Below are 72,089 nucleotides of genomic sequence, written 5' to 3'. Positions count from 1 at the left end.
ATAACCGTCTAAAACTCAATACCACAAAGACAGAGATTGTGACCTGCAGACAATGGCAAAATACCAGCTTACCACCAAATAGCCTAAGGAACAAAAGGCAAAGCTTGACTATGTCAACTGTCTATACCTTGGCACACCCACATTCATCATACACAAAATACATCAACCAGAATGCTGCCTCTAGAATTCCTCTCCACATTCACCCAAGGTAACATTTGACGCCAGTCTTTCAACCACTCTACTGGCTACATATAGCTAGGAAAGCAATGTTCAAAGCGCCTCCCAAGGAAAAGGACCACTATGCCTGCAAATTAAATTCAAGCAATACAAACAAAAGAGGACACTGAACTCCAGACTTGCACCACTTAACACCATATCATTTTACCATACGAAATACGTAGGAGGCACAGCCTTCTTAGTACATGCCACCAAAATCTGGAACTCAACACCAGCCAGCACATGAAGTATCCTGGAGCATACACACATCAGAAGACAGTTGAAAACATGGCTATCTCCAAGAAAGACACACCACCCCACATTCCAACAACAGACCCTGGAAAGACAGTCCTGCCATCTAACTCAAAGTTCAGTTTATAATCCACAGATTGGAAACAATCCAGCCAGCAACTACTTGTGATAAGCAGGTGAGTTAAGGAGGGCTGGCCTATGGTTTGCAGGGGATTATATAGTTACGTAACTTAATATGTCACAATTCTGACCAACGCTAATTGTAATACAATAACACTTAGTCGTCTGCATCCAACTGTCACTTACACCTCTTACATTCACATAAAATGTATTTCTTCTACAGAGGTTGTCGATCACAATTACTGTGCAGCAAATAAACCAGCCATCGCGAACAGGCATGGAAGAACTGAAGAGATCTGTCACACACTGCTGGTCTATCAGAGGACTTTACTCTACTCCACCGTTGCAGGTCCCAAATAACTATACACCATGGTCGCTTCTTTAGATCTCACGACACTCAGATATGGGATGATAGTAACAATGCCCATGCCAGCAGATTTCTCCACTTCTCTCTCCCTGTATCTATGCCATCTCAGGCCCACAACTATATTCAACATTTCTTGTAGGACAACCAAGTGCAATAATCAGCTAGGCAGACTATAATCATAAGAAATACCATAAAGGGACATGCAGAGCTGCTCAAAGCTGCCAGCGTAGTGAAAAAACAAATATTGCTTGTCGTCTATAAGAACTCATCCATCACACTGCTAGTCCCATAACATGATAACTCCACTTCAGTGGTCATTTTTCACGATATGGAAATACTTCCCACATTGGATCACAAAACAAACTAAGACAGCAATCTTCAACCACACGCCCTTAGATGCGTAGCAGCTGCAAATGTAGGTAAGCACTTCAGTTCCCCACTTTGGGGTAGTAAGCACTGTAGAAAGGCTGCAATCCAACATTATCAGTTGTGCGCACCAGGATTTGCTTTGATCCTATTACAATATTTGTTTCCAGCACTCTTCAGAATTACAAAGCAAAAAAAAGCTTCATTTGCACTTTCTTAACTGCTGATATATTTTTTAAATATGTGGACATTTCATTTATAGGTATCTACATTTTGTTGTGTATTAGAAAACAATTGACATGCAACAGTTTTTTTTCTTTTCACACTCCCTGTACCCCAGGAGACTATCACTTGGATAACTTTACAAAATAATCATTCTTTGCAGTCAAGGAAAGAAAACAGCCTCTCCATGTTAAAAGAATAAGCAGCAGTTTGTCAGAAGAAATAGCCTGGCATTTTTAACTTCTGTCTCTGAAAGCACAGCAAATATGACCACAAGTAACAAAATGTAAAGGTATTTTTATTGCTCATTCATCTTCTGAACTCCAGCATCTGTTCTTCCAGGCTTGTTTTTTTCAGATTACATTGCTGCGTTCAAATGTGAATGCAGTCTGCTTTGATGAACCAATTTTTGGGGAAATGGTGTGCCAGCTGGGTGGTGGGGAGCAAATGGTTAAAATGGATTGGCTCGACCCTCAAATACCCCTGTGCAGAATGCAATAAGATAGAAATGTATTATACAGATTCGTTGTAAGCCTGAGCAGCCGATTTAGCTTTATGATGAATAAACAAAGTACAATTCAGAATAGAAATGGATGTTAGTTTGTCCTCTTGAAAGCCCAGGGATTATCATATTGTAGTTCCCTTTTGTTCACTTCCAGGTATGTGTGACTTGGTAAATTACACACTACAAATCGCAGGCTTTTAAACTGGGCAAACATTGGCAAAAAGGATGGAGATGCTTACAACAGACTTTGATGCAATGAGGAGTCATTGAGGAGCAGACCTAAACGTGGGAGTAAGTAAGTAAAGTATCTAATGACAGCTTGCTTAAGGTTTAATGTTTATAAGACGGCAGCACGGCGGAGCACATAGTTGATATATTGTTCAAAGGCATCTGTTTTCATCTATTTTATGTTCCACAATATTTGTATCCCTCCAAGTAACTTGATGTACTCCATCTTAAAATTGATCATCTGCATGCAAACATTTTAGAACACTGTGGGGCATATTTACAAGCCCCTATTACCACCGGAGCATCATTTCTTTGGATGCTCCGGTGGCGTTGTGCCATTTTCTATATTTACAAGGTGCCGCTCAGCTACTTAGCGTGGCTTAACGCCACCTTGTAAATATGCCCCTTTCTGTCACAGTCCTCTGCGGCAAAGGGACATGCAATGGGTGTTACTGCTGGCGTTGACGCTGCCCCAGGTTTACAAGGCTTAGGCGGCAACAAACAGTAACACCATGGAGTACCAGGTTTAGAATGGGGATACGAGGAGAAATGCTTAATTTCTCATTGTTTTTTTTTATCTTTTCATGTATGCTGCAAAATACAGCACACATAGAAAGAGCAAATCTCCATTATTGATTGTTTATATGCAGGAAGGTATCCCTTCCTTCCCATGATCATCCCTGCAGCGCAGGCACCCTTGCAACATTGCAGTAGGGTGCCTACGCTGGCGCCAGGCAGCTTTTTTTGTGCCAGTGCTTGGGGAAACACAGAGGTACATCATATTCTTGTGAATACAGCGTATCCCTGCATTTTAAAAATGCTGGCCAGCTGCAGTGTCAAATTTGGCGCAGCTCCGCACTATGAAATTTTTTTGTAAATGTAGCCATTTCCCCTAAGAGAAAAGGGCCTCTCATAGTGATACATGACACATTTAACTCAGAGATAAAACTAGAAAACTGGGTCAGCAACGAGAAGGACATGATCGCCAGTAATTCTCCACTGAACTATCTTCACACAGGGTTTACCTTGGGGAAGGCACTGGCGTGAGAGAGAAAGGACAAAGGTACCCCATGCCTATCAGATAACACTGGCAGGACACTGATGTGCATTGTGCTTGCTATACCGTACTAAGCAGAAATTCTATTGGTCTGATCCTTGCCAGTTTCATCTGAAATAAAGAACACACTGTTTACTTCTATATTGTGCTGTGACCTTACTACTTCTATCTTGACGTTTGTGCACTTCCTCCTGTGACGGAAACAATATAATTAATGCAATCTGATATATATGTACCCAGGGTCAGCCAATACTGCGAACGACAACTAGCAAACAAAGGCTCCATAACATTTTGGACTTGTTAAAAGTTTGTGGTTTAGAATTTAGATATTCTCTTTATTTTGGGTAATTTAAAATAAACTACTAGACAAGATTCGTCCCATGCAGCATATATGCGCTCTGGTATCTTATTACTATTAGCTCTAACAATGCGTTTCAATTTTTTATTTCTGCAGTTGAATTTTAACCAAGATGATGTTCCAAAATTGTGTGAATGTGTGGGAGCCTTTCATGTGGTCACTAGAATAAGCAGATGAGGCGCTCTGTAATTGGTGGTAAACCTTTCTAACACACTCCATAATCGGAATCAGAAAACTCTTGGATGAAGATTTACCAAAATACCATTGGTAGCAGAAGAAACATCCTCATCATTTGGGATTTACTGATGAAATCACACATGTAACAACATTTTCCACAGTAGGTTCACTCAACAGCTTCCCATGTGCTTGCTGATGAGGGTTTACAGGAAGTACCAGGACTGGAAATTGCTGAAACTAAAGATGGTCATTGGAGTCATCTTTACTTTTTGTCCTGCCCTCTATCGTTCAAGACCAGAGGTAGTAAAGGTAGTGACAAAATATAAACCATTGGCAGAAATTCCTACTCTTAGAATCTACATAAAGCTACAACTTTATCCAGTCGCAACTAAGTTGAGATGATATATTTATTTTATATAAAGTAAAGAGACTTGTTCTAATTGTGAATATCCAAATAGCATGCTAACTAAGAGCAAACCAGGCTGGCGGAGTTAGGTCAGTGACCGCCTTTGATAGCCAATAACCAGCACTAGTGGAAATAAGTAATCTTGCGACCACAGAGTTTTTATGTATTTTCCACATTTGCCACATAATTCATTGTTAGACCTGGCATCCTTGGCGTGATTTACCTCCTAACTGTTAGGCTTCTGCCTTTCTGTTTTTTGACTTCGTTTTTGCTGGCTTTAGGACGCTGTGCACTTTACCATTGCTAACCAGTGCTAACGTGCTTGTGCTCTCTCCTTAAAACATGTTAGAATGGCTTATTCCCAAGTGGCATATCTAATTTACTGGTATGTGCCTAGTAAAGAGGTACTGCCTGTGCCCAGGGACTGTAAATTAATTAGAACTAATGGGCCTGCAGCACTGATTGTGTCACTCACTTTAGTAGCACTTGCATGTCTCAGGATTGCTATTGCAGCCTGTGTATGTGCAGCTTTAAACTGCCATTTCGACCTGGCAAAGTAAACCTTTTGCAAGGCCCAAACATTCCTTTTAAATACATATAAGTCACCCCTAGGGTAGGCCCTAGACAGCCCAGAGGGCAGGGTGAAATACATTTAGACAGTAGAGCATGTACTTTTAAGGTTTACGTGACCTGGTAGTGCAAAACACTTACATTCGCTTCTTACATGGCCTGAACATGGCTTAGCACAGGAATCCAAGAACATATCCAGTTTGTTTGTCCAAAATATTGAGAGAGCGCAAACTGACCTAAATGTATGAGTACATCACACTTACCTGTAGTAAGCACAAATCATGAGGAGAAATGCCATGAGTGCTAGTAGTATCTGCAATTATATTCTGAACGTATAGCTAATGAAGAGATTTAAGTAGAAGTGGAACTAATACAGAAATGTTTGACACTATATGATTTTATTAGATGTGATTATTCCTGAATCCATGTCGTGTAGCTGTTAAAATGTAAGATGGCATGTGGTTAAACGCAGAATGTGGTAGGCCTCAGGGCCAGAGCTAGAAGGGAAGGGGAAGGTGTTTCTTTTCACGACATAGATTGAAATAATGTTTTGGCTATTGCATTAATGGGCCATGATTTATAGATGTGTTTACTGAATAATAGAATAAGAGTATTAACATGCTTTAATTAATGAAGAAGTTGAATGCTATAATCATTATGAGAAATGCTGTAGGCCTGAAATGTTTTAACATTGATTTACACGTACATGTCTGGGCCGAGAAATGTTGCGAACCTTTTTGGAAGTCTATGAGAGTTGGGTTCTTGGCTGCAGATGTCTGTCTGCAAGAGAAAGGGAGGATCTGATTATAAATAATATGAATAGAGGTCTGTTCAGTAGACGGCCCAGACATGGAGGAGGGTTCCGGAATGTTTTAAGGGGTATCAGCGGGCCGGAGAAGAGTCTGAGAAGCAAGGTCAACTCCAACGTATGAGGCCCAATACAAAGCAGCATGGAAAAAGCCAGAAGCTACACCACGTGAGGGGCGTCTCATGAGGGGCGTCTCAAATGTTGTTGACTGTTTTGTATTAGGGACAGCACCCCTGGGTGGAGTTAGAGCAGATACCTGAGGACCCTTTAGAGAGCGGATGGGTAGGCAGAGAGGGGTCATGACTGGAGAACTATAGGTTTTCACCAAGAGACTTAGAGTGAGTGACTTCCCTTGGGGGTCATTCACTGCTGACACCTTTGTTAGGTTGGGATTTGGTTAAGTAGGGATACCATCTAGAGCAGGGTAGGGACAGCCTAACCTGTGTGTTTTCCTCCAACTTAAATGAAGGAGAGATATGCGTCAATGCTGATAGCTTTATTATTCTTAGAACTTGTGTTAGTAATTTCCGTTGCTCGACTGAGGGCTTTCAGAGAGCACATGTATGTAGTTGGACCTGTGTATCTCGTGAATCTCATTCTGAGATGCCTGTATTTGCAGCTTATCATATCTTTACAATAAACTTTTGAAAGCTAGAAGTTGTTTGTGATCTTTTGGAGCGGGGTCCTTTATTGGGTGAACTAACTTGGGGAGAGAGGCACTTTCTTCCTTCAATGACAGGCAACAAAGGTTCAGTCGACCAGATCGGGGTTTAGATCAATAGTGATAAGGTATCGATCAAAATCTCGCCCTTCCAGTTGGTAGCAGAGGATGGTTGCCTTCTTGAGGACGGTGACCTAGGCCAGGTTAGCTTACCCCAAGGCCCCTAGAAATCGATGATCGGAAGAACCGCCCGCTGAAGAAGATCCGGATGACGTGAGACAGAAAAAGCAGCAGTATCGGTCGAGAGTGAGTATAAAGGGTCATGCGTGTTAGATTGCGGTGTTTTAGTATTGTATCTATGTTGTAATGTCTGGCGGAGTTGAATGTCTGTAGAGTGACTGTGGAACAGGTTGTGAGCGCGCGCAACCGGTGGAAATCTTAAGTTCAAGGAGAGCTTAAGTGGTTCGGGTGTATCGGACACCCAGAGTAATTGTCAAACAGTGTGAAGGGGGTCATGAGGTACCATTGATCACCCGAAAGACCGAGATAGGGGGAACGTAAGAGTGAGTGCGTGAGTAACGGACGCTGGTCGGAGGTTACTGTGTGTGTAAGCAACCTATCAGAGAGACGATAGACATTTCGTCAGTTGTGTTGACAATTACATATAGACTGTGGACGTACAGTCGAGGGAAGTGACCGCTTGGTCGGAAGTAGTCATTTTTCGGTGTATGAATGGGACGCATGCATGACCGGGAGACGAGTTGAGAAAGGAGGGGTGCTGCTGCGAAGCGGAGAAAAGTGACGTCAGGAAGTGTCGCGCAGTGATTGGCTGACCGGAGAAAGACCGCGCTGTGATAGGCCAGCTAGCAAAGACGTCAGAAAGTGTCGCTCTGTGATTGGCCGACCGGAGAAAGACCGCGCTGCGATAGGCCAAGTTAGCAAAGCCGCGACAGGATTGGTGGATTGTCATCAGGAAGTAAACAGAGTAGCGAGGCTGGATATTGTGCGCATAATTATGAAGTGTTTTAAATGGTTGAGAGCGGCGTTTAAAAAAGAGAAGCGGGGATCGTATGAGGGGGAAGAAGCCCCGCCGGAGGGTACGCCGGCTCGTTACATGGCAGTGAATGTTGGGCTGCATACGATCCTTTGGATATCAGAGTGGAGTAAGATTACGGAAGGAAATGAGGAACTGACGTTCCCGAAGTACGGGACGTTCAGATTAGAGGTGTTACATCGATTAAAATCAGTCATGACCTCAATGAGACCCTTGCCTAGACCGACCCAGTTTGAAGCTCTTGATGCATGGATTAGGGCAGCGCATGAAAAGAATATGAACAGACGACAAGAAAGGGTGAAACGATCGGTAAGGGCAGTGCAGGATGCCAGGTGGGATGCGGATGCTAAAAGATGGAGAGTGCATAACATGGAAGTAAATAAACTGTACCCAGTGTTAGAGGTGCCCGGTAATAAAAGCCCCCTAGAAGAAGATGATGAGAGCGAAACAGAGGACAGCCTGATAAACAGATTACTGACAGACAGGCCACCCCCGTATAATAGAGCAGGGGGAGAGGTCGAGCATAGTGAAAGAGAAAAGGGGGGCAATGCAGGAGAGCATGGACCGCTTCCCAGTTCAGAGTGGGATCCTGAGGCAAAGAAAGAGCTGTCCCAGCCTAGTCAGGTGCAACAGGTAGTCGGGAGGTTTGTGGTACAAAGAGCGCCGGAAACGGAGTGCGCCACATCCTACGGATTACCAGCTGCACTGCAGGTACCTGTTACCATAGGTCCTATAGTATCGATATATGACCCAGAGAGAGCAAGAGGGGAAGAACGGGTACGGAAGGACAGAGAAAGAGCAGAGACGGCAAGGAGGAACGATACGATCAATTCCCCAAGTCAGATGCCGATACCGAGAGAGTGGAGCACCCCGATGCACACAGCAGGGGACCCAGGAGGGGATCCTGAGGGCCCTAGATGGCCAGTGGATCTGAGGGGATCTGGACGAAAATCCTTTCAAGAGCTAAATGAGTACATGAAGAAGTGGGATGAGGCAGTGGAGGCTCACAAGAGCATCATAGCTGCAGAAGCTGAAAGGGAAAGTCAGGACAGCAGAGCTCGGACTCACTGCGGGGCTGGGGAGAGCAGCCCGGAGTGGGACTGTAGAGAGAGAGATAGTAGGGGAGTCACCCATTGGGCCCGGAGTGGAGATAGAACAGACCTGGAAAACGGGGGCCCCGGGAGTGGAGGGGTGGCGTGCCCAATACTCAGTGAAGGGGAGAGGAGAGCGCAAGAGTACAGAAACAGCTTTAAGTGTCCACACTGTGTGCCCGGCACCAGAGAACAGAATGGGAGTTGTGAGAGGTCGCACCATAGTCCCTGTGATGACGGAAATGAGCGCAGCCCAGGGAATATGGGGAACCAGGAAGGATCGTATCGGATACTGAGCGATACTAGGCAAAGGGAGAGTAGCGACCAGAGGGAAAATAACAGAGAGGAGTATGGTGAAAGGAGAGAAGCAGGAGAGAGTGGGCAGAGCAAGAGTGGGGGTAACAGGCCCGTGTTCCATCACCTTCCAAGATCGGATGGCCGAGCATGGGACCTGGAGAGATGGGAGCAAGGGAGAGCACTCATTAACTCTCCCGAGCCCAAACGTAGAGCTCGGAGTTGGGATGGTAGGGAGACCAGTGAGCCCCCTTCGAAAGACATATTGCGAGCTGAGATAAAAGCCAAGAGACTCGATGTCGCCAGCTTAAGGTCAGACCTGGATGACATGATAGATGGTACCCTGCCTTTAGAAAGAATGGAAATGTATGAGCAGGATGAAATACTGTATATGGCAAAGGACATCACTCGAAAAGCGAGAGCAATCCATGAGAAGTTAGTCGAACTAGCAGGCAAATATATGGTGGACCTGTCAAGAACCAAAGCATTACAGGGTAACCACAGGCTACATTACACAGATCGAGACCTAGATGAGAGGAGAACGATTGGGCTGAAAACGCACATAAGGGAACTGATCACTGGAATAAGGACATGGAGGGCACTAGATAAGTGGGAAGAGAGGTGGTCCAAGAAAGGGACCGTCAGGAGAAGCACGCTTGGGACGACACCAGGAAGGCTGCAGGGAATAGAAGCATACCCTTTGCGTGAAGTCGCCAATGGGAACTATGTGCATGTCCCTTGGAGTAGGGGAGATTTAGCTGCTTTTACCACCTCCTTCCCCAAATTGCGGGAAAACCCAGTGGAGTGGTACAAGCAAGTCGAGAGATTTGTAAAAATCTCAAAGGTCCTATGGATAGATCTGAACACGCTGTTCGACATTGTAGTACCAGGAGATCTGTGGACAGCATGCAAGGTTAGCGCTGAGTGGCCCACAACGGAGCCGGAGAGAGATGCTAAGACTAATGGGCCGTCCGAGATTGTGATGGCAAAATTCGAGAGAGTGATGACTTGGCTGAAAGAGAAAGTGCCAACGCAAGACATAGATTGGGTCAGAATAGACCGAACTAGACAGGAACCCAAAGAGACAGTCCACGAATATTATGAGAGATTGCTGAAAGCGTTTAAACAGTATAGCGGTCTGGATGTAATGGATCCAAAAGACATAGGGCAATTCGTGTCCAAGTTCGTCCTGGGACTGAGACCGGATATTAGTTTAATGATTCAGCAACACTCGATTTGTTGGCAAAGTAAACCCCTAGACGAAATACTGAGGTATGCCAGGTACTGCTGTGATGAGATAGACTCCAAGGCTAAGAAACTAAAGGAAAAGTTGATGGTGGTACAGATGCAGGCAGCAGGAAAGGGGGGACAGCAGCAACAGCAGCAAGGAACAGGTACAGGAGGAAAGAAGCAGTACAGTCAGAACAAGGGCAATGAGGAGAGTTCCACCTTTAGACCCAGATTAGACATAGCTGCCTTGAAGAAAACGACTAGGTGCCACCAGTGTAACGAGGTGGGGCATTGGAAACGCGAGTGTCCCTACAATGTAGAGATAGGAGAACAAGAGATAGAGGAGGAAGAGGTCCAGAGCGCGCCTACAAGAGGGGTGACGCCATACCAGGGAAAGGTGCTCAAAGGGGGGGGGGCCCCTCCCCGAGCCCAGTTCCCGCAACCTCCTCGAGTAGGGACTATGGGTAAGACCTATAGACAGATGCCCCTGTTTGTAGAAGGAGAAGAGTGCTATTATGTGGACCCATTAACCGGACAGAGAGTGGAAAGAGAAGACTGCACCCTCGGGGCAGCCTTGGAGGTGGACCAGAGGGGACCCTATGTCGAAGCAGAAGTAGCAGGGTGCCCCACGACATTTCTGGTGGACACAGGAGCCACTAGATCCACGATCAGATCAGCTGCAGTTCCAGACCTGCCCATGTCTGGAGAGACCATACAAGTGGTGGGGGTCGCAAACAGGAGAATAACCAGCCAATTGACAGAACCGGTACAGGTGAAAATAGGGAAGTACAGCGATGAGCACCAGTTTGTGGTTTGCGATTCAAGTCCTGTGTGTCTGCTAGGGAGAGACCTGTTGTGTAAATTGAATTGTACAATATACTGTACACCTCAGGGAGTGGAGGTATTGACCAATGATGATGACGCAGATTTTAAAGTTGCAAACTCAAGAATATGCGTGGAGCTGTACCCTACTTTGACAGTAGATGAGCTCCCCTGGGACTTGAGAGAGACAGTGGCACCAGAAGTATGGGACTTCACTGGGGAAGAGATTGGATTGGTCAAAGGGGTGGACCCAGTGAAAATTGTAGTGAAACCGCATGCTGAGTTCCCAAGAACACCCCAATATAAATTGACTCCAGAAACGATTGCAGGCATAAAACCCGTGATCGAGTCCATGATTAAACAGGGAATACTGAAAGAAATCGTGGGTAGTCCATGCAACTCCCCGATTATGGGTCTGCAGAAACCAAATGGGAAATTTCGGATAGTACAGGACCTTCGAAAGATTAATAACATAGTCGTTTCGTGTTGTCCAGTGGTACCGAATCCATCAGTGATACTGTTTCAGATTCCATTCCAAGCTGAGTGGTTCACTGTGATTGATCTTTGTCAGGCTTTCTTTTCGATCCCTCTGGACGAAGAAAGCCATTTTCTTTTCGCATTTAAGCTGGAAGGTCGCGTCCTAACATGGTGTCGTATTCCTCAGGGGTATACAGAGAGCCCATCGATCTTTAACCAGCTTTTGAAGAAAAATCTTGAAAGTCTAGTGCTGCCCCAGAAGTCAGTTCTGGTCCAGTACATAGACGACCTCCTCGTGGCGTCAGAAACAGAAGAAGCTTGCAGGGAGGACTCCATTGCTTTGTTAAATCACCTAGCTGCCAATGGGCACAAGGTGTCCCCGGGAAAGTTGCAGTACTGCCTGACAGAAGTGCAGTACTTGGGACACAGAATAGAGAAAGGCAAGCGAAAGGTGTCACCAGACAGGATAGAGGCGATCATGAAAATGAATGCGCCTAAGACACAGAGAGAGGTCAGGATGTTCCTAGGGATGGTGGGTTATTGCCGACAGTGGATCGCGAACTTTTCACTGAAAGCAAAGCCCTTGCAAAAACTGACGCACAAGGAGGTGAGCGATCCGGTACCATGGGACAAAGACTGTTTGATGGCATTCTTACAGCTGCGAGAGGACCTGTGTCGTGCTCCTGCATTGGGAATGCCTGATTACAATAAACCATTTTTTCTTTACTGTTGTGAGAGAGAAGGTTGCGCGTTGTCTGTGTTAGTCCAAATCCATGGGAATGCCCGTAGACCAGTTGCTTATTTCTCGGCTACTTTAGACCCAGTAGCCGCAGCGTTGCCCGGATGTCTCAAATCCGTTGCTGCAACGGGTGTCAGCATTGAGAGATGTGAAAATATCGTCATGGGGCACCCGTTAGAGGTGTGCGTGCCCCATTCTGTTGAACTGTTGATGACCAGGACCAAAACACAGCATCTGACCAACAGCAGGCTCACGCGCTATGAGCAAGTTATTCTTGCTGCAGAGAATGTGACCCTCAAGAGATGCTCTGTTTTGAACCCTGCCACCTTGATGCCACTCCCAAATGATATCGAGGATGATGATGAATGTACAGACCATGACTGCCTCGATGTGACTGAACTATGCACCAAACCCAGACCCGACATCGTAGATGAGCCACTGACCGACCCAGATGAAATTTTCTTTGTCGATGGCTCATGTGTAAGAGACGAAGTTGGGCAGTTGAGAGCAGCTTATGCTGTTTGTACAATTGCTGGAGTTGTAGAAGCTGGGTGCCTAGAAGGAGTACACTCCGCTCAGGTAGCCGAGATTATTGCCTTGACACGTGCTTGCTTGGCAAGCAATCAAATTCGAGTCACCATATACACCGACAGCCAATATGGTTATGGGGTGGTTCATGATTACGGGCAGTTATGGTCTCAAAGAGGGTTCATGACCTCTTCAGGCTCTCCCATTCGCAATGGAGAGTTTGTGCGCCTGTTGTTAGAGGCGTTGCAATGTCCAGCAGGTATCGCAGTTGTAAAGTGCACCGCACATACCAGAAATGAGGACTTCGTCTCGAAAGGCAATAGATATGCCGACGAAGTCGCACGGTATTGCGCGGAACAAGGGTACTCTTTCACAGAGGTGGAAGTGGGTGGAATAAATGTAAGGACTGAATTAGCCATGATATTGGAAACTGTTGATACTTGGGATGAACTGGCAAACATGCAAGAAAATGCTCCTGATTTTGAAAAAGAAACATGGGAAAAGGCAGGATGTGTAGTGGGTGAGTCCCATTTTTGGGTCTCAGCAGACGGCAGAGCAGTGTTGCCCAATGAGATGGTGAGCCCAATGGCCAGACACATACATGGTCCCGTACACCTAGGGAGAGACGCTATGCTGAGAGTGTTTAGACAGACTTGGTACAATCCTAAGTTTAGAATAGCAGCAGAAGCAGTGTGCCAGCGTTGTGTGACCTGTCAGCAGCTGAACGTAGGGAAAAGAACACCAGTTGCACTGAGTCACATAGGAAGGTCTGGAGGTCCATTCAATCGAATGCAGATAGATTTCATTGAAATGCCGAGATGCAACCGCCTCCGCTATGTCCTGGTGGTTGTTTGTGTGTTCTCCAGATGGGTTGAGGCATACCCTACACGTAGGTGCGACACCCTCACAGTGGCTAAGTTACTGCTTAGGGAACTCATTCCGCGCTTCGGGGTGCCGGCCTCTTTGGAATCAGAGGAGTCGAATCAAATTTAAGGCTCTGTGTATAGCCTATAAGACCTTGAATAACCCTGGACCACGGTTTCTAAAAGAAGCACTCCGCCCTGCGGAGCAACGCAGAACTTTACGATCCTCGGCAGCCTTCTTGCTGAACGTCCCTCGGACAAGAAAGGCCACCTGGGGAGACAGATGCTTCACGACAGCCACAGCCAAACTGTGGAACACCCTCCCACTCCATATCAAATCCGCACCCACGCTTCTTACATTTCGGAAAAACCTTAAAACATGGCTCTTCTCCTCCTCCTAACTCCCCCGTCATACTTTAGTGAGCTCTGAGATCACCAGCGCCGAGACACCCGTATGGGTATTTGTGCGCTTTAAAAATTGCAAAAATAAATAAAAATAAATAAATAAAATAAAAAATAAATAAGATAGGGGAACGCATTTCAACAGCGAGCTTGTGAAGATGATTTGTGCAGCTCTGAATATCGATCAGAAGTTGCATTGTAGTTACCGACCAGAAGCCTCAGGAATTGTGGAGCAGATCAATGGCACGATCAAAGCCCGAATTGCAAAAGTGTGCTCCTCAACGACCCTGAGTTGGCCTGACGCCCTGCCATTGGTCCTCATGAGCCTTCGTAGTACCCCAGACAGAAGAACGGGGTTGTCACCACATGAGGTGTTAATGGGGAGAGCAATGAGGCTGCCATCTGTCCCAACGACTGCACTGTTAAATATCACAGATGATATGATCCTGGACTATTGTAAGGGGCTGTCTGACGCCATTCATTCTGTGTCCCTTCAGGTGCAGGCTGCCGAGGTTCCATCGTGCCAGGGCCCGTGCCATGACCTGTATCCTGGGGACTGGGTCCTGGTGAAAAAACATGTGAGAAGAAGCTGCTTGGATGTTCGTTGGCGTGGGCCCTTCCAGATCATCTTGATTGCGAATACGGCTGTGAAGGTGGGAGGCCTGCCCAATTGGATCCACGCGTCACATACGCGAAGGGTTCCAGCACCTCGGGAAGAAACAGCTCCTCTCTCGGATAGACGTCCAGCAGAGGACCGAGAAGCCATAGAGGGGGCTAGCCAAGCTGAAGAGGTGCCAGCGGAAGCAGGGAACGAGTCTGACCAAGCTGAGGACGGTCAGTACAACAGCGAAACAGACGACGCTACAGAAGGAGAAAGTAGCTGGGAGTACGAGTCAGACACTGACAGGTCTGACAGAGAGCGAGAGCAGACAAGAAGGAGAAGGAGTAGAAGGGCACGTGGAGAAGCTAATTGGCCGCAAAGAAGGAGCTCTAGCCTGAGGTCAACTCCAGAGGTAACCCTTCCTCCGATATCAGAAGATTCAGACCCGGAAGAAGGTGCTCAGGGCGCTGAAGCACCGGACCGAAGAAGGTCAAAAAGAGTGCGTGTGCCTAACAGAAGATACTCCACACCTGAGTGGACATATCTGGCGACAAATGTCTTTGAAACAGGAGACAGGGAGGATTCGAGCGGTGGTGGTGTCCAGTTCTGAGCCCATCGTCACCGTGGAAATACGACTGTTGGTACCCGGAGTCGAACAAGAAGGGTCACTAACATTCATGCTCCCCAGACCTCCCCGCCTCAGCAAGTTAAAACATATGTTTCTCTCAGAATTGCAATTCCCCGACTTTGGTACAACGATAACAGCCCATGAAGAGCACAATCTTCGTTTGGAAATACTGAACTTTGCTATCGAAGCTGCAGGTACAAACTTGATAGTAGATGCTTAAAGAACTTTGTAAATAAAGCAAGCAGAAAAAGAAGATTACCTAGCGCCCAGGAAGCAGAGAATATTAGGGAACTTCCCTTGAGTTGATGGAGAAGGGCTAGGGTTGTCTTTATTGAACTGTTAAAGGACTTTTGCGAAAAAGGTTGTCAGCTTCCAGTTGTGTGGATTCTAAAGACAAAAGGATTAAAAAGAGACTGTAAAGGAACGAGAAGAAAAGAACTTTTCGCTAAGATAAGAGAGAGCCATATTGTCTGACGAAATGGAAGCCGGCACCCAGAACCGCAGAGCTAAATGTATAATAGGTACACTAATAGTAGGAGTGATAATATTGATAGCTTTAGTGGTAACAATTTCTTATGTAAAGGGACATGAGGAAGAGGCGAAGGTAACTGATGTGAAATCTGTAGAAACGCTTACACCCACTGTTGCTGGTGAGAAAAGGGAAAACACTCAAAAGAAAGCGTTATTAGCTGCAGAAGCCCGCAGGTTACACGTAGATGAGTCCCAAGGAGACTTTAGGTCAAATGCTTATGCTAAACTCTTATATGAATACGTGGATGCCATGGAGGTTAAGGACTGTTACGTCTGCATGCAGTTGCCGGCGTCTGTAGATGAAGGCATTAGATATCATCACCTCCCGCTGACATATGGCATTACATGTAGCTTATTGCTTAGTATATTTTATGAGAGAGATAGTTTTGAATACTATTTCTCCAACTATGATTCAGTGTTGCCAGAAGTCCCAAATTATAAGCAGATGAACAAATGGGACTACTGGAAGAGTGAAGACAGATTGGCTAAGTTCTTCATTCCTTGGATTACCTTAGATACTTCACATGCCCGTAGAAATAACCTGACATGCAAAGTGTCAGAAGTCGAGAAGAAGTTCATAGGGCAGGTGGATGATCGTTACAGGAGACAAAAGATTTTGAAAAAATCAGGACAATGGAAAACAGATTGGACCGAGGAAGAGAAGGCACACAAGAGAAAGGGTAGTAGTGGTCCAATAGCTTTAGATAAGACGCAGAGAGGAAAGCTATGTCTTCACCGAGCCAAAACGTATTATGAAAATGTATACGTGGGAGAAGTCGACTGTGAACATGCTTTCAATATAGAGTACTATACTAAAGATTTCCTGAAGGGAATGCAAGTGATTCCAAATGTGTATTTTGTATGTGGAAGAAATGCCTATGTGAGACTACCTGACAACTGGTATGGATCATGTTACCTAGCAATTGTCTTCCCCAAAATATATCATGCACAAGACTTAGTGATCATCGAGGGCAAGACATCATCGAGGGGAAGGAGAGATATAGGAGATGCAGAAATGGTTGGAGATGTCTTTGGAGCTATGTTCCCTCTTTTGGGAGTAATCCTTAATGATGTTAAAATTAGACGACTGGCAACAGTCGTCGACAGGTTGTCTGCCAGCACTGCTCAGTCCTTAATGCTGGTAGAAGGAGAGATGCAATCGATAAGGGCTATGGTTCTTCAGAACCGTCTTGCGTTAGATGTCCTACTAGCAAAAGAGGGCGGAGTCTGTAAGGCTTTGAAGGTCCAGGAATGTTGTACTTACATTCCAGACAATTCGAAGCCCCTTGAGAAAGTTATTAGGAACATAACTGATATTCACAAGAAGATCGAAGACTTGAGTAGAGAAAATGTCTGGGAAAAGGTGGGCCACGGAATGAGTGAAGTTGGAGGGTGGATTTCCACCTTAGGCAAAAGCTTTGTGTGGTATATACTAAAACCTATCATCATAATATTGATCTGTGGGATTATATTGTGGGGATTGGTGAGGGTATTCAAATGGTACAGAGCAAGAAGGTCAGAAAGGGCCCAAAGAGAGCAGCTGCAGAGATTGGCTGCCATACAAGATAATCAGTACAGGAGTCTGAGGGCTCTGGAAGCGCAGAGACAAGTTATGCCAGCAATAACTGCAGTTTAAATGTTAGTGATGACCCCGAGAGGTCATCAAAGGGGGGGAACTGAGAGAGCGCAAACTGACCTAAATGTATGAGTACATCACACTTACCTGTAGTAAGCACAAATCATGAGGAGAAATGCCATGAGTGCTAGTAGTATCTGCAATTATATTCTGAACGTATAGCTAATGAAGAGATTTAAGTAGAAGTGGAACTAATACAGAAATGTTTGACACTATATGATTTTATTAGATGTGATTATTCCTGAATCCATGTCGTGTAGCTGTTAAAATGTAAGATGGCATGTGGTTAAACGCAGAATGTGGTAGGCCTCAGGGCCAGAGCTAGAAGGGAAGGGGAAGGTGTTTCTTTTCACGACATAGATTGAAATAATGTTTTGGCTATTGCATTAATGGGCCATGATTTATAGATGTGTTTACTGAATAATAGAATAAGAGTATTAACATGCTTTAATTAATGAAGAAGTTGAATGCTATAATCATTATGAGAAATGCTGTAGGCCTGAAATGTTTTAACATTGATTTACACGTACATGTCTGGGCCGAGAAATGTTGCGAACCTTTTTGGAAGTCTATGAGAGTTGGGTTCTTGGCTGCAGATGTCTGTCTGCAAGAGAAAGGGAGGATCTGATTATAAATAATATGAATAGAGGTCTGTTCAGTAGACGGCCCAGACATGGAGGAGGGTTCCGGAATGTTTTAAGGGGTATCAGCGGGCCGGAGAAGAGTCTGAGAAGCAAGGTCAACTCCAACGTATGAGGCCCAATACAAAGCAGCATGGAAAAAGCCAGAAGCTACACCACGTGAGGGGCGTCTCATGAGGGGCGTCTCAAATGTTGTTGACTGTTTTGTATTAGGGACAGCACCCCTGGGTGGAGTTAGAGCAGATACCTGAGGACCCTTTAGAGAGCGGATGGGTAGGCAGAGAGGGGTCATGACTGGAGAACTATAGGTTTTCACCAAGAGACTTAGAGTGAGTGACTTCCCTTGGGGGTCATTCACTGCTGACACCTTTGTTAGGTTGGGATTTGGTTAAGTAGGGATACCATCTAGAGCAGGGTAGGGACAGCCTAACCTGTGTGTTTTCCTCCAACTTAAATGAAGGAGAGATATGCGTCAATGCTGATAGCTTTATTATTCTTAGAACTTGTGTTAGTAATTTCCGTTGCTCGACTGAGGGCTTTCAGAGAGCACATGTATGTAGTTGGACCTGTGTATCTCGTGAATCTCATTCTGAGATGCCTGTATTTGCAGCTTATCATATCTTTACAATAAACTTTTGAAAGCTAGAAGTTGTTTGTGATCTTTTGGAGCGGGGTCCTTTATTGGGTGAACTAACTTGGGGAGAGAGGCACTTTCTTCCTTCAATGACAGGCAACAAAGGTTCAGTCGACCAGATCGGGGTTTAGATCAATAGTGATAAGGTATCGATCAAAATCTCGCCCTTCCAATATCATACAATTCGCAGGAAGTAGATTCAAACAATATGCCTGAACTTAGCAGTCAGACAGTATCGGGTTGCTTACAGAATCTTGAAGGCTGATACTTCTGATTCCATCGTTTTCGCTGTAAGCTGTTTTCTACTGAGCGTTTGCCTTAGGCATCAGAAGTTTGTGACTCAGGCAGATAAGGAAGATAACACATCCGGTATGCTATCAAGTGATGGTTGACTTGGCCTTCAGTAATATGACTACATCATGGAAATATGTGTTAGAAAAATGTGGATAATGTTCTTAATGCGTTTCAATTTTTAAAAATGTTCATTGATACGAGTGGTTATGAAATTGTCCCCTGAAATGTATATATTGTTATTGTTTTATCTTTCTATTTTTAAAATATTGTTTTTATGTTGCTAATCTATATAGGATTTTAATTACAAGAGTATGTTTTATCCAGAATAAGATTGTTTAAATGTATAGATTTTGTGCACTTAGAATGTTTGAAAAAAAAAAACTAATAAAGTTTACTGACAAGTGGACACAATGCAGAAGAGAGTTAAGAAAACATTGATAACACCATTATGTCAGGCATTACCTGCCACTCTTTGGGTTTGTCTATTTTTTTGTTTTGCCATGGTTTTGTAAATTAATTTGTGGGAGCTGATTGTCCCCTAACAATAAGGAAAAAAGAAAACATTCCCTAAAAGCAAAGATATATTTTGGTCTCAAAAGCTACCATTGCCAGAGTAGTCCCTGAATGGACCTTATTGTTTGCAGATCTGCTATTTGCAAAAGAGCAGAATGCTGTCACTCACAGTTACAGTAAATGGCTGAAATGGGCTGCCACATTGACCCATTCTGTATGCAGTAGTGGGTGGATGAAATGTGAAAGACCCAGCAATAAGAACCAATAGATAGGGAAGGTTGGCGTAAATCCACTTCTATCAAGTATATTACATATATATATATAACTCTAGTAAAATCTAAATGTCTTGGCTGACACCAGACCTACATTGGAAGGGGTAGAGAAGAGGACCATAGGGGTGAATTCAATCTAAGAAACCAAAAGGACATTGGAGGAAAGGGGAGGAGGAAGGGCTGGCAAAATAGGGACAAAAGTTCAAAGTATAAGTTGAATGGGCTAGTTGTAATGCTGACAGAAACAAGTCAGTCAGCCAAGAATTATTTATTTTATTGTATTCCATATAACAATTAAAAAAGCACAATATTTCATAGATGTAAGTTTACATTTGTTTATTAAAACGGTGATTTTGACAGTACCTCAAAAGATTTTAACAATGTTATCAAACAGCCACATATATTCACGTCTAGCTATTAACCCCTTCGGTGCTTAGGACGGCCCCCGGCCATCACATGTCATGGTGGGCGTGTGCTAACGACGGCCGGGGGCCATCCAAACCCTTCCCGCTCATTAATTCTCCCACACAGCGGGAGAATTATCGCAGCGTGCAAGGCTTAAATCCATGTGTGACTCAGTTATGGAATTCGGCATCCTCTTGCATAGCTTGGAGCATATCCTAATAAGCGATAAAGTTAGAAGTGCATTAGTAACTTCAACATAACATATTGGAAAATCAATATGGTTATCTAGAGCGAACAATTATGGGTCATTCAATTTGACTTTCCTAATATTCTGCTAATAATTTCAGGCCTCTCAGTACCTTACAAACAACATATTCCAACAGGAAGGTAAAGTGTTATGCCTATGCAAAAGTAAGATAATAAGGTTTAATGCATAAATCTTGCACAACAGAATAACCAGTGTGGCTCGGATCTTTTATTCGAGCTCAGACATATTAAACAAGTCTTAACATAAAGGATGCATTCCTTATTTTCATTATCTGTCTCGTTGCAGCACCGTCTGATCAATTTGTCTAGGAATACCAATCCCCTCAATATATTCATTCATATGACATGGTCCCTTGGATTTTATTCCATTTTACTGACTGACTTCATTCTTACTTAAAGCCTGGTTTCTGTATGTGTGACTTACTCTTGACTTGCTAGTAACTTACTGCTGAAATTTCAGGAGTAAGTCACACCTACTCACAGAAGAAACCATTGTGGATCAGAGCCCAGAGTGTGGGCTAAGACATTGTTTCCTGGTTCATTTATAACATAAAGAGAAGAAAGCAAATGATCTGTGAATTCGATAATATTATTGTTACTGTCACAAGGCCCTAATGATCTCTTTGTACTATCATATGCCAGCTACTTCAAGGGAGCACATTTAATCTGAACTTTGCATACATATCAAATTCACAATGATTTTGCTGTGATGACTCTTGAAGAAGTCGTGGCTTACTCCTGAATTCCAGAAGTAAGTCAGTAGTACCCCTGTCTTGCTCCTGGAATGTAGGAGTATGCATGAGCACTGTTAGACCTGGCCCTTTTTGCAGGTTTATCCCCAGACGTTTTATCTTTTGCCTCCTATTTTTCTGACTCTGTTTTTGTTGGCTAAAGGATTCTGGGCATTTTAACACTGTTGATCAGTGCTAAAGTGCATATCCTCTCTGTATAAATTGAGCCATGACTAGTTATTCATGATTGGCATATTTGATTTACTGGTAAGTCAAATGCTATGAGTAGGCTTGCAGCACTGATTGTTCCACCTATGAGTAGCCTTATAAATGTGTCTCAGACCTGCCACTACAGTGTCTCTCCACACAATGTTAAACTGCCATGTCGACCTGGCAACTGCACCAACTTGCCAGGCCCTAATCTTCCCTTTTCTTACATATAGGACACCAAGGGGCATATTAGCAAGAACCTCATTAAAATTATCGCCATTTTAGCGACAGGAAACTGCCGCTAAAACAGCGATAATGGACTTGCTAATATGTGTTATAGAATTCCAATAGAAGCCCATGTTAGATGTGCAGGACATCTAACCTGGGCTTCTATTGGAATTCTGTTTTGCCGCTGAAAATGCGATAATTTTAACGAGGTTCTTGCTAATATGCCCCCAATAAGGTAGGCCCAAGGTACCCCCATGGGCAGGGTGCAATGTATGTGAAAGGTAGGACATGTACTGATGTGTTTTACATGTCCTGATAGTGAAATACTGTGTACTTCATTTTTCACTGTTGAAAGGCTGACTGTCCCATAGGCTATCATTGCAGCTGATATTGGTTTAATCCATTGTTTTTTGCTTGCCATGCCATTCCACTTTGGACACAGCAATATGCAAATTAGTCTTGATCCTGCTCCCCATGGGAACAGTAAAGCCTAATCTGCCAGTAAAGCCCAATCTGCCATGTCTTCCCTGGACTAGAAACTAGCACCCTGGGACCAGTTTCAATTAAAGAAACAATGGTTTAAACCCAGATCTGTGACTGAAGCAGGGTCAAGACTGATTTGCATATGAGTGGGTCCAAACTGGGGTTGCGTGGTGAGCAGAAAAACAATGTATTAAACCCAGATGTGTCACTGGGGGTGAATGTTTTATTTGTCCAGCATTCCGTCCATCATTTGTTCTTTTTGCTTCTAGGAGTTAGGACGTAATCATCTGCTCACAGTATCAGAAACAAATGATACCCACCAACTTTTGAAATGTGCCTACCGGCAGGCGGATTCCTTTCAAAGACACTGGAAAAGCTGGGGCCACAACCTAGACCTTGAGGGGCACTTAGAATGTAATCCAAAGCAATATTCACCAGCTTTGACAAAATCAATAGGCCTGGATCAATATAATCCATCCCGGCAAAAGCTTCCCATAACCAAGCACACATGTAACGCACACTCATAAAGACACATCTATGTATATCCATGTGTACATTATTCCCATATGAAGCGAAACATGCAGAACACAAAGACACCGACAACACATGTAGATGCAATCATTCTAAATACATACAGATGTCCACACTTTCACAAACAAAATACATACATGTTCACAGATGGAGGGAAACAGATTGATGGATGGATGGATGGACGGACAATCATGGGTAAATAAAGGAATGTGTGGGTGAATCGATATCGTATTTTGAGGGAGGGATAGATGAATACACAGGTGTAGGTGAATAGATAGTTGTGGGGCTGGCTGAGTGGGTCGGTGGGTAAATGGATTGAATGTCTGTGTTATTAAGTAGAACACGTGTGTGGGGATGCATATTTTGACGAATGAATACCTGCATAAGCATGGATGAAGATTTTGATGTATGAATGCCTGGAAGCCAGCGGTTGAGTGTGAACATTGTAGGGATAGGGAACGACTGTGAATGTATGAGTAGATGAATCAATGTGCGTGTGCTAATTAATTAATATGTGGACGTATACATTGATGGATAGTTCACCCTAGTGTGGGCACTAGAGAAGAACATTTATAAACCAACTGTAATAGCAAATCGTTGTGTGTTTCACACTCTGGCAAATTGATTCATACTTCGAGCAGCCTATTTAGCTTGAATTGAGGTTAGTCGTAGGTCCGCCTGTCTGCCCCTTAGTTCTGTACTCAATCCATTGCAGAGGACTGCCTGTGCATCAATAGTGTGTGTGCCTTTCCCAGGCTGCTGCACGTGCTTGCCCAGAATGTTACCCAGAGTCTTAAAGATTGCCTCGTGTGTCTTTGCTCTGCTCTTCCAGTCCCACCAGCAAAAGCTGATTTGTATTTTGAGGATCCTAGAGTTGAAGCATCTTGTGCCCTCCTGAGGTCAAACACTGCTCCTCTGTCTTCAGTGCAATATATGCTGACCAAGACAGTCAGTATGAATAGGCATCTCATACGCTGGTTTGCCACGTCATTTCGAGTTCATGCAGCAATCAATCTGGACCCCCTCCCCAAGAAATTGGAACAAGACCTGGGACGCCCACTCACTGGCAAGGAGTGGGTCCAAACATTAGAAAGCCCAACACGCATACCCAGAAAGATGCGGTTCAGACAAATTCAACTTTACATAATACATAGGGCCTACCTTACACCTGCTAACATCAATCGATATTTCAGTAGAATGGACGGGGCGTGCCCGAGATGTGCTGAGGTGGGAGCCGAAATTATGCACATGTTATGGAGTTGCCCCCGGATCGTTGTGTATTGAAGTGAAGTAGCCCATCTGTTGCACGCCTGCACAGGGCGCAAGCTACCCTTTGCTTGGCCAGTATACCTACTACACAAATTCCAGAGGACGGCGGCCACCAGAGTGACATCAAGGTTCCTAGATCTGGGGCTATTGGTGGCCAAGAGATTGCTCACGAAAAGATGGAAAGCAGCAGATCCGCCACAGGCATGCCACAACTCATAGTGCCCACACCGCCAGCGCTCTCTCCGCTTTGCGCACATTAACACTTATATACCAAGGAAAACTCACGAGACATATTTGTGGGAAAGCACTGTTGCAGGTTTATTTCGTACAACAGGTAGCTGATAAGGTGGGTCATCTTACAGGCGATCCAATGCGGCAGCCCCTCGCTGACCCGCATGCCTAAGGAGCCATCTTGCACGGCGAGTCGATGCTCTGACGGTGCAGTAAATTACCATTTTATTTCGTTACACCCCGCCCCCCCTGTCAGGGCGGAGCGATGAGGCACACCCCCGGTTGGTTCAGGCCCCCCGACCGCCCGAAGGACTAACGGGGCGCCGACGCTGTTTCCTGGAACCCCCTCGGCTCCAGGTTCTTGGCTCAGGCACCCTTACTGTGCCAGGCAGAGGTATTTAGACTGTATCCTTCTGCCGCAGAGGTACCCCTACTGTCCATCTGCTTCCAGATCGCCCTGTGACTCCGCCTGCAACACAAAACATGACCATTAACAAATTCACAACTTTCGCCCGCCGCTCTGCAGCTGGGTCAGGGTTCAGGGTGGGATCAGCGCAGAGCCTGGGGAACCCGGCGCGGGAAAAAGAGGCCGAGCATAGTTGCTGGGCCTGTTTTATACTCCAAGGAACGCCCCTTTCCCCAGGTGAGCCCTCCCTATTGGCTGTTGGCGAGGAGGGCGGCTCAAAGGGGTTTGCCGCGCTACAAGCTCTGCTCGCCCGTTGTGTGGGACTAGGGCGCTGTCTCGCCCATGCTGCCCTGCGTGTCGCGCGGTCAGCGGCATAGTGCCCACACCGCCAGCGCTCGCTCCGCTCTGCGCACATTAACACTTATATACCAAGGAAAACTCACGAGACATATTTGTGGGAAAGCACTGTTGCAGGTTTATTTCGTACAACAGGTAGCTGATAAGGTGGGTCATCTTACAGGCGATCCAATGCGGCAGCCCCTCGCTGACCCGCATGCCTAAGGAGCCATCTTGCACGGCGAGTCGATGCTCTGACGGTGCAGTAAATTACCATTTTATTTCGTTACACCCTGCCCCCCCTGTCAGGGCAGAGCGATGAGGCACACCCCCGGTCGGTTCAGGCCCCCCGACCACCCGAAGGACTAACGGGGCGCGGACGCTGTTTCCTGGAACCCCCTTGGCTCCAGGTTCTTGGCTCAGGCACCCTTACTGTGCCAAGCAGAGGTATTTAGACTGTATCCTTCTGCCGCAGAGGTACCCCTACTGTCCATCTGCTTCCAGATCGCCCTGTACTCTGCCACAGCTCTGGAGGAGGCCCCCGTCGATGACAGAGCCCCCCACCCACCTAGCTACTTTCTGCCGCTGTCTCGTGCACCTCTATCATAGTCCCCTTCACCACACCACTATGGAGATTTCTTGAACGGTTCTTAGGACACGCCCTTAGTTACATAAGCCGCACCTCATATGAGGATTGCGTAGACACGCCCTTAGTTACATAAGCTGCACCTCTACTGGGAATTGCGTAGATGCCGTTTTTAGGCCACGCCCTTAGTTAGACAAGCCCACCTCTTACAGAGATTACTTGGATACAGTTCTTAGTCACGCCCTTAGCTACATAGCCACACCTCTTACAGAGATTTCTCATATATCGTTCTCGGGCCACACCTTTAGTTACATAGGCCACATCCCACTTTATGGTGTACATATGGCATTGCTGCTAGATCCAATTCCAAGTACTGAAGCGACTCCCGATGTTCAATCTAATGCGGATGGTGCTAGCAGGATATTGGTAAACAATGATATGGGAGACATGAATGGGCACAGTTTCTCAAATCAAATCACTGCAAGATCATTATGCGATTGGTTAGAGCCAACTAGCAGATGCCCGTAACCGTCGATGTCATTCTCAGTTTAAAGTGTTTGCCATTATTGCAGTGCTCTCCTTGTACCTGTGTTTGGTACTCCTTGGTGCATGCCACGCCACTTCTCTCTTAACACACTGTTTGCTATTTCTCACGTGTTGTTTCCTTTGCACTTGCACGAGTGCCATCATTGCCTACGTAACGTTTGTTCTTGTGCCTGGGTGTCTGGGGTGGCGTGTTTGCCGACCATGCATGGCATAATCGATTTTGCTGCACTCCCTGCGCCCGCCCAAATTAATAGCGGTACTATCAACTCCCGGGGTTCTAAGCATTTATGATTACCCCAGATTGAAATTTAACACTCAGAAATTCGCTTTCTGGTTCTTCTCAGAAGTAGACTGTGTTTCGCCACACCACTAAATTTCGTCTGGCATTTGTGATCATATCGGACAGGGATCATTTTGTTGGTATAAGGCTTATTTTGAATGATATATAATTGGGGGAGGAGTCCTTATTGTGGATCCATTCAGAATTCTCTGATGTAACACAGTGCTTAGCCTGGTGATTGATAAAGCGGATTTGATATGTGTTGAGGTCAGAAAAATCATACCCACCCATTGTGTGCTTGAGTACAGCCTGGGTAGCTGTTTTGTCCCAGGAGGAAGTGTCTGCCCACAGTTTTAGTAGATTATATGTTGAAAGAAATTTGTTGGTTAGTATGTAAACAAAACATTTGGAACAATACAACTTTGCTAGCGCTAACTTTGTCTGCAGGGACACGCCAAGGCAGTTCAATATGGCATTGGCTTATTTAACATGAACACTCACTTGTTTAGCCTTAATTCTAACCCCAATGCCGGGGTGTCTACGCCAGTCCGCATACTGCCATTTCGTGTTGCTATGTGTGACCTTTTATAATTTGAGTGTAATTATGAGTGACAGTTCAATAGCTATGAGTGACGCTCTCTCGCACGTAAAGTCAAGCAATGAAGACGAGGGAAACAGCAGCTGCTCAGCAATAATCGCAATTATCTGATCATTATGACTTGTGCCATAGCGTATACACTGTTTGTAGGCTTGCATATTCCCCCATCATTCACACACATACATAATATTTATTTTAACTGTGAAACAAGTTAACCCCTGGTCTTTCAAAGAATAGCATGCCTCTTGTTTAACTTACTGGAGTAATTGCAGTGACCTATACATAGCTGTCAAAGTTCGAGACTAGGTATGCGTGACATCCGTATATCCAGTCTTTTTACGTGTGACATATAAATGTCTTATATCTAGCACTTTACCGCATGTTAGAAAACCAAGGACTGAATAGAGATCGGCAGTTGTGCCTATTTAGTAAGAAGATGACCTCTTTTGTGGTAAATTGAACCAAGTTATAACGTAAGCACATTAAAACAACGATTAACATAAAACGATACTGGAGTTTCCTCTGAGAATACCTGCGTGTCAGTTGCAAGGCCGAACTATCAAATTGGCGTAGTCCTGCGTTGCCAAGACGTCTGGTTGCTTTTAGTAACATTGCCCGGAGTGCAGCATGATCTATAGCTGCGTTTTGCCTTGTTTACTTTGAGCGGGAATCGCAAGGTTTGGGTGCGGAGTGCACGCCTAATAGTGCAGTTAGTGTGTCATATGCACTATTTCAAGAAAGGAAATGGGCCCCGGGATGGTGTTAGAATGATAAATTGCAGCAATGATCAACTACAGCAATAGTCAGGGTTCAAGTGTCCTCGGTGCCACTGCACCCACGGAAGCTACGCTCCTGTTTATGCCTCAAAGTCACGTGTGCACCTAAGCTTCGCATGTGTGCTCACGCATCTTCGCTTGGGCCGCAACAGTCTTGTTCGAGGAGCATAATATTACCATCTAGCTCCTTCCCCTAAGAATACCTCTGCCTCTATACCACACTGCCAATAAATATTTCGAGGTAACAACTACAAATCGTGTGTGGGTTTTGTTGTTATCCCTCGCTTAGTGGACTGGGCCTTATGGTCCAGCATCCAGCTATAATATTATTAGACCAGTTCTATCACATGCTATGCTGATGACATACTCCTACCCACACCATTGTAGATAACTACCTGCAACACTGGTCTATAGCTTGGTAAGAGAGTACCATGGCTGCCTTGGAGTATAGTTTTAAGCTATAGTATAAAGCTATAGAAACCCGATATATGTACGATATGACGGCCAGTGTCACTTACCAACTTCCAGAGTTTACCCGATGCAAAATCAGTCATTAAACCTCTATTACTAGTACGAATGTGCAGGTCATACTTGTATCATATCGGCACTCATGCTAAGTCCCATAAATGAAGCAGTTAACTTTAAAGAACATAAAACCGTGTGCAACAATAAACATTTGCCAACATCATAACAACAGTCCTAAGCACTGTGTTTACAACGATCCCACCAGAAGGCAGCAAACTGTAAGCAGTCATGTGAAGGGGCAGGAAGCAACATCTGATTGATGGTACCCTTGATGAAAAGAGTAGCGGTTCAGTTTGCATTGTGACCCGGCTAACCTCAAAACTAGAGCATCATTGAATCATCGGCCGCGAGGTCAACAAGACATTGCCGAGGGAGCTCATATTCTCAACAGTAAGTACTTGGCACTGGCAAATATCTGAAAGCGGCAAAGTGTGAAAATGCTTCCCGTCTGCTTAATGTGTCATGACACATTAGAACTGTGGCTAATGTGATTTAAAATTGAGAAGCAATTAATTAGAGCGGTGTTCGTTATTTATTGTCTCTCGTACTGTATTTCCTGCAGGGAGGTCTTGTTTGCGCACTGTTTACCTACTTGGCAGCATCTGGGAGACAGCATTAGCTACCCTGCAACATTACACCAACATTACACCAACTATTAATGCCAGGTGACAGGACGTGGTAGGATGCATTACTACGATCCTGAACATTTACATTGAAAGCCATTGAAAGCCCTAAGCCAGCCTTTTCCCAAATACATTAAGAAATTATGAGCTTTAGGTGTGAAGCAGATTATGGCAGGCGCACACGAAATTTAGAAACATTCGAAATCACTGGATGCAATGATGCCCTTTGATAGTCAGTGTTTCTAATAAATCAAGCCGTACAGAGTGTAGATGAACGTGTGGAGTCTGCGGGATCCCCAACAGCTCGATACTAAAGATTAAACTGCCATATGAGGGTATAGACCACTATGAATTAGACGGAAGTGAAGTGTGTTGGGCGCCACCCTCTCCCGCCCTACACTGCAGGGAAACGCGACGCCGAGCGCTGATCCTCAAGGTGACTGCTGGTGACCGATGACTATACGGCAATAATTGCACTGCCTCTCTGCGCTCTTCCTATCTTCATTGAAATTATAAATGTACTGATGTATTTTGTCGAAGGTTAGATAGCAATATCGCTCTTGTACTTTTGGGTAAGCGCGCTAACCGTCTCATCAGAAACAGAATCCTGACAAATAAAAGGCTATTAGTCTGCAAAAAACTGTAATGAGATCATGATTATTAAATGCCTCTCAAAGGTCTGCATCCAAGTTAAGGACACTAGAAATAATCGGCTGCATTAGTAATCGCGCCCAATAATCATAGCAAGCAACAACGGACAAACCAAATGGGCCACTGGGGTAACCTTACTTTGCTATTGCAAGTCGGTCATAACTCGACCCGGAGGAAGTAAACACGGCGTGTACCCACGTGGGATCCCGCCGAAGGCCAGGGGGGGGGGGGCACAAATCAAACGTATTGAAATTCATTAGTCTGGCACTGCAGTACAATAAACGGCACAAATTTCGTATAGTCATCACAAACCTAATAGCAGTCATGTATTACAACTCGTAGGGTCCTATAGCCACGTGGCCCAATCACCGACCCCGTAACCTTATTCTATTTGGCAACAAATATCGATATCACCCGCCCTGCATGATCAACACTTTCATAAGGCGCCATATAACTGATCAATGGCAAGAACAGAATATCGAAATGATATACTCCGCATGATCGATACTTAGTGCAAAGACAATAGAAACCTGTAAACAATGGGGGCCGGGGGGGGGAAGGAAACGAACTCACCAGCGGTTCCAGAGTAAAAACTTAATACCCAACCCGGCCCGCGCAAACGATGGCGAACGCCCCGCTCGGGGCCCATGTCGGACAGAGAGCACCAGGGTGGGGGGGGGGGGGGGGGTTGCAGCCTGTGCAAGGGAGATCGGGACAGAAAAACGTCCCCCCGGCGATGCGGACTTCACCATGCAGGCTGGGAGCGGGAACTGCCGCACAGAAGCCCGTGTCGGACAGAGGCCTTTAGAGGCGCAGCCTGTGCAAGGGAGATCGGGACAGAAAAACGTCCCCCCGGCGATGCGGACTTCACCATGCAGGCCTTTAGAGGCGGCAACAGGCTGCGCTTTAAATAGACCCCCCAGAAGAGCCAAGCGTGGGGCTCCCCTGCACCGTATGGTCTCCCGCTCTGTGCCCCCCCAACGCAGCCCCCGCAAGCTGCACACAAGACCCTCGGACTAACACTCACCGCAAAACCCGACGAGGGAATATCCGACGCTAGACCCGCAAGGCCGGCAGGCGCACGCCGGACACATACGGAACATCAGCGCATCAGCGCAGAGCCTGGGGAACCCGGCGCGGGAAAAAGAGGCCGAGCATAGTTGCTGGGCCTGTTTTATACTCCAAAGAACGCCCCTTTCCCCAGGTGAGCCCTCCCTATTGGCTGTTGGCGAGGAGGGCGGCTCAAAGGGGTTTGCCGCGCTACAAGCTCTGCTCGCCCGTCGTGTGGGACTAGGGCGCTGTCTCGCCCATGCTCCCCTGCGTGTCGCGCGGTCAGCGGCATTGCGTGAGGAAACACTGAGGCAGGTCCCCATAGCAACACACTGCAATGCGTGTTTAACAGAGCTGCAGCCAACTGCAAGGGGGCACTCGGGGGGGCGGGGGGGCTAAATCAACAAGAAATGCATGGGTAACCAACATACACAGATGTGCCACTCGCGTATATTTCATGTTACCATAATAGCAAATACATGTCAGTCATGACATTACACAGGCTAATACGACACAACTGGGGGGAAGCGGGAAATGCATTAGCAGGGCAATAACACACAAATGTATGCAGGTGGGGAGGTGGGGGGGCTGTGGGAGGGTCAGTGTTTTAAGGTTTCTTTTTTGCCTTTTGTTATGCATGTTAGAACTGTACGAACTCTGCCATAAGTTGAAGTTGGCTGTACTCGTGCGTAAAACACCTAGTTGTGTACATTAAATAATGTGAACTAACGACTAACGTTCAGACAAACAAATGTTCCTTAAATTTGTAGTTGCTGCTACGGCAACCTAGATTACAGTCATAGAGACTAAATTGATAATTTTCATACCAGTATCGCGCAGAAGATCTGTTAAACTGTTGACATTATCTTATCTGTATCTGTGATTAATGAGGCATCATGTATGTATGTAAAAGCGGGTAAAAACACATAAACTTAATAAAAGAGATAAAAATTTAAAAAAAGACAGTCCGTATGAATGAGCAGTGAAGTTAAACTGTACAGTGTGGTATCTAAATCTGTGGCCAGCATGGTATATAGATCTGTGAACAGCTATGGTTCTGTTGCCATGTGGTGATGCGCTGACTGGTATCAAGCACATCATCAATGGAACGTATAGGGTTCCATGGGTGTCAGTTATGAAGAGAGCTGGGAGCTGGATGTTTTTTGGTGGTCTGGGGTATTTGAACCTGTGAAGCTTTCCTGAAGTTGATTACCTTCAATATACAGCTTTCAGAAACCCTAACAAACAACATATTTTACTCCATAAATGGAAATGGACTACCCCAGTTCCCTGCACCTTCTGCAATGTTCCCCAAAACCAACTACTGTTAGCATAACATAACTTGTATTCACCGAATCGTGACGGCTGGGACCTAAAAAAGAATATTTAAATGTACTAAGACCTGTTTGCGATGCAATTATCTATTACAGAATCCCCAATTGGGTTTCCGAGTTGCTGTTTGGAAAGAGTGCGCCAAGGGTGTTCTTTCCTAATAGCTAATCGCACTGGTCTGTAGCAATGTTTTGCGACCGGGAATGCAGTTGTAGAACATTTGTAGTTACCAACCACCTTCAAGTTGGTGGTAACCCATTTGCAAACGGTAACAGGTCCCCAGGGGACACCTTCCCCTTTGTGAATGTGGGCACCAACATTTTTCAAGAGCGGGTAGAGGTCCCATTAAACACTGCTACTCTTAAAAAATTAAAAGGAAACCTTTTTTAAATGCATCCTGTTTTTCCTTAAGGAAAAGGGACTACATTTCAAAATAAACAAGCGCTTACAATGCAATGGTCTCGGCATTATTAAAGGTAGAGCTATTGGCATTGCTCATGACATTTTTTTTCATTTTTTTAAAAACATAAATAAATGGTATTGTCATTTACAATGGCAATAGGTGAGCATTAGAGAGTAGTAGAGAGTATTCGCGGACACAGAGCCACACACACAGAAAGCCACACACACACAGAGAGCCACACAAACACACACACAGAGCCACACATACACACAGAGCCACACACACACACACAGAGCCCCCCACACACACACACAGAGCCCCCCACACAAACACACAGAGCCCCCCCACAAACACACAGAGCCCCCCCCCCACACACACAGAGCCTGACACACACACAGTGAGCCACACACACACACACAGAGCCCCCCCACACACACAGAGCCCCTCACACACACACAGAGCCCCACACACACACACAGAGCCCCACACACACACACACAGAGCCCGACACACACACACACAGAGGAGTCCACCCACACACACACAGAGCCCTTCCACACACACACACAGAGCCACACACAGTCACACACACACAGAGTTACACACACACACACACACACAGAGTCACACACACACACACAGACAGAGCCACACACACACACACAGACAGAGCCACACACAGAGCCACACACACAGAGAGCCACACACAGAGCCACACACACACAGAACCACACACAGAGTCACACACACACAGTCACACACACACACACAGATAGAGCCACACACACACACACAGACAGAGCCACACACCCACACAGAGAGAGAGACACACACACACACACACAGACAGAGCCACACACACACACAGACAGAGCCACACACAGAGCCACACACACAGAGAGCCACACACAGCCACACTCACACACAGAAAGCCACACACAGAGACACACATACACACACAGAGTCAGACACACACACAGAGTCACACACACACAGAGTCACACACACACACACACAGAGTCACACACACACACACAGCTCTCTACCCAGTAACGCCTCAGGGAACAGAGGCACGAAAAACCGGATCACAAGCAGGGAACAGAGACACAAGCGGGGAACAGAGGCACAAAAACCGATCACAAGCAGGGAACAGAGGCCCAAGCAGGGAACAGAGGCACAAAAACTGGATCACAAGCAGGGAACAGAGGCACAAAAACTGGATCACAAGCAGGGAACAGAGGCACAAAAACCGGATCACAAGCAGGGAACAGAGGCACAAGCAGGGAACAGAGGCACCCTCAGAGCCCAGATACCTCTAGGTGACAGTGCTGCACTATACAAATGCTGATTGATGGATTGATTGATTGATTGATTGATCAAGAGTTTTTAGACAGCATGGTGGTGATCCACTACTTGAAGAAAGGGAGCAAAGATGGTATACTCTGTGTTCAACAAAGCAAATATGCTGTGCTTTGGGGTTCAAGATTACATAGTCAATATCTCAGATGCTCATCTAGCTGAGAAAGACAATGTCAGGACGGATGCTGTAGTCAGGATAACATCAACCATCCATGAACGGGAGCACCACTCTGTCTCTATGGCAGACACCTTTGTTGGAACTCCTTTACACTAATGCCCATTGCAAATGTGCATTTTTGTGCTGTTGGGAATTCCTCCTGGGAGGCTCTATACAAGATGCATTCAGGGTTGAATGGGATTTTCCAGGGTCATTATGAGTTTCCACTGCAAATCGATGTTTTTCAGCAAATCATCACAAACAACATGATGCTTATGACAGAGGGCAATATTGGTAAGGAAGACCTGGCTCTCTCATCTCTTTGAAGTGAGCCTGAGCCACTCTTGTTTACTGTCCTTGATGGATGATCTGTTCCAACCAGGGGCAGTGTCCTTACCCACACTTGCACATGTTTTCCCTTAGGCCTGGGGGCTGAGAGATGTTCTCTAGCTGAGTGGTCTCTCTCTGGTGGGCGTTACTGTAGAGGAAAGACATCCATCTACCAAATCTATCTGTTTGGGCAGGTGAAGCGATGAACATTTCCTCTATTATGAAATTGTTCCGAGCCTAACCTGGGATGGGCTGAAAGTGCAGACATTAGCACTTTCCTTGGGATGCTGAGAGTGACTGGCTCATCCGTTTACAATGGTTATATTGCTGGCAGTAGCTACTATTAGTTGCTTGCATTCTACGCTCAGTGAGAGTGTGAAGCAGGGACATGGAGAAGACACGGACAGTTTGCTTGTTTGCCTGCTTGTGGTGGGTGAGGTTAGCTGCCCTTTCCGCTCTTTATGGGCCCTGGTCTTTGGCTCAGGTCCATTTCTGCGGGGCAGGCAATTATCTGATCGTATTGCCCTCTGCAGTGGCGTTAACCCTTTTTTAGTGCTTGAATAGTGGTCAAGTAACAGCTTGTGAAAGGCAGTATCGTGTTTTTACCTAGTACAGTTACAACCACTGATAAATTCAGTTTTTAAGGCAACAAGTACAGTAATTTACATGCTATAGAGTAAAACATATTTTAGTATTTACCTAAATATAAAACAGGTGAGCAAGTATTTGGCCACAATCAGAATATTTGTTTCTCCAGCCCTAATTCTGAAGCCTTTTAAACACATACAAATGACAAAAAGCCCCGTGCTATGTATCCCGTCCATTTTCTCAAATCTGATTTGGGTGATTACATTTCTCAAGTTATGAAGTAAAAAAATCACCTGCAAGCAACAGTTAAATTTCAATTTGTGAAAATCCATTATCTGTGTAATATAAAGCATGGGCGCTGCAGGGAGAGAAGCGAACTTGGGTTTGGCCAGGCATTGGGGGTCCTACCTGCACTATGTCAAGAAGTGTTGTCCAAATGGGTACTGGAGGGCTGTCTAGGGCATTTAAACAGCATTTTTTTGTCATGCAAATAATTGTCAAGATTACTGGACTGTTTAGTACAATGGCATTCTTCTTGGTAATTTGTTTTAAGACAATGCTACCACCAATAGTACTTCTCAATTCTGTAATGATTTTGTTTGTAATAAATTGGACCCGATATATTTCCTACACAGTGTGTCTTAGCCTGAATGCATTTTGGTCGTCTTTTTTTTATCAGTACTTGAATTTCCTCTGTTTTGCAAATACTAATTCGAAGCAGACCTTCCTAACACCTAGGATAATTTCTGTACATCCCACTCTGCATTGATTCGCTGGACGCAGGTGGCAGCTGAACCAATGTGAGACAATGGGAGACAAGGCTGCGTGTAAACGGAACTTGTGACTGAATTAAAACAACTCTGTCTCCGGCTTGGAGGGGAGGAACGCTGTGATTTTACCATGAATTTCCATTGTACGTGGCCCAGCCTTCCCATTCGGTTGGTTGGCATCTGCGGCCAGCTGATCAGGACACCGTAAAAATTGAGCGGTGCGCGTGCGGTTGAGGGCGGATCCTTTGGCGCTCTGACAGAAACTTCTCACAAGGTCTGGCTCTTTCTTCTTAGCCCATGATGCCACAAAGACATGTTGATGTGGTGTCTGAAAGTGGCCAACAAAAGCAAAAAAAACATCATCGTGACAGACACCGCCCCCAACAATGACATGCGGGACAATACACTTCTTTTCACTGGGAAATCAGTTTCCGCATGAACCCGTTACCCCATCAGCAGCTGCCCTGGCGGTCTCCTGGTATTTGCATCATGGCTGTCAGGAAAATGCACGTGTTGGACCCAACTTGGCTGCAGAGCAGCTGCCCTCACTTTAACTTGTCGTTGATGTCTTTCCAGAATTTTTAACCTTAGTGGGCACATCAGCGCCGCCGATTTAAAGCATCCTGAAAATACCTCAGCCCCATAAAACCGGCAGAATCAGAAGAGAGGAGTTGCCGGTTTTAGATAACTATCCCAAACAAGCCACAAGGGACTTACCGGCTCGGGGGGGGATTTGGGGTAATGGGGGGGAGTCCCCCAAAGACTTCCTCGGCTGCCGGTGTGAAATCCAGTGGCTGAGAGGCGGGTGGGAAACCAAGCAGGATGACCATGTTTCTCCGAGGCGAGGAAGAAATGCCTTGGAGAAAGTATCGTCATTTTGGGATTCGGGGCGTGGTTTTCGTTCTCTCCTCTTCCCATTGGCTGGAAGGTAAAATTCCAGCCAATGGGAAGAGGAGAGAACGAAAACAAGAAAGAAGAGAAAAAACACGCCCCCGAATCTGGAAAAGACGGGGCTAGAACCGAGTAACGCCCCTCTCCTCCAATGGCTGGCCTCCGTGTAGGAAGCCAGCCAATGGAGAAGAGGGGCGGGTTCAAGCCCCCATACTAAAAAACATTAAATCTCGGCTGCGCAGTGCAACGCTAGTCCGAGACCTAAAAACTGCTTTATTTAAAAAGCAGTACAAAAGGGGGTGGTGATGGACGGAGCATCTGAATCAATCAAACACTCACACCCAGTCAAAGGATCTGGGATTAATCCATCACCGTTCTTTAGCCCACTCTGCCACCCCAGTTCAGACATGGCTATATGCAAATCAGTCTGACCCTGTGCCTCATGGGAACAGTCCAGCCCGAACTGCCAAGCCATGTCTTCACTGGACCGGAAACAAGCTTCCGAGGACCGGTTTCTGGCATTCCAGCCGTCTTCAGCCCAGCTTGCTTGAATCCAGTGGCAAAGTGAGCAAGGGACTCACGTCTGAGCATACCCTGCCACACTTATGGTGGCCAAAAGCGGTACAAAAGGGGGTGGTGATGGACGGAGCATCTGAATCAATCAAACACTCACACCCAGTCAAAAGATCTGGGTTTAATCCATCACCGTTCTTTAGCCCACTCTGCCACCCCAGTTCAGACATGGCTATATGCAAATCAGTCTGACCCTGTGCCTCATGGGAACAGTCCAGCCCGAACTGCCAAGCCATGTCTTCCCTGGACCGGAAACAAGCTTCCGAGGACCGGTTTCTGGCATTCCAGCCGTCTTCAGCCCGGCTTGCTTGAATCCAGTGGCAAAGTGAGCAAGGGACTCACGTCTGAGCATACCCTGCCACACTTATGGTGGCCAAAAGCGGTACAAAAAGGGGTGGTGATGGACGGAGCATCTGAATCAATCAAACACTCACACCCAGTCAAAAGATCTGGGTTTAATCCATCAGCGTTCTTTAGCCCACTCTGCCACCCCAGTTCAGACATGGCTATATGCAAATCAGTCTGACCCTGTGCCTCATGGGAACAGTCCAGCCCGAACTGCCAAGCCATGTCTTCCCTGGACCGGAAACAAGCTTCTGAGGACCGGTTTCTGGCATTCCAGCCGTCTTCAGCCCGGCTTGCTTGAATCCAGTGGCAAAGTGAGCAAGGGACTCACGTCTGAGCATACCCTGCCACACTTATGGTGGCCAAAAGCGGTACAAAAGGGGGTGGTGATGGACGAAGCATCTGAATCAATCAAACACTCACACCCAGTCAAAAGATCTGGGTTTAATCCATCACCGTTCTTTAGCCCACTCTGCCACCCCAGTTCAGACATGGCTATATGCAAATCAGTCTGACCCTGTGCCTCATGGGAACAGTCCAGCCCGAACTGCCAAGCCATGTCTTCCCTGGACCGGAAACAAGCTTCCGAAGACCGGTTTCTGGCATTCCAGCCGTCTTCAGCCCGGCTTGCTTGAATCCAGTGGCAAAGTGAGCAAGGGACTCACGTCTGAGCATACCCTGCCACACTTATGGTGGCCAAAAGCGGTACAAAAGGGGGTGGTGATGGACGGAGCATCTGAATCAATCAAACACTCACACCCAGTCAAAAGATCTGGGTTTAATCCATCACCGTTCTTTAGCCCACTCTGCCACCCCAGTTCAGACATGGCTATATGCAAATCAGTCTGACCCTGTGCCTCATGGGAACAGTCCAGCCCGAACTGCCAAGCCATGTCTTCCCTGGACCGGAAACAAGCTTCCGAGGACCGGTTTCTGGCATTCCAGCCGTCTTCAGCCCGGCTTGCTTGAATCCAGTGGCAAAGTGAGCAAGGGACTCACGTCTGAGCATACCCTGCCACACTTATGGTGGCCAAAAGCGGTACAAAAGGGGGTGGTGATGGACGGAGCATCTGAATCAATCAAACACTCACACCCGGTCAAAAGATCTGGGTTTAATCCATCACCGTTCTTTAGCCCACTCTGCCACCCCAGTTCAGACATGGCTATATGCAAATCAGTCTGACCCTGTGCCTCATGGGAACAGTCCAGCCTGAACTGCCAAGCCATGTCTTCCCTGGACCGGAAACAAGCTTCCGAGGATCGGTTTCTGGCATTCCAGCCGTCTTCAGCCCGGCTTGCTTGAATCCAGTGGCAAAGTGAGCAAGGGACTCACGTCTGAGCATACCCTGCCACACTTATGGTGGCCAAAAGCGGTACAAAAGGGGGTGGTGATGGATGGAGCATCTGAATCAATCAAACACTCACACCCAGTCAAAAGATCTGGGTTTAATCCATCACCGTTCTTTAGCCCACTCTGCCACCCCAGTATGACATTGTTCTACATTCTGTCCATCAACTGTGTTTTTTGCAATTTTCACCCCGAGTGGGCTGGGTATGCTCAGACGTGAGTCCCAGGCTCTCCACACCACTGGAGTCAAGCTATCCAGGCTGATGAAGGCTGATAGCCAGAAACCGGTCCTTGGATGCTTGATTCCGGTCTGGGAAAGACATGGCTTGGTAGTTCGGACTGGACTGTTCCCATGAGGCACAGGGTCAGAGCTGATTTGCATATAGCCAGTGTCTAACCCAGGGTGGTGTGGAGTGCAAAAAAACGATGGATTTAGGCCCAGATCCTTGTACTGGGGTGAATGTATGACATTGTTCTACATTCTGTCCATCAACTGTGTTTTTTGCAATTTTCACCCCGAGTGGGCTGGGTATGCTCAGACGTGAGTCCCAGGCTCTCCACACTACTGGAGTCAAGCTATCCAGGCTGATGAAGGCTGATAGCCAGAAACCGGTCCTTGGATGCTTGATTCCGGTCTGGGAAAGACATGGCTTGGTAGTTCGGACTGGACTGTTCCCATGAGGCACAGGGTCAGAGCTGATTTGCATATAGCCACTGTCTAACCCAGGGTGGTGTGGAGTGCAAAAAAACGATGGATTTAGGCCCAGATCCTTGTACTGGGGTGAATGTATGACATTGTTCTACATTCTGTCCATCAACTGTGTTTTTTGCAATTTTCACCCCGAGTGGGCTGGGTATGCTCAGACGTGAGTCCCAGGCTCTCCACACCACTGGAGTCAAGCTATCCAGGCTGATGAAGGCTGATAGCCAGAAACCGGTCCTTGGATGCTTGATTCCGGTCTGGGAAAGACATGGCTTGGTAGTTTGGACTGGACTGTTCCCATGAGGCACAGGGTCAGAGCTGATTTGCATATAGCCAGTGTCTAACCCAGGGTGGTGTGGAGTGCAAAAGAACGATGGATTTAGGCCCAGATCCTTGTATTGGGGTGAATGTATGACATTGTTCTACATTCTGTCAATCAACTGTGTTTTTTGCAATTTTCACCCCGAGTGGGCTGGGTATGCTCAGACGTGAGTCCCAGGCTCTCCACACCACTGGAGTCAAGCTATCCAGGCTGATGAAGGCTGATAGCCAGAAACCGGTCCTTGGATGCTTGATTCCGGTCTGGGAAAGACATGGCTTGGTAGTTCGGACTGGACTGTTCCCATGAGGCACAGGGTCAGAGCTGATTTGCATATAGCCAGTGTCTAAACCAGGGTGGTGTGGAGTGCAAAAAAACGATGGATTTAGGCCCAGATCCTTGTACTGGGGTGAATGTATGACATTGTTCTACATTCTGTCCATCAACTGTGTTTTTTGCAATTTTCACCCCGAGTGGGCTGGGTATGCTCAGACGTGAGTCCCAGGCTCTCCACACCACTGGAGTCAAGCTATCCAGGCTGATGAAGGCTGATAGCCAGAAACCGGTCCTTGGATGCTTGATTCCGGTCTGGGAAAGACATGGCTTGGTAGTTCGGACTGGACTGTTCCCATGAGGCACAGGGTCAGAGCTGATTTGCATATAGCCAGTGTCTAACCCAGGGTGGTGTGGAGTGCAAAAAAACGATGGATTTAGGCCCAGATCCTTGTACTGGGGTGAATGTATGACATTGTTCTACATTCTGTCCATCAACTGTGTTTTTTGCAATTATTTAAAAAGCAGTCACAGACATGAGAGTCTGCTGACCCCAGCAGGCAACCATCCTTGTGAGTGCTGGCCATTCCCGATCGGTCTTGAATTGCGACATGCCTCATGTATATTAATGAGGCAGATCCCTTGCGACTGACTGGGAATTGCAAACAGTGTAAAACACACTGTTGTACATAGCTGTTAGTGATTTCCTAATAGCAAATCGCAAATATTTGCTATTAGGAAATCGCAAACGAAAGCCTATGTACATCTGTCCCTCAAACTCTCGTTTTGGTAGTGGGACTGTGCTGTGATTATTTCTCTTGGAAATGCCTCAGCTTTAATGAGCAAGTGGTTCCTGGGGCATAACCACCAGGGCTACCAACTTTGGAATTGGGACCCAGGATTGAATCTGGGCGTTGGCTAAACATCCAGAGATTCTGGGCAAATACCTTAATTTTCACTTGCCTAAAAACACAAATAAATTAGTATTGTGCTGTGTAACCTAACTGGTGCTTATGCAAATTCTCCACAACCTTCGGGTCGGGTTCTCGCTATATAAAACTGTAAAAAAATGTATGCCACAGTCTGTACATGACATTGAGACTGGCGTCCATAGTAACAGGCGGTGCGCAGTTTAACACCTAAATAACGACTGCATGGTATTTGTGTGCTAGTTGGACCAAAAGAACTTGCACAATACTGGAGGATTAGTGCAACACTTTTGCTCCGTTTTGAAATTATGGGCACACAGTAAGCAGCTGGCCATGTGGCTAGACTATCAAAAAAACAACTTGCATGTAAAGGGCAGATATGGCCTGAAAATAGGTAAACCATTTATAATTCACCACATTGCTGAAAACCCTGTGCTATTCTGCAGGGGCTGGAACGTTCCATTCCCAAAACCCCATGTAGTAGAAACAAAGGGCTGTGGATCTCTTCCCCACTCTTTTTCCCGACTTGCAAGCTACCCTCCAGATTCGGGGCATGAATGTATGTATCTCAAGTTCACCTAGGGGTGTAACACAGGCCATTGCGGCCCCTGTAGCCTCTGGGATGCAGGAAGCCCACAGCCCTTCAGCGAACCACCACCCTTTCCAGGGGGCACGTACTCACTCCAAGCCCAATTAATATTTTTGAGTTACGGAAGACTCGGGTCGTTCATCCAATTCTGGAGGGGAACCCCATCATTTTGCATTGCAACATTGGGGCTACCAGTCCTTCAGCCCCACCTCCTTTGCAGAATCCTCTATCCCCCATTCTCAGATCTATACATGCAGTACAACATGTCAGAGTGATAGTAAAATGCTGATAGCATATCCATTCTGCTAAGATATATGCTTCCAGCACTAGGCTATAGGTCCCTGAAGATTGAATAAAGGGGAGATGGTGGTCCAGCTGCCACTGGAAGGAGTTACCTGTGCTCATGCAGGTGCCTTTTTGCTGCAACACGTTCCTTGAAGCATCATGTATTCAGAAGATTTGCGGATCTTAATGTTGAATATTTAATGGGGATTTGAATAGTGCTTTTTGCGGCTATCATTTCATTGTCCATAGTTTCCAAAATATTTGGCCGTATATTCACAGATATTTCATGCAATGTAGCAAGACAACTAGCTGCAGTGAGAGAGAGAAAGCAGGAAAGCACCATATCTTCTAATACATGCTGTGTTTCTTCTGTCTCCTAGTGCTGGCACACTTGTGGCTGCCTAGCGGCAATGCAGGCACCCTTGTGCCATGCTGCATTACGAGCAGGATTGTTCTTGTACGGGAAGAGACACCTTCCTGTACAAAAACAATTCTTTGAAGCATCTTCCACTTTCTATGTAGTAGAATAAAGCCTGCATGGAAGGAGGAAGTAACAAGGAGAAATAAAGATATTTCCCCTCTGTAGACCTCGGTCAGTGATGCTTAGCATTTAAGCGCAATCCCAGGTTTACTGACTGTAGTAAATGAAGGATTGGCTAAAAAGACCATGGGTGGATGCGTGGAAAAGCCCACACTCCATCCATGGAATGCCTCCCTGCTGCAACGTAATGTAAAGTAGCAACAAGCACTGCCTTGTGTTACTCTGGATTCATCAAACCACGCAGAGACACTGAAGGTGGCTTTGCATCGCTTAGTAAATATCACCTAAGGACTTGCGTTGCCTTGAGATCACTTGCGTCATGCAAGAGCAACGCAAGCCTTGGTAAATATGCTCCTTGATACCCATCCTGTCTAGTCCATATTGAAACGAAGCTAGCCTCTTGAGGCCAAGCAGTCTGAACACCAACATGTTTTTATAAAATATAAATGCTTGCAAACAAATGAAAGTTAACAAAAAGCAATAACATAGAAAACAATGTTTTAGTTACAAACATGAAAGGCAAAATGACGAAAATGCATGTGCTGAGGATTTTAGTTGTTACTTAGAGATCCAAGAGGAATTTAGATTGTCTTGTGACCACGTGGTCTTCTGGATTAGGCAACGCACATCAGCCTTCTGTCGTGGGCAGTGACCTTAACAATTGCATCAGTACATTGTTCAACTTCCGCTTCACGTGTGTACCCATCTAAACCCAGGACAGGCTTATCTAACGTTGAGGCCAAGGTCTTCCGATAGCAGTAGTAACACAATCACTGTAGAAAAAAGTGTTATTAAAGTTGACAACTTACATTATTGGTCATCTACAACTGCTTCCTTTTCAAATCTAAGGTACACTTTATTTTGGTCATTTTAAATCTTTCAAACTCGTCGAAGGAACTCACCACAATTAGAAGAAATGAACGTGAACTCCTTGTCCTTGAAGTGCTGAAAGGGCACTTCAACCAGTCTTTGCTGTGCACGCGCCACAGCCCTTGCGTTTTTCCCATATTGTGCAAATGTGTGTGGTAGCTTCTTAAGTAATGTTTATCTGTGTTCTCAGAATATGCACAGAGCACACCCGATACAATCCTGGCTTTTCTGGATGGTGAATTTCCACTGGGTCTTGGCTTTTTAAGTGACTAAATCAGGGCTTTTGTATGGAAGAAACATTATTGTACACCTTATTGGAGCATTCCAGAGTTCACTTTGGTCTGATATATAGCAAATCATTACAGTATGACCTGGTGGTCACTTTGTGCCTCTTATATTTAATGTCAACTCTCTGAGTCCCAACTAACTTAAGTGGTTTAGGGAGCGGCAGGTACATGATTGTGAGAAAGCCATTTTTGCAGAAAGGTCTTCATGTTAGCGTTGATTTTTTTCATCACAGAACTAGAGTTTCCTTCACCCTGACATTCGTACATCAACTTCATGCAGAACCTCACATGCACTGGTGCACCCCTGAAAGCTCCTAACCAATTCCGTTGAAAGGCAATTTTGACTAGTGCCCGCTGGACCATCAAGTCACACTCATACCGGGAAAATCAAACACCAACACAAACAAGACCTATAGATGTTCCTTGTGGTATTGTGAAGAAGCACAAACATCTCTAAACAAAGAAATACCCTGGACCAGATCTCCCTCTGTCTGCTAAAAACTTCACCTCGAAGCACACACTAAGAGATTGTCTCAAGGGTGTCCAATCAAATTGGAAATCCATGGCCTCCAGCTCCATAGTACCCGGGGATGCAATAACAAGACCCCAGTATGACTGAACACAGCAGTGACTGTAGGTAATGCTCGATTGTGACTGTAGGTAATGCTCGATTGTTGCATATGGTATTAGGAGTTGTGAAGTAGTCTAAAATGTTCCCATGCATACATGCCCTAGGCCTTAACCAATAACGACGACACTACATGAAGAGGAGTCCAAGAACTCCCTTTTAAAAGAATGTGTAACTATACTTGATAGTAGTGCTGCTTAAAATTAATTCAATTTCATTTAAATCGAAATCTCCCAAATGTTACCTTTACATTTGTTAGAATCACCACCTCTTTAGCAGCATCCTGCATAGGTTTAAAAACATTGAAATGTGGAGCAGGATTCTAGATTTTTTTAAATGTACTTTCTGCAATTGCTAAAAAGAAGCCTGACCACGGGGAAGACTCGAATCCTCAATCTTCTGATTGGAAGTCAGACGCCCTAACCATGAGGTTACACAGTCAGGTCGGCAAGAGGGGCTCATTTTCGACGTTCTGTTTCTGTTGGGGGGGCAGTATCAGCTTCAGTCCATCACTGAGGTTCTTGAAGGGGGCTGAGGAGTAGAGAGTGATGTACGGCTGTCAACTTCGGGAATGTTTTCCAGGGGCTCAGTAACTCGACCCTGATGGGAAACAATGTCGAACGGGCTCTGACGGGCGGGGGGGGGGGGTGCAGTGCATAATGCCATCATGGCGACACTCCCCACCCCCAAGCACCTAGCATGCATGCAAATAAATACACACCACACAAATGGTGAGGGGGTCATATATACCCCTCACGCCGCCACCAACACCGGACATGACGCAGCACTGCCCGTGCCCAGGAGGGGACTCCCCTAGAGTCTCTGCCATTTGGGGAGGAAAGAGGGGTGTGGGCTGCCAGATGGCACTACAGGGCCGCCTTCTTGAGGGGCCTCCTGCGGTGGCCTCGGGCAGCCGCAGGAGTTGTCTGGAACAACAGATAGCAAAATGCTAGCGCAAGAAAACTGTACTTGACTGGTGCTCCTCAGCCATAAATGGAAGTGATCTATCGGCTGCACAACGAGTACAAAGGCAGCAAAGCTGAGCGATGCTTGATTGAACCTATCTAAGCTGCAGGCGGGACTGCAGCCATTTTATTAAATCCAACAGGTCTTGCAGACAGCGCATGCGCCTTAGGTTGGACCTAAAAAGAACAAAAGCTTGCCAAGGCTGCTGCCATCGATGTCCTGGGTGTTTCCCCCATCCTTAATTGTCATCGGCTACTCAGAGCCTCCAAAAACTGCTGAAAAAGCCACTGTTATGCAGTGGTTTCCAGCTGTGTTCCCTCCTACCATATGAGGGGAGCCGTGTGACCCCTGGTGGCACCGTGTCAGATGGCAGGTCATTTTCTTCTTTGCCTTCTAATCTTTGGAGAGAAGAGGTCACTTAGATGGTGGTGGAGATAATGCGTCTGTACACCAGGGGCTGGGCTGAATGATGGAATATGAACCTCAAAAATATTGCGATACAAAAATATTATGATACAAATTATTGAGGCCCAAAATATCACCTTTAAATACTTGAAATGTAAGGTACAAGAGTATTGATTACAAAAACAAGTTTTACGCTGTAACGTAAATCCAACATAAAACATTTTGTGCAAACCCAGTACAGCCCAGCACACAATGTTTCAAATCAGGCCTGTAGTTTGCGCTCCATTGCTAAAGAGGGAGAGTTCCTTTTTCAATGTCTAGCATCCTGGTGCCATAGTTTGCTGTGTGATGTAGTCACAATTACATTCTCAACCTCCCTTCCTCATCATATCCTGTTTTTAGGTATTTTGATTCTACTGACATTGTTTATATAATACGCTTAATTATAGGGCCAACCCCTTTTAATCATTTATCTGTTGCCACGTCATTCACGTTTTTGTCCCTCCCACTTCAACCTACAGCTTGGGGCAGTGAGTCAGCCCACTGCTGCCATTAGCTAACTTTTTTGTACCTGACAGCATTCTGTTTTTTTAAAAGGAGCATATTTGCACTTAAAATATTTCCTTCAGTGCCACGGACTACTGTGGCAATGGGTGACAGGGACTTTTTTGGTGTAGTCAAGGTTTTTTTTTACATTGGCAATGGCCTGGCAGGTCCCAGGCAACAACGTTTTTGTATTTTTTATATTGGTGATCGGGTGGCAGCTCCCCAACAAAAAGGTCTACAAAAACTGTTACAAAACAATCCTTGGTATAGCCAAAAGGCTGGCAAACAATGCTGAATTGTTGGCTTTGCCAATGCTTGTTGTTAAATTAGTTTCAGCCTTATGACACACAGGGTGCTATTTTATATACAGTGCATCATGAATTAGGTACTTCTGCTGCAGAACAGTATTCATTATAAAACTGTTCAAATAAAACATGTTCTCATTGGAGGATGTTGCACGTCGAAAATCAGGTCTATTAAAAAGATTTATTCTATGAAAATTCCCCTCTGGTAAGATATGCCATCGGTTTCCCTTACACTGAAAAAAATCTAAATGCAGATCAGGAAATACCCTTTTAATAAACTTTCAGAAACCATGAGGAAGTTAGCTATGTCACTGTGCAAAAATACAGGGCACGAGTTCACATGCGAATCCCCGAACTAAGATGATGTCAGCATGCACGGGGTGAGTGCTTTACTGTACATGGCACTGTCCAAATGTTTAGCGGGGAAGCGAAAGGTGAGACTGTTATCTTCAAGGGGCAAAAATGCAGAAGGAACCTAAGCCTAGGCGGAGTTCCGCATAGCTCCGTGAAATGGAAGGAACCGGACGCTATAACCGACCTCTGGGAGATACATACCACATTCACTTGTCGTACTACTACTTTTTTCGTTCACTTAAGGATAAGACTTCAAAAGACTATATGGTATATGTCTCTTACATGTTAAGCCCTGAAGAAGTCCCAAGGGGGACGAAACGCGTTGGCTGTCTTGTGAAATGCGTGCTGTGATTTTAAAGAATTTCTATGGAATAAAAGAATAAAAGGAACCCTTATCTGCAGCAAAAATGCCGACTAACGTTTTTCATTTTGGAAGATATAACTTTATTCCTGTGTGATGGACTATGGACACTAACATCCGTTTACTAATCAGCTATTTGTTTATATGAGTGCAAGGCCATTCTTGTTTAAAAGAACCCTTACTCTCCTATCAAAAACATGTTTCCAAGACAATATGCAACCCTGCATTCATTGTAACCACATCTTCTTATTTAGATATTACCTTACTGATGGAACATGGTCCAAGGTTTATTAGTTTATGTTGTTTGCAAAAAAAAAAGAAAGCGTACATTGACCTAATGGCAAGAAAGGGTTTATCATGGCATAGATATGGTCCAGCGGCAACGCATGTGCCGACTCACTAATTTATGGATGCACTAAGGGGCATATTTACAAGGGTATTCCACCACCGGAGCCTCACTTTTTTTGATGCTCCAGTGGCGTTGTGCCCTGCTCCATATCTTCAAGACGGCGGTAAGCCATTTTGCGTGCTTTATGCCACTTTGTAAACATGGTCCTCCTCAATGCTGTTTTCTGAGGCAAAGGGGCGTGCAATGGGTGTTGCTGTGGGAATTCCCACACAACACCCATTGCTTTTTGACACTACTCCAGATTTACAAGGATCTGCAAATCTGAGGCAGAGCCAAAAACTGAGTGGCACAACGAGGAGAAATACATTTCTTTGCTCTATAGAAGGAGCAAAACGCCATTGATGATAGTGTTTATGCAGGAAGGTGTCCCTTCCTGCAGAACAACGATCATCGCTGCAATGCAGACACCTTTCTACCACTGTGCAAGGGTGCCTGCACTAGCACTAGGCTGCTTTTTTTGTGCCGGCGTGGCGGTGAATACAGGAATGTGCCATATTGTTGGAAATATGGTGTATTTCTATATTTAGTAAATAACGTAACTCGGCGCAGCAAAATGGCTTGTAGCACGGCGCTGTGCCATTTACTTGTAAATGTGGCTCTTGGTCTGCTTCAGCAGTTGAGGCTTTGTCGATTGATAACAAAGACTAGCCAGCACTACAGAGTAACCACGTGCAGGGGCAGATTTACTAACATCTTTTGCAACGCTAATCAAGGCATCAGGACAACTTGCTGCTCTGCGCCAAATGGAGAAGGCAGAAATGGCCATATCTACTAAGCCATGGTGCATCCATGCTCTCCCTCTGCGCTGGTGCACTTTGGCTGCCTACCCAGGCACTCTTGCACTGTAGTGCATGGATGCCTGGGATACATCCAGGATTATGTTTGTGCCGGAATGGGCACCTTCCTGCACAAAGGCAATCCTCCAATGTACTTTCCTCTTTCTATGTGTGCTGCAGAATAGAAAAAGTAAAGAACAGGAGAGAAATAAACATATTTCTTGTTGTTACGCCTCCTCTGGAAAGGGAAGAATGCACCAAAAACCATGAGTGGATGCATGGGAACACCCCCACTCAACTCATGGAACGGCTTTCCGGGGGAGAGTCACGTAAGTCAGCGACATGCGCTGTCATCTGTTACTCCTGATTTACTACGCCACACAGAGCCAAGCAAGCTGGCTCTGTGTGTCATAATTGATCTCTCATCGGGGCAAGTCCAACACAAGACCTTGATAAATCTGGCCTCTAATGACCCACATCATAACATTAAACAACAGTATGTAAGATGGAGCCAATTTGTAGAGCATTGGTTCATCCTGAACCTATGCTCTTGGCAATGTGGACACATAACTGATGTTGCTTGTTATTTATTTTGATGGTACTCATACTTTTTAGATTTGGTGTGCCTGGTTTTGAATCAGGTTCCTTAACCACATGAATGCTAATGGTATTCCCCTCCTGTGCTGAGAATTGTATATTCCCTTTATTCATGACGAGCTGGGCTCGTCATGAGCGTGCGAGGAGGCTACCTCATGACGAGCCCAGCTCGTCATGAGCGTCGAAGGGGTTAAGGCTTTGGGTCCATTTGGACAAAATTCCTGAATGCCTCATCCACTAGCTTACAACATCGTCAGTCACACCCTCAATCAGCGATCAGATATGTTCTTAGTAAGCAAGATTCGGGGGGGAGGGGGTTTGGGGGGGGGGGAATGAATCTCAAATTTCCCAACTAAAAAACCTATGAGGGTGGAGGGGTGAGATGACCAAGGATTGGAATGGACATTTCCATGAGGGACAGGTTCAGTACTGATTATCATTAGACGGGCTTCTGTCTAAAGAGGCACAGTGGGCGAAAAATGACAGGTTGGAATGCTACCATGAGCAATGTACACTGGTTAGACTATTTGCAAGAATACATCCCATCACCTTTTTGGTGGTTTGATCACCAGTAGAATGCCTGGAAAGTTGAGAGTGAAGCAATTTCCCAACCCAAGTAAGCCAATGTTTGTGAATTGCAAAAACATTTGTCAATTTGCTCATATTCAAGGAGCACTTCAACAGGAGCAGATTTACTACTTTGGTAAACTAGTCACTGTTTATATTTAAGATCCTGTTCCAAAAAATGAACAAGTGTAAAACTCTTAAGGCCAGATGTAGGTAAATGCATGTTTGCGATTCCTTAATAGCGATTTTTAGGGAATCGCTATTAAGGAATGGCAAAATGCAGGAGGGGGTGGTGGTTTGCCAATGAGCGGAATGGCCGCTCTGTGAGTGAGCTCCCTGCCCGGGGATTATCCCTTTAACTATCCTTGCATATGGAGAGTTGCTGCGAAGTCTAACACCAACTTATAGTGGCGCAATATCTGTGAAACTGAGCGCTGCTCCTCCCGTAATCGCCAGAGACTACACAGCAGAGATACGCGGCTGCGAGCATGAAGCACGGCCGCTTGAGGAGCTCCGTACACAGTGTGGGCAGGTGGCCCTGTAAATCGAGCCCGCGGCTGTCAGCGCACTACGGGGCAGGAATCTGTGGCAGAGTGCTTGACCCCCTGCACATTACGGCCCCCGGACCAAGGTACAGAAATTGCTTAGTGGGACAGAGGGCGCTGCTGCATCTGCTGCCACACGCGCCCTCTTTGGTGTGGTGCTACGCGCAGGCAGAGTGCGAAGGAGTGAGGCCTTGGACGGGGTGACCGCCATTATGTGGCCCTGTCGGGCTGGGCTGAGCCTGAAGGGTGCTGGGAGAGCTGGCCGCTCCTGCCGGGGATTGCCCTCGCGAGCTTGCTGCCACTCGGCTGCGGCCGCTGCCTGTACTGTCACATCTGCTATCCTGGACGAGGTGAAGCCCGGTAGCACAGCGGAGCTAAGCGGGGATATACACACTGCAGCCGCCATTTTGTGTCAGTGTTGCATCTGGCTGGGCCAAGTCGCGGCTGAGAGTGCTGCTTGTTCATGCCAGGATTGTCCCTGTCGGCGTGTTGTCTTCTGGCTGTGGCCCTTGGGGTCCTTGAACGGGCTGTGCACACCGTCCTGCGCTGAAGTGCCTGTTGCATCCCGTCTGTGGCCCCCGGTGAAGCGGACATCTCTGGTGAACCTGTGTGCAGTGGTGGAGGCCTGGAGGAGGATGCTGGAACTGTTTGCACCGGACTCATTGGCTGCTAGGAGGTTTGTGGGTGCTCGTGACCTGCGCGACTGTGGGGGTGCGGATTGGTTGGTACCGGGAGGAGCCTAGCCCAGTTGAGGTCGGGGCAGCTTGTGCGCCCGTGAGGAATCCCAGGTGTGTAAGTCGCTGAACCTGGAAGCTGTGACGTGTTGGGTTGGGTCTCAACAGGCTTCTCCGAACTTCCACACTTTCACATTCCATCCGCAAGTATGGGCAAACAGGATTCTAAACAACCAAAACTTACCTTTTAAAATAAAAGAGCCAAACGACATGCAGAATCGGACCCAGACGCGCACACGGAAAGTCAGCATGACACGCAGGTGGATGATCATAGAGAAGACCTACGGACCTGCATGCTGGAGATGCGCTCGAGTCTACGGAATATCGATACCATGCTGGATACCCTTACCGCGCAGCTGGACTCCGTCAAGACCCAAGTGGCAACTCACGAAACCCACCTTGATGTCCTGGAAAACCGAACCACCGATTTCCAGGACTTCCAAGTGGAAACTTGGGAGCAACTGCTGAATATGGATAAAATGTTGGGAATAATCCGAGCCAAGAATGAGGATTTAGAGGCGAGGTCACGCAGAAACAATCTACGTATTACTGGGATCCCAGTGACGACCGCCATATCCAAGATGGAGACCTTTATAGCGGACTTGCTTCATGAACTCTTCAACCCCCACTTATCACCTGCCTTTGTGGGGGAGAGGGCGCATAGGTCGCAGGGACCGAGACCTCCGGTGGGAGCAACCCCATGGCCTATCTTGGCAAAACTACTGAACTATCAAGACAGAGACCTTATACTATGGCTGGCAAGAGAAAAGGGTCAAATTTCACACAAAGGCAACACCATTTCGTTCTACCCGACTTTACTCCGGCTGTACAGGCGGCACGGTGTGAATTCCTACCTGCAAAATGTATCCGACTACAAGCTCAAATCCCGTACTCCTTACTGTACCCGGCCAAGCTCAAGGTCTCTCATGAGGGCACGGTCCACTTCTTCACCGATGCAAAATCTGCTTTGAAATTTGCCAATCACGTTGCTGGAAAACGAACTAAAGACGCCCGGGGATCTGAGATGTCCGCAGCCGACCGCCTCAGCAGCAATGACGGAAATGGGTACCTTACTGTTATAAAGCCTGGATGCTAAGATGTGATATGATGCAGGTTGGGGTGATTTTGTGTATTGAGCTGCTACTGAACTTGGGTTACGCAGTTTGTTCAGAGTTTGATCTGTTGACTTGGACTCACAACACACTCCGCAGCACTCCCAGCCACCCTATATGTACAGGGAAGTTTGCCGGGTTCGCTGCGCCCCCATGGGAGATTTCCCTGTACAGATATGTACCTATAGTTTCTTTGTTTATTTAGGGGGGGTTACTCTACAACCTAATTGGGGGGTTGGAGTGGGTGGTGGGTGGAGGGTGGGGATTGTTTTTTCGTTCTTTGGCAGTATGGATGCATTTTGTTGGCTAGACTGCACGGTATGGTTCGGGAAGATAATGCGCTGCCACAGCCCACTCTCTTTTCTTCAGTGTACATTGTATAACACCACACCAACGCATTGAATGTTCTCACATGGAACATCAGAGGTCTGACTGATAGTAGGAAGTCTAGACTTGTGCATGCTTATTTAGCTCAACACAATATAGATGTATGTATATTGCAGGAGACACACCTCAATGTAACACCATCCCCACGGCTCAGACACAACAGGTGGGGACATGTGTACTCCTCCATATACTCTAATTATTCCCGCGGAGTGGCTGTATTGGTTAAGAGGGGCTTGGATTGGCGAGAGGGTGACATTTTCAGGGATACAAAGGGTAGGTACCTCCTCGTACAGGGCACATTGGGCAGAGTTCCTCTGGTAATTGTAACAATATATGGCCCCAACTTAGACTCCCCCGACTTCTTTCAGACTCTTTGGACCAGGGTTAGAACAACTGGCTGTAGTAAAATTCTATGGGGGGGTGATTTTAATGTTATTTTGGATGATTCAATGGATAGGAGGGGAGCGGCCAATTCCTTGCATCCTGCTGCTGGCGCCGCCTTGCATGCTATAATTTCTGACGGGGATCTAGTTGACATATGGCGCAGGAGGCACCCTTTGGTCAGGGAGGGTACCTGTATTTCCAACCAACATAGCGTTTGGACTTCTGGTTGGTCTCACGGGATGTAGCCACATGGATCTCTGACATCTTGCACCTACCGCGTTCCCTAGCGGACCACGCTCCAGGTCTGTTGAAATTGGCGCTCCCCGACTCACTTCCCCGAGCATTCTCCTGGCGTCTCCCACCACACGCCCTATTAGATGAGGCTTTCAAGGAAGAAATACAGATGGATATTACCGATTATTTTACTCTCAATGTTGACTCCGTGGAAACTGAGGCCTCCTTATGGGAGGCGTTCAAGGTGGTTATTAGTGGGCAGTGCATAGCCCGTAAGGCAGGAGTCTTAGAGGCCATTAGGGGCACACTTGTCTCCCTGGAGGCTCAAATCAAGGTGCTCGAGGAGCAATTTTACTCCACAAATGAGCTCGCCACTATGGCCCTTCTGAAATCTAAATTACTAGATTAGGCCAAGGAAGCACAACGTGAAGTTAAATTCTTAGGGAAGTTTGCAGAGGCACGAAGGTATGGAGAGGCGATAGACCGGTACGGACGTTGGCTGGTCTGATTCGACCGACTAGATCCGCTGCATGCATACACAAATTGTCCACTGCACATGGTACTGCTGTCAGGGGTCAAACTGATATTTTGTAAGCATTCTCCATGTTTTATTCTCAGCTTTACACTGCCACTCAGGAGACTTGTCCCGAGGGAATGCAATCCTTTCTCGATTCATTGGAGTTAGTCTGGTTCCATCAAAACTGCAGAGATTATATGGACTTCCCGTTTACTGTGGAAGACGTCGCCCAGGTCGTAAAAAGTCTACCACTCGATAAGGCTCCCGGGCCTGACGGCTTGACCACCTCCTTCTATAAAACATACGTAGAGGAACTGGCGCCTTGACTGTTGGCATTGTATGAGGAGGCTCAACCTGATGGTGTATTACCCCCGTCCATGAGGGGAGCGATAATTATTACCCTATTAAAACCTGGAAAGCCAGAAACGGAGCTGGATTCCTATCGGCCGTTATGAATGATAAACGTGGATTTTAAAATCCTAGCCAAGTTGCTTGCAAATAGGCTGCAGCCCTTACTTCCCATCATTGCCCACCCTGACCAGTCGGGATTTATTCCTGGGCGGTCGACCTCTCACAACTTGCTGACTGTCTTCTCGGTGCTGCACTATCTACACCCTGAAGAGCGAGCCGCAGTTGCTTTTCTAGACACCACCAAGGCGTTCGATACACTAGAGTGGCCATACAAATTTGCTATATTAGGCCGCATTGGGTTTAGTCAGCTCTTCATAAACCGTATCAGGCTGCTCTACACTTTGCCCACTTCCCGGATTAGGGTGAATGGCATGCTCTCGGATCCCTTCCCCATCACGTGAGGCACCAGGCAGGGGTGCCCCCTTTCTCCCTTGCTTTTTGCGATTGCGATGGAACCCCTGGCTGCACGTATCAGGCGACATCACACGGCTTGGGGTTTAGGGTTTAGCACCAGGAGCCTCCTCATTTCCCTTTATGCGGACGATGTCACCCTTTACATTATAGATCCCGAGGTAAACTTAGATTCCATTTTAAGGGAATTTATCTGCTTCGGGGGCTTAGCCGGTATCTGTATCAACTGGTCGAAGTCTGTTGTATTTCCTATTACAGATGGCACACCCCAGGTGACATCTGAATTCCCTTTGAAGTGGGAGGCAGAGGTGGTCAAATACTTGGGCATATGGCTCAGTCGTACAACGCAGGAGGTATGGAATCTCAATTATGGGCGTGCTGTCACATGGTTGGAAGAGAAGGTCAAAATATGGTCTAGGCTTGGCAGGAAAGATTGCGCTGGCTAAGATGGTCATCCTACCAAAACGTTTGTATTTATTCGTTAACATCGTGATCCCCCTCACGCAGCATTTTTTCCAGACCTTGAGGTCGCTGCTGGTCTCCATAGTGTGGGCAGGCCAGAGTCTCCTGGGATTTATTGACACTCCCGCTGAAGCAGGGGGGTTGGGTGCTCCGGATATGCAACTCTACGCCCTTAGCGCTCAGGACAAATTTCTGAACTACTGGGTTCACCCGACACCCTTCCAACCCCATGTGGCAGTTGAGATCGACGCAGTGGCGCCTGTTCCCCTTAGGGTGGCACTCTACCAGACGGCACGACGCCCTCGTGGTGACATCGATACCTCTGTAGGCCCCATCCATCTTGCTGGCACAAAACCCCATGCTGCCCTGCATTCAGGATGGTATTGGCAAGATACTGGTGCATAAGATGAACCTTCACAGTTTCGCGGACCTGTATCCGGATGACACTTTCCGATCCCCACCGGTCGCAGCTGAGGGTCGGGTGATACCATTCGCTGAGTTGTTCTTATATCATAAGCTGCGTGCAGCCTGCTGGGCCCTTTGCGAGGGATTTCCGATGGCCGCACCATCCTTGCCCGCATTGGAGAACCTGTTGCGCTCTCCATCTCCCCGGAAACTTTACACACACACACACACATGCAAAACACCACCCCGCAGGTGAAACCCCGAGCCCTCCAATGGTGGAATGTCGAGCTCCCTACTCCGTTAACTGAGGCTCAATGAAACTTCTGCTGTGGCCAACTCACTGAACTCTCCCCTAACTACCGACTTCACTTGATTAATTTAAAATATTTACATAGATTTTATAGGACACCTGTCAGTTTGTACCGTATGGAGCTTAGGGATGATGAAAGTTGTTGGCGATGCGGGTTTACTCCAGCCTCTTTTCTTCACATGCCATGGGACTGCCCAAGACTTGCTTAATTTTGCTCCAAAATTTTTACATCAGTGAATCAAATTATCGGGGCATTACTTGCCCCATCCCCCATGTTGGGCTTACTGAGCTATGTTAAAGACACTCCAACTAAGATGCGCAAATTGCATGCACTTCTCCTGCTATTTGATAAACGACAGGTTGCAGAATCTTGGGGTAAGAAGAGGGCGCCTTCAGTTAAAGGGTGGATCAGGGATGTCACATATGGTCATACACAGCTGAACCTTTTTTGGGAACTTATGCCCCCTACTTCTAGACCACGTGATATCTGGGAACTGTTTATAGGGTGGGCTCAAAAGCAGCAGCAACGGACTGCGGAAGCACAGACAAGTGAAACTTCGATGGGTAATGCTTTGTGATTTGGTACTGGTTGTATTTTCTTTCGTACTCCTGTGTCTGTCAACTCCTAGGATAGACATGCATGATCAGGTATAACAAACGAGTTCTAGACCCTACATATGATTTTCTGTAATGCTTATTTGTAATGGATGAAAGAAAATGGTTGTGCAATGATATGCTCCTTCTCAGGCGTGGGTGCATGGATCGCGGATGGTCAAACATTGCTTTGTAATGTCAAACTGTGTTAATTCACACTCCTGACATATTGCAAACATGCTGCACTGTTGTGTTGTATGCTTTGAGTTTTAAAATGTCAATAAATAAAACTTTTTTAAAAGGAATCGCAAAATGCCATGTAGGTAGGAATCGTAGTATTTTTTGTGATTCCTTAATATTCCTTAATTGTGAATCGCAAATTGCGATTCACAATTAAGGAATACCTTCCCATCCATTCCTATGGGCCAAGAGGCCCATAGGAATGAATAGGAATTACTCCTGCAATTTGCGAGTCACCAAGAGGCACTCGCAAATTGAGGGAGCAGTTTCAAAGGTGCCAGGGTTCCAAAATGACACCCTGTTGCACCCCTGAAATGTGCATGTGTGCACATGAGGCACACATACATACCCTAAGGGTATGAATGTGTGGCACATGGCACTTAAAAAAAAGCAATAAAGTGCTTTTTTTAAAGGAAATCGCTAATTAAAGTTGGTGGTAATTAGTGATTCCTTAAGGCTAAAGTGCACTTTCTTTTGTGCTACTTACTTTGCATTTAAGGAATCGCAATTTGCGATTCCTTAAATGCAAGAGCAAAATAAGGAATTGCAATTTTGCGATTCCTTATTTTGCTAGTAGGTTTCAACTTAACTACATTGCTCGCTGCCAAACAGCGATCCCAAACGCTGAAATTCTGTGAATTTCAGCGTTAACCCTCGCTATTTGGCTACCTACATCTGGCCCTAAGTGAAATAAGAACTACAGGAAAAACCACCACAGACAAAGCAGCCTCAACTCGGGCCCTCATACGCAACTACAAAACCAAGAATACGTTTGAGGGGTGTTACACCACCCATAAAAAAACAATGAAGATACGCCCCTGCCCGTCCCACATGGCCCTGATAGTTCTCCTAGGGAACTCATAGATACAGTCGTGTACAACATAACGGCCTTGATGGTAGAATTTCTAGTCCTTGTCTTTTACTAATAATTTTTTCAAGTGACATACAGCCCCATGTACTAGGCGCAATTCTCAAATAGAGAAGGGTGCACAAGCAAATTAATAGGGAGAGCCGAGCCTGAGCTGAGCCATGGGTCTTGCTTGGCTCCAAAAGTCCATGGACGAGCAGAGCCAAGCCATGAAAATGTTTATATAAATCGTGCAGTAAGCATAACCTAAGTAATATGATGCAATTTTTTCAAAATTCATGAACATAATTTTCTTTGATATGGGTAAGTGTTTCACCTTAGTATATGAGATTACATCACTGCATATACAGAAATGTATTAAAAGTGATAGATTTTAGAAATATGCATGGTTAGCTCCCCAACAACAATGCCATTAGTGAACTAACATGCAAACCAATTGTCGTGTAAACCCTAAAGGTGTCGAGCAGACTACGTCGTCTCTTACCTTGCCCTTAGACTTGAAGCCTCTTGGATGACGTAGAAGATTTCGCAGAGACGCAAGAGACCAACTTCCCAAATGACTAACCCAAAACTTGTAGATTGTAAATATACTGCAAGTGTAAAACTAGAAATAGGGGAGGAGGGCCGGTACTGGACGTCGGATGATTGGGTGATTCTTGCTGTCGACCTGCGAAACAACAAGTATCAAGATTTTACTCATCTATCCTATATTTGTATAAGGTATCTCCCGGCCTATCCCCTTGTTTAGTGAGTGCGTTCTATGATAAATTGAATGCCTACCTGCGAACAGTAGTGTCTTGCTTAGCGTCCAGTATGTCTTTGTCTTGTCTTGTGGGTCAAGTCGTCAGGTGATTCTCTGGTGATTATTCTGAGCACGTTTTTTCTCGAAACTTGCTAAAAGACAAAGAATTCAGTTATAAACAGTGCTAATCTGAGATTTAGATTTTAGTCTCTAAGCTTCACCTAACTAAAACCTTACTTACTTAAAACTATTTCTTTATCGCTGTTGAAAGGGGTTCTGAGTTTATCTGAAAAGACTGGTTAGTTTTCATAAGAGAAAGAAACAACCTAAATATTGTTCAAACCAGAAAGCCTTTCTTTTTCCACAATTATAGTTTCATTTCTCCATGTTTTTAGTGCATATCCAATATTCTAAACCTTTTTTAAATCACAAAAATATGTTGCATAAAATATTATACTAATTGTCTCCTTTAAATTGTCCTTTGAATAATAGATGCTTCTGCTATCTCAATATTCTTTGGAAAACGTCCAAAAATTGTCTTAGTCCTTTCTTGCGAAGGGCGCCTAATTAGGTTTTTAAAATGATTCACTTATCTCTTTCATCTTTGTTTTGCAGGCATCGGAAGCGCTGAGGGTCCGCAGAAGTGAAGCGCAGGATGCCCGGTTACTCACCGGTAATAACCATTACTCGGAGTCCTGGTCTCCCCGTCCCATTCCTGATGAAGTGAGCAGCTAGTCTGCTCTACAGAACCCCTACCTAGCTGAGCTGTTGGCACTTCCCCCTAGGATGACGTCACCATCACGTGACTACAAAGGGGGAAGTGCCGGAAGAATCATCCTGAAAATACCAAAGACAACAGAACGAAACACAGACAATCACCCACAGACACCCCAAACCAGGGAGGGAGGGAAGGGCTCAGGAATGGGACAGGGAGACCAGGACTCGGAGTAATGGTTATTACCGGTGAGTAACCGGGCATTACCTCCTCGTCCTGTCTCCCCATCCCATTCCTGATGAAGTGAGCCCATACCCAAGCACACGGTGATTGTAAGAAAAAAACAGACCAGAACAATGTAAGAAACAGGTCCATTTTAATCCACAAAAAGAAGTACAAATCACAAATCATGTACAGCAGACAGGACAGAAGCCCCAAAAGCAGCAGAGGCCGCCTTTTACTCCTCAACGAGGCCCCTTTGAACATGGCCCAGGAGGAAGAAACACTCCGAGTCGACCGACCCTGAACAGAAGAAGGCAGGGGACACTGGGCAGAATCGTAAGCAGAAACCACACCGCCCCTGACCCAACGAGACAAGGTGGACAGAGAAGGGCAAAGCCCCAGCCCCGAGAGGCCATAGGTGACAAAGAGGGAATCAACCTTCCGGAACGCAGCCGTACGCTCCAAGTAGATGCGAAGAGCCCTCAGCACATCCAAAGAATGGAGGAGCACCTCCTCAGGAGAGGCAGGAACCGGAAAAACACAGGGAGAACAATATCCTCCTGACAGTGAAAGGAAGACACCACCTTAGGGAGAAAGAACTGACTTGGGCGTAGAATCACCTTATCCACGCAAAAGCGCAAGAAGGGCGGGGAAGCCATCAGCGCCCCAATCTCACCAACCCACCGGCCAGAAGTAATGGCCACCAGGAAAATAACCTTAGCAGAAAGGAATTTCAGGGCCACGGAGTCCAAAGGCTCGAAAGGAGGACCCGTCAAAGCCCGCAGAACCAGGGGAAGATCCCAAGGAGGCACAGGAGAACGGGAGACAGGACGCTGAAGCAAGAAACTCCGCAGAAGGCGAGCCACCAACGGGGAGACAGAGGCAACGGAGGAACCCCGAAAAGCAAGAATGGCAGCCCACTGAGCCAGCAGGGAAGAAACAGCAAGGCCCAGGAGGAAACCATCCCGCAGGAAGTCCAACACCCTCACCGCCTCACAGGAGGCAGAAGAGAGACCCTTCCCAAGGCACCAAGAAGAGAAACTCTTCCAGTGACGGGCATACGATTTCAAAGTGGAAGGACGCCGAGAAAGCTGAAGACAATGGGCAACCTCCACCGAGCAACCCAGATCCAACTCCAGACGATAATGGGCAACAAAAGTGTGGGGAGAAGCCCAAGTGGCAGCATTGCAAATGTCCCTCAACGAGGCCCCTTTGAACATGGCCCAGGAGGAAGAAACACTCCGAGTCGACCGACCCTGAACAGAAGAAGGCAGGGGACACTGGGCAGAATCGTAAGCAGAAACCACAGCGCCCCTGACCCAACGAGACAAGGTGGACAGAGAAGGGCAAAGCCCCAGCCCCGAGAGGCCATAGGTGACAAAGAGGGAATCAACCTTCCGGAACGCAGCCGTACGCTCCAAGTAGATGCGAAGAGCCCTCAGCACATCCAAAGAATGGAGGAGCACCTCCTCAGGAGAGGCAGGAACCGGAAAAACACAGGGAGAACAATATCCTCCTGACAGTGAAAGGAAGACACCACCTTAGGGAGAAAGAACTGACTTGGGCGTAGAATCACCTTATCCACGCAAAAGCGCAAGAAGGGCGGGGAAGCCATCAGCGCCCCAATCTCACCAACCCACCGGCCAGAAGTAATGGCCACCAGGAAAATAACCTTAGCAGAAAGGAATTTCAGGGCCACGGAGTCCAAAGGCTCGAAAGGAGGACCCGTCAAAGCCCGCAGAACCAGGGGAAGATCCCAAGGAGGCACAGGAGAACGGGAGACAGGACGCTGAAGCAAGAAACTCCGCAGAAGGCGAGCCACCAACGGGGAGACAGAGGCAACGGAGGAACCCCGAAAAGCAAGAATGGCAGCCCACTGAGCCAGCAGGGAAGAAACAGCAAGGCCCAGGAGGAAACCATCCCGCAGGAAGTCCAACACCCTCACCGCCTCACAGGAGGCAGAAGAGAGACCCTTCCCAAGGCACCAAGAAGAGAAACTCTTCCAGTGACGGGCATACGATTTCAAAGTGGAAGGACGCCGAGAAAGCTGAAGACAATGGGCAACCTCCACCGAGCAACCCAGATCCAACTCCAGACGATAATGGGCAACAAAAGTGTGGGGAGAAGCCCAAGTGGCAGCATTGCAAATGTCCCTCAACGAGGCCCCTTTGAACATGGCCCAGGAGGAAGAAACACTCCGAGTCGACCGACCCTGAACAGAAGAAGGCAGGGGACACTGGGCAGAATCGTAAGCAGAAACCACAGCGCCCCTGACCCAACGAGACAAGGTGGACAGAGAAGGGCAAAGCCCCAGCCCCGAGAGGCCATAGGTGACAAAGAGGGAATCAACCTTCCGGAACGCAGCCGTACGCTCCAAGTAGATGCGAAGAGCCCTCAGCACATCCAAAGAATGGAGGAGCACCTCCTCAGGAGAGGCAGGAACCGGAAAAACACAGGGAGAACAATATCCTCCTGACAGTGAAAGGAAGACACCACCTTAGGGAGAAAGAACTGACTTGGGCGTAGAATCACCTTATCCACGCAAAAGCGCAAGAAGGGCGGGGAAGCCATCAGCGCCCCAATCTCACCAACCCACCGGCCAGAAGTAATGGCCACCAGGAAAATAACCTTAGCAGAAAGGAATTTCAGGGCCACGGAGTCCAAAGGCTCGAAAGGAGGACCCGTCAAAGCCCGCAGAACCAGGGGAAGATCCCAAGGAGGCACAGGAGAACGGGAGACAGGACGCTGAAGCAAGAAACTCCGCAGAAGGCGAGCCACCAACGGGGAGACAGAGGCAACGGAGGAACCCCGAAAAGCAAGAATGGCAGCCCACTGAGCCAGCAGGGAAGAAACAGCAAGGCCCAGGAGGAAACCATCCCGCAGGAAGTCCAACACCCTCACCGCCTCACAGGAGGCAGAAGAGAGACCCTTCCCAAGGCACCAAGAAGAGAAACTCTTCCAGTGACGGGCATACGATTTCAAAGTGGAAGGACGCCGAGAAAGCTGAAGACAATGGGCAACCTCCACCGAGCAACCCAGATCCAGCAAATTCAACCTCTCAAGTGCCAAACCCCCAGCCGGAGGCGACGCAGGGAGGCAAGGCCGAGAAGAGGAACCCTCAGAGGGGAGGGACACAGGGGAAACCGCCAATGAGGGCGAACAGAAAAGGCCAGTAGAAGGGGGTACCAAGACCGCCGAGACCACTCCGGAACAACCAGGAGAACCTCCGCCCGATCCCAACGAATCTTCCGGAGGACCCTCGGAATTAAGGCAAACGGAGGGAAAGCAAACAGCAGACCCCTCGACCAAGGAATCGAGAAAGCATCGGTGGCCCACGCCAGCAGAGAGGGAACGATGCTGCAAAACCGAGGAAGAAGGGCGGATTCTTCCGAAGCAAAAAGATCCAGCCAAGGAAGGCCGTCCCCGGAGGACAATCAGATCGAACAGATCCGGGGACAGACAAATGGAAACCGAGGACGGGAACACCCGGCTCAAAGAGTCCGCAGGCCCATTCTCCTTCCCCGGAAGATAGACCGCCGTCAGAGACAAGAGATTCGACTCGGCCCACAGGCCGATCTCCCGGGAAAGGAGAAACAGGGCACGACACATGCCCCCCTGGTGATTCACATAAGCACGAACCACCTGATTGTCGGTCTGCACAGAGACCGCCTGACCCCGAAGGAGAGGAGAGAACCAAAGAAGAGCCAACCAAACCGCCTTCAACTCCTTCCAGTTCGACGACTGGAGGGACTCGAAGCTGGACCACCGACCCTGAGCCTTGGAGGCACCCAGAACGGCACCCCACCCCAGAGCACTGGCATCCGTGGACAAAACGACCACAGACTGAGGAGGAAGAAGATCTAACCGCCGGGAAAGATAGAGAGGGGACAACCACCACTGGAGATCCGCCCGAATCCCCGGAGTGACAGGGATCAGAGTCTCGTAGTCCAAGGAGGCAGGATCCCAGTGCGACAGGACATGATGCAACAGGGGGTACAGATGGAGCCTGGACCAAGGAAGGAGATGCAGAGTGGAAGCCATCTCCCCCTGACTCCGCAGCCAGAGACGGGCAGACACCCGGGACTGGTACAGAAGCCAGGAAAGGTGACGAAACTAAGTCAACTGGCGCTCCTGCGAGAGAAAAACCAAGTCCAAGTCCATGCGGAAGAGAGCCCCCAGGAACTTCAGGGACTGGGAGGGCACCAGGGAGGACTTTCTGTGGTTGATAAGGAACCCAAAGGACACCAGCAGAAGACACACCTGGTCCACATCCGACAGAGCCTGCGAAAAAGAAGGAGAGACAATCAACCAGTCATCCAGGTATGGAAAAACCAGAAGACCCCTGGAATGAAGGATACCCACCAGAGGGGCCAAGAGCTTGGTGAACACCCTGGGCGCCGAGGAAAGGCCGAAAGGGAGCACCCGGAACTGATAGTGAAGGGTCCCCACAGCAAATCGGAGAAAACGCTGGTCTTCCGGATGTACAGGAACGTGCAGATAGGCATCCATGAGATCCAGGGACGCCAGGAAACCCCCCGGCAGGACCAGAGGCAGGATGGACTGGAGCGTCACCATCTTGAACGGACGATGGACAACGAATCGATTGACCCGCTTCAGATCCAAAACAGGACGAAGATCCGAAGTGTCTTTCTTCGAGACCAGAAAGAGGATAGAATAGCAACCCCTGCCTCTCTCCAGAGGAGGAACCTCCACAATAGCCCTCTTCACCAACAGGAGTCGCACGCCTGCCAACAAAGCAGCCCTGCGCAGAGGAAGACGCGGCAGGGGAGTTTGAACAAAACCCGGAGGAGGAGGAGAGGAAAACTCGATCCGGCAACCTTCCAACACAGTCTGAACTGCCCAGGCATCCGGAACCGACAACCACTGGGCACGGAAGGACTGGAGGCGACCACCAACGGGCAAGGGCAGACAGTCATTGAGAAGAGGAGGAAGCAGGGGTGGCAACACCGGCAGCAGCCCGGGGCTTGGCACCTCCAGGGGCCCCCCGGCCATAACCCCTGCCACGAAAGGGCTGAGAAGCGCCACGAGCAGGAGGCCCAAAAAGCGCGACGGTAACCAAATCCACGACCCCGAGAAGGAGGGCGGACCGGAGCCACCAGCTTGCGGTTCTCAGCAGACTGCTTGATCATACCCTCCAGCTGAGGACCGAACACCTTTGAACCCTCAAAAGGCAACTTAAGGAGAACCGACTTCTGGCAAGAGTCCGCCTTCCAGGAACGCATCCAAATATGACGACGGGCAGCAATGGACGCACCAGAAGCAGCGGCCGCCGCCCCCAAATTGTCGAAGGAAATGTCCGACAGGTAACGCACCTGCAACTCCATCAAAGACAGAAGAGGCGTGGCATCCTCGCCATCATTCAGCAGAACAGACAGAGACTGGAAGTCCTTAAGGAGCGACTGAACCATATAGTTGGAATACGCAGCCGCCCGGACAGAGAAATTAGAAGCAGCATAGGAACGCTTCACCGCCCCTTCAACACGCTTATCCACAGCGTCTGCAGGAAGGGCGTCCTCAGAAACAACCAAACCCTGAGAGGAAAGGCCAGCCATTAAATTGTCCACTTTCACAGCCCGAGGGAACTCATCAGCAAAACCCTCAAGAGGGTAACGTCTGGACAGGAAACGAGGAAAAGAAGACTTGTCCACCTCCTTCCATTCGTGAGACAGCACATTGCGCACTGCACCCTGCAAAGGCAAAGAATCCGGAGCAGGCTGGACATACTGCATAAAAAAGTCATCCTCAACAACAGCATCTGCAGGAGGAGAAAAATCCAAGTTGGACCTCACATGGGCAAACAGTTCACCGAGCTCAGCACCCTGAACAAAACGACCACGGACACCCTCATCCTCATCAGGACCAAAGTCTTCCACAGGAGCAGCCTGCGCATCCAAAGAAACACGAGGCACCTTGGGAGGAGGCCCAGCCGCGTCCCTAGCCAGGAAAGCAGCAGCCACAGCCTCATTAATAATGAGGCGCAGGGCATCCAGAGGGGTCGCAGAAGAAGAAGCATCCGAATCCATTGCGGAAGCAAAAAGTCCAAACAACACTCCCAACAGGCATAAACAAGGACAAAAAACATCCCAACAAGGACCCCAGATATATCTGTGGGAGGAGAAAAAAACTGGGCCGGTATAAGAAGCCCAGCCAGCCGCCAAAATCGCCCCCTTAAATGATGCAGGACACCAAACTCCACAGAAAAGCCCCTGCCCGCTAGAGCAGGGCAAAAAACGGACCAGAGAATGCCCAGGAACGGCCGCTGGAGCAGGCCAACCCAAGCCAGGTGAGCACCAGCAAGCACAAGCAACAGAAACGGCCGCTAACGCGAGCCGCGTGTGAAACAGTGCCCCCAAAACAGAGACGGCCGCTAACGCGAGCCGCGTGATACAAAGAAGCCCCAAAACGGAGCCAGCGCGGGGGAAACGGCAGCGCATAAAGCACAGGCGGCCGCTAGAGCAGGCCGCCGCAAATAAAAAACAAAACAGCATGGAGACTTACCAGAACACCGGAAGACTCCAAACAGCACAGCCAGGAACGCGGTCGTAGACTGCAGAAGGAAAAAAACAGGATGATTCTTCCGGCACTTCCCCCTTTGTAGTCACGTGATGGTGACGTCATCCTAGGGGGAAGTGCCAACAGCTCAGCTAGGTAGGGGTTCTGTAGAGCAGACTAGCTGCTCACTTCATCAGGAATGGGACGGGGAGACAGGACGAGGAGGTAATGAAAAAGTCTTCAATCAGGTAAACTGCAGCGAGGATCTCCAGACGTGGACCTTCAGCTCTAAAGACGGAAGGCAAAGCGTCTTCTGGAAGGCTGGGTGCGGTTTAAATAGGTGACTGCACCCAGCCACGCCCAGCCGCACTAAAACAAACGTGCGCACGTAAACTCCCAGCCGAAGCACAACAAACGTGCTAACATTTCAGGTTTGGTTCTACACGGCTTGGCATCTTTTTTTCCCCAGGCATTTTCTTCTTAAAAAGCAGAGTTCAGATCAGTGTACTTGGCATTTTACATCAGCATAATTGACATTAATACTCCTCATGTATTTTACCACTACGAACAAACATGAAAAGGAAAACATTGCACAGAAAATATGTGATAACATTAAAGTAGTATTACTTTGAAACCATGATTATTCTAATTGTTCTAAGTAGCACCAAATCACACTGATTGCATTTATATAGCGCTTACTACCCCTGACGAGGCGTCAAAGCGCTTTTTCGGCACGTAGCACGCTACTCCGGGACCCATAGAGGATTAGTGTTGAATTAGTATAGTGAAACATGCAAGTACATTTTAAGTGGTGGATAGGTTAGTCAGTTATTTGGATTTGGAATGATAGCAGAAGGATAGAGGAGGACAAAGGTTTGTATTTATCTAGCGCATGTTGATGCACCCTATTCAGGAAACCTACAAAGGATTAGTGGTGAGTTAATATGGTGAAATATGAAGTATTTTAGTGGTGGATATTAGTCAATTACTTGGAGTGAGAAGGATAGCGGAGGGATAAAAGGGGAATTAAGATTTGCATTCATATAGCACTTGTTACCCCTGTTACCCCTGATGAGTGTTGAAGCGCTTTTCTGGCGATTAGCACGCCACTCAGGAACCCATAAAGGACTACTGTTGAAAATTAGTATAGTAAAAAAAAAATGAAGTCATATGATGTCATCAGTGATGTCACTGACCATGTCATGAATGAGGTAATATGTGACATCATCACCAGTGGATTGAGGGCGCGAGAGTTACAGTTAGTACACCTAACTATAACGGAGGATTTTCAAAGGTTTTGTATGAGTGAAATGTCCAGCTAACTACAACACCCCTAAAACCTATGTTTTTTTCAGTGAATTTCTAAGGTTTTTTAAATGCTAATTCCTAACTATAACCTGCTTGAAACCTATGGTTTTTTCAGTGAATTTCTAAGGTTTTTTAAAATATACTTCCTAACTATAACCTGCCTGAAACCTGTGTTTTTTTCTGTGAATTCCGAAGGTTTTTTAAAAGATAATTCCAAAGTATAACCTGCCTGAAACCTAGGTTTTTTCCAATGATTTCGAAAGATTTTATCAATAACAATTTTTAAATGTATTAATTGTTATATTTATTTCTTTGATACTGATTTACAATTTTTTTTAATACATTTATTTTTAGATATCTTATTTTTTAGAATACATTATACATTTGTGATATTTTTTTAATATAATATATATATATATTTGTTTAAATATTTTTATGATATTTTCTGTTTTCTTTTTTTTAACAATTTTTTGAGCAGTCCCGCACCCAAACCGCACCTCTCTCGATTGCTGCGCAGAACGTAGCCGCCATTTTACAATTGTTCTGTATGATCCGCGTAGGTGATGCAACATATACGTATCACGCCACACCGCGGGCGCGCATTTCCGCATGACGTCATCTACATGTTCAACGCTGTGGGCGCACGACTTTTCGATATTAAAAAAGATATATATATATGTATTTAATTTAAATATTAAGGGGAAAAAAAGAATATACTTTTAGTTTTAATAAACTTATATTACTTTTAAATGCAATTTGGAGAAGTTGCGCTAGATGTATGCACCCAACGCGGATCCCATGTGACCAAAAAAAACAGATTTCATTGGTTTATAACACTTACTGTTCTAACTACTGAAGAACCCCACCTATTTCAATTACTCTTCTTAGACCTTCCTTAGGAGAAGACCTATCCTGAAAAGAACGTCACTTTTAGTTCATTGGAAACCTGAACTTCTTTTTTGGAGTCAAAAATGGCTACACCACTGCAAGAATCATCTGATTCTGATGATTTTGTTACTGAACAATTTCTACCAGAACCTCACCCTCCCAAAAGATACAATTCCATCGTATGGAAATGTTTTACTTTTCCGGCGGGGAAAAAGAAATGTAATGCCACCAAAGTAACATGCAAGATTTGCCAGGCAGTACTGTCCAGAGGAGATCCAAACAAGAAATACTCCTGTGGCACTGCTAGTATGTGTAAGCACCTCCAATCCATGCATCCTGTGAACTATGCTCACGAAGAATGTAGAAGACTGCGTCAAAATGCACCTCCACCACCGGCCATATCAAGTACCTCTGCGACATCACCTTCAACATCACCACCAGATATACGTCCCCAATTTGTGAAAGTTAGAATGCAATGAGTGAAGTGCAATTGTTTAATTTGTTATGGAGAGCAATCAGCAGACCTAGTTTGCAGAGCAATTGATAACCATTGATGCAAGTTTTTTATTTTATTACCTCAAAGTTCATGGTTTTGTTCGTCCTGTTGACTTTTTTTTCTTTTGAAAAAAACCATAAAAAAAGAAAAAAATTAAAACAAAGTACAAAAAATAAAAAATAACGTTTTTTTCAGAACTAACTACTCTGGTTGAAGAAAGAGCTAAATTTATATGCTAGTGTGTGAAAGTTTACATAAATGTATACGTACTGCATAATTGACAAAAGAATGCATTTTTGGTATATGGTGAATGTATAACTGCAGAACTATAAGGAAGTGCTGTAGCATGACACTGTAAGCTCTTTAGCTACAGTGTACTGAGCTACTTCCGAAGCACCAGATGTACATAAATATGTTGGAAGTCTGTCCTTCCCTCTGCACTGCTGCTTAAACTGCAGGCATGTGGTGATACAGGCATCCTTGCAGCATGGTGCAAGAATATCTGTGTCGTGTGGTGTTTATTTTTGTGCAGGAAGACACACCAAGTGAAGGCATTTTTCTCATACAATGTATGCTGTGCATTGCAGCATATATTGGAAGAAAAAAATGAGGAGAAATGAAAACAATTCTGCAGCAGATTTACAAGCTCTCTGCGCCACCAGTATGTCACTTTTTGTGATGTACTGGTTGTGCAGGTGGCTCCTCCATATTTACAAGGAGAGAAAAAGTTACCCTGCGTGACTTTTCTTTTCCTTCTAAATACGGCCCCTTCATACGCAGCTCTTTACGTATATATATATAACATCATTCATGACATGGTTAGTGACATCACTGATCACATCACTGATGACATCTCATATGACATCACTTGAATGTGGTTTGGTTTATTATTTAAATATGTATTATAGATAGAGCAATCTGCATTGATGAATGAGTGGATATAAAAAAATCTGGATAAAGGATTTAGTAGCAGTGTGATTGATTGTTTACTTGAGTAATTTATACTGTCTCACTAAATATATTGGATAGTGACTAAACTGTGTGAATATCTGTATCACTTTGTCAGTTGTTCTGTAAACTGCTGCACCAGTAGGTTACTAGCTACGTGAAAGTCTATATTACTTATTAATTAGTTAACTGAGTAATTGTATGGGAGAGTGAATGTGTGTGTGTGGTTCGAGGGGGGGTGTCTGACTGCCCAAAGATGTGTGAATAGTTCATTCAGTAGGTATATAACGTTAAGACTACATGTCATAACAATTGTTTGGGTGAGTTAATATCTTTATGGGTGTGGTGATGAGCAAATATATCTCTCAATGGTACATGTGCAACAAAGTACAAAAATAAAAGGCAGTGTATGTGACATTTGTTGTATATAAAGAAGTATACATATGACTCAGTGATTGCATGAGTAACTGTATGGATAACTGTATACTTGTAATAGTGATTTTATAACACTAACTATGAGTTACTATCTATATGAATAAATCAAGTGCTGTTTGTATAAGTGTTGGGGGTAGTGTTTTAGGGTTTAGGGTAGTGTAGTGGTGTTTGTGTAGTGAACGGGTTGTGCTGGGGATAGATTTAGGGTTTAAGGTAGTGCATTGGTCTTTGTGTAGAGTAGGGGGTCGTGTTGGTGGTAGATTTAGGGTTTAGGGTAGTACAGTGGTGTTTGTGTAGTGTAGGGGGTCGTGCTGGGGGTAATGTTTTAGGGTTTAGGAAAAGTGCAATGGTGTTTGTCTATTGTAGGGGGTAGTGTTTTAGGGTTTAGGGTAGTGCAGTGGTGTTTATGTAGTGTAGAGGTTCATGCTGGGGGTAGTGTTTTAGGGTTTAGGGTAGTGTAGTGGTGTTTGTGAAGTATAGGGGTTGTGCTGAGGGTATGTATTAACATTACACTATGACCACCCTAAGCACAATTATCAGTAGTAACCACCAAAAAATTCCAGATGAAGTTATCAGCAGAATGCTAGAAAAATGTTTATCAATATTAAATGCTTTTAATCAAGTAAAATTCAAATCATCACATGCAGTGTGCCACAAATGGTATTACCACAGCAGTAAGTCTCCCCAACTTAGAATTAAATTGGATAAACATGTTTCATGTGACAGACTCATAGGCCAACGCTGCAGCTTCCACATGCTTCAACACCCTCCACATACTCAGCAAGACCTTCAAATAGTCCCACTCCCCGAATCAAGGAAGATCATCACCCAAGCACTCATTACCAGCAGGCTGGACTACGGGAATGCCCTCTATGCCGGAATCACCAAATCTCTACTCCACAAACATCAGATTGTCCAGAACACCGCAGTCTGACTCATCCTCAGCATCCCACGACAAGAGCACATTACCCAGCATAAACGAGCACTCCACTTGCTCCCCGTCGAAAAAAGAGTGACCTTCAAGCTGCTCACACACACCTATAAAGCCCTCCACAACACCGGACTCCAATACCTCAATCTCCTTCTACACCCCCAAAAGAAACCTCCACTCCGCTGACCAGGCCTTGGCCGAAATCCTCTGTATCCACAGAACCAGATATGAGGCACACCCTTCTCCTACATCATGGCCAAGACCTGGAATGAACTCCCCCTCAGCATCAGATGAAGCCCCACACTGAAAGCATTCAGGAAGAGCCATAAGACCTGGCTTTTCGAATTACCAAAGCTGCACAAATCCCCCCCACATACTCCCCCAGCACCTCGAAACCCTCACAGGTGAGTAGTGCGCTCTATACATCCCTAATTGATTAATTGATATGCCACCACAGTGTGTGTTTGAGTGTTATCAACAGGCCCTGCCATTGGTTTGGCTGTCTGTAACTCTTAAGGGTAGTGAAATGAGCAGTGCTACATTCTTTAATATACACAGAATCTCTGAGATTGGCTTGGTTTGGCTTCACCTCTGAGAGCTACTTTCAGGGTGCTGGTGACCTACCAGTAGCTCCCAAGCTACTGGTTGGAGACCCCTGGAATGTATAGTGAGTGGGGAATTGTAGTCCCGAAGCACAAATGTGAAGGTTATTACACCTCTACATGCATAATACATAACACTTTGAATCACTCCATTCCCTAAAGCCTTGCTCACTGCATGATTATATGATTACTGACTGAATGATTACATTAATATAAGTAAAGACACTGGGTGAATTCTTAATTGGTTGACAGTTTTTTTTGATAATCAACTTTAATCGGATTTTCAAGAACATAGAAATTCATTGGCAGCAGATCATTAATCACTGAGAGAAACATGACATTGTATACAGTTGATAAGACAAGGGCGGCCCATCAGGGTTGGGCATGGCAGTCCAGATACTAAATACAGATGCATATAAAATAAAATGAAGGCAGATCATCACAATGGTAGCAGATTAAACCATTTACCCCACACTCTACCGAATAAGTCAGGGCATCCTTGGACTTCAAATAGGGATTCCTCCTGCATTCAACACCAGTCCACTCCCTCCTCCATCTCTGTACAGTTGGTGCCTTAGCCTGGGAATAGTGCGCAGCTATGTCTCTTTTTGCCACTGCCACGGCCGTCCCCAGAAAGCGCTTGTCCGCTCTAGAGCCATCCAGGCCGTCAAACACCCCCAGCAGCAGGCATATCGGGTCGTGGGGAACCTCCCATCCCAGGGCCCACGTGAGTTCGAGCTCCACCCCTCTCCAGAACGGTGCCAAAGCCGGACAACACCACACCATGTGATAGAAATCGCCTGGGGCAAAGTCACATCGCGCGCATGCTGGGGAGGATCTCATCTGGGCCCGGAATAGATGTGTCGGAGTGAGGTATGCTACATGAAGGTAGTAAAGTTGGACCAGGCGTAACTTGGAGGATGTGTCAGAGTTTTGGGTGCCATAAGGGCATCTCTCCAATCCGCCTCTTCTAGGGGGCCCAGCCATCCCTCCCATCGAGCCCTGAGCCGATCCAGGGAAGCGGGACCATTGTTCCCCAGTGACCGGTATATGCAGGACACTCCCCCCCTCCCCATGTTCCCTATCATCACCTGGGCCTCCAGCGGGCTGAACTCCAGAAGGGAGACAGGGGGTGAGACGTGTGTATGAAGGGCTTGTCTGAGTTGTAGATACTTATAGAATTGGGAGTGGGGAAGAGCATGGCGCTGCTGCAGGTCAGCAAAGGATCGGATGTGGTCCCCCACCCATACATATTCCGAGCAACGAAATCCCAATGAGGTCCCAGCGGCAGAACACCTGTAAGGGTGAGACCTCTTGCATCCATGACCCATGCCAAAGTGGCATCTGCCGAGTGAGTTTCCAGTCCCACCGCACATGACGTAGGTCCGTGCTGGTGACAGGGGGCTGCCAAAAAAAACCGCCTGAATCTGTGTGAAGTTCGTTGTGCTGAGTTCCACGCGGTATGTTGGGTCGGACCAGCCGCCCGCAAACCAATCGTGGATCACGATGACTTTCGGGGCTAAGTAGTAGAGGTGGAGATTAGTTACTCCCATACCCCCATCAAAGGGGGGATA

The sequence above is a fragment of the Lissotriton helveticus genome, chromosome 1_1 (genome assembly GCF_964261635.1).
Source record: "Lissotriton helveticus chromosome 1_1, aLisHel1.1, whole genome shotgun sequence".
In the NCBI taxonomy this organism is placed as follows: Eukaryota; Metazoa; Chordata; class Amphibia; order Caudata; family Salamandridae; genus Lissotriton; species Lissotriton helveticus.
The sequence above is the reverse complement of the archived record's forward strand: the minus strand, read 5'-3'. Positions refer to the sequence as shown.